The 72,089-nt window shown below is 33.6% G+C and overlaps 4 protein-coding genes across 5 annotated transcripts; 2 read left to right on the plus strand and 2 right to left on the minus strand.

Annotated features, from left to right (window-relative positions):
* Positions 1-5,290: 5,290 nt before the first annotated feature.
* LOC131626903 (leucine--tRNA ligase, chloroplastic/mitochondrial) lies at positions 5,291-15,231 on the plus strand. Of its 2 annotated transcripts, XM_058897739.1 has the most exons (20): positions 5,292-5,821; positions 5,929-6,073; positions 6,174-6,230; positions 7,295-7,414; positions 7,520-7,624; positions 7,743-7,966; positions 8,075-8,141; positions 8,233-8,387; positions 8,530-8,794; positions 8,889-9,083; positions 10,058-10,137; positions 10,328-10,390; positions 10,520-10,601; positions 11,110-11,187; positions 11,264-11,365; positions 11,480-11,652; positions 11,866-12,043; positions 12,146-12,223; positions 12,852-12,983; positions 14,434-15,231. In XM_058897739.1, the coding sequence occupies exons 1-20, from the start codon at positions 5,460-5,462 to the stop codon at positions 14,674-14,676; spliced, it is 2,904 nt and encodes a 967-aa protein (XP_058753722.1). In that variant the 5' UTR covers positions 5,292-5,459; the 3' UTR covers positions 14,677-15,231. The 2 variants fall into 2 exon arrangements, 1 of the variants encoding a protein (XP_058753722.1); XR_009291343.1 differs by lacking the exon at positions 14,434-15,231 and having other exon boundaries at positions 5,291-5,821; positions 12,139-12,223.
* Positions 15,232-17,480: 2,249 nt separating this feature from the next.
* Positions 17,481-18,769, minus strand: LOC131599802 (peroxidase 29). Its single transcript, XM_058872058.1, has 3 exons — positions 18,548-18,769; positions 18,037-18,394; positions 17,481-17,906 (listed from the first exon to the last, which is right to left on the minus strand). Exons 1-3 carry the CDS (start codon positions 18,767-18,769, stop codon positions 17,509-17,511), a joined length of 978 nt encoding a protein of 325 aa, XP_058728041.1. The 3' UTR covers positions 17,481-17,508.
* Positions 18,770-31,602: 12,833 nt separating this feature from the next.
* Positions 31,603-33,172, plus strand: LOC131599812 (putative pectate lyase 2). The gene is made up of 4 exons (XM_058872068.1): positions 31,603-32,306; positions 32,391-32,494; positions 32,714-32,852; positions 32,948-33,172. The coding sequence occupies exons 1-4, from the start codon at positions 31,611-31,613 to the stop codon at positions 33,170-33,172; spliced, it is 1,164 nt and encodes a 387-aa protein (XP_058728051.1). The 5' UTR covers positions 31,603-31,610.
* A 46-nt stretch (positions 33,173-33,218) lies between these two features.
* On the minus strand, positions 33,219-34,565 carry LOC131599821 (uncharacterized). The gene is made up of 2 exons (XM_058872080.1): positions 33,689-34,565; positions 33,219-33,526 (listed from the first exon to the last, which is right to left on the minus strand). Exons 1-2 carry the CDS (start codon positions 34,521-34,523, stop codon positions 33,354-33,356), a joined length of 1,008 nt encoding a protein of 335 aa, XP_058728063.1. The 5' UTR covers positions 34,524-34,565; the 3' UTR covers positions 33,219-33,353.
* Positions 34,566-72,089: the final 37,524 nt, after the last annotated feature.

The raw sequence follows: 72,089 nt of genomic DNA on the forward strand, positions 1-72,089 counted from the left end.
GTTTGAATGAAGCATTTTAATTACCTCATCCAAACACACTCTTAGGAAATTTTTAGCTGATATTTCAAATGTACATTTAGTTAGATTCATTTTTAAATCATGCAATCTTCCTTTTATTAAGGTTCGCTCTAGTTCTAACAAGTGATATTGGAAATTTTTAGATTTTAACACAAATCTTTAAACTAAACTGTTAGTGGAAATCTTTTGGTTGAAAGGGATGTGATTAGCTATCAGTTGGATATTGAATCAATATTGTGTGTCAATATTCTCTTTCCCTCAACTCATCTATTTAAAGTTTGTTGCTATGTTTTAAACAAAAATATCATTTTCAGAAAGATTTTATAAACAAAGTTTTATTCAAATTATCCTCTCTTCTATTTTTTTTCTCTCCACATTTATGTTTGATCACATATGCAACTATCAGGATTATAGTAAAAAATTGATTGACAAAAATCTCTCAGTGGGGGTTTGGAGGGAAAGGTGTTGATGTAAAAGGAAAGCTCTATTGAATATTGTCACTGCATGGATCTTAAATACAAGAGAGAGTTACTTGTAGAACAAGTAACCACCCTTAGTTGGATAACTAACTTCTAATTAACCGAAAGTTAGTTAACAACCAATGCTAAGACTTTCTAAGAACTCCCTACATACACTTCCCTAATTTGAGAACAAACAACAGACAATACAAGAGAGAGACATTACTTGTAGAACAAGTAACCACCATCAGTTGGATAACTAACTTCTAATTAACACAAAGTTAGTTACCAACCAATGCTAAGACTTACTAAGAACTCCCTAACATTGTTAAAAGGGTAAGTATTTCCTTGATCGTTTCCATAGGAATTGATATGATACTACCGCCGTTCTACAGTTTAGTGTATTTTGAGTTAAGATTGGGTAACAGTTTGGTAACATTAGATGTAAAGAGCATGAAAGGTAAATAATGACAATAAAATAGGGTTTGAAAACGATTTGAGAAAACTGTGCCAAGATTAGTGTTCATTAGTTTGCTTCATATATACTATAATGATCATGTATATGAACTTATTAATGATTAATACAACCACGTATCTTCTCGACACCGTTTATCTCTAAAGCAATATCGTGAATATTATCATATTAACCGTCAGATGATCTCTCATGCCAACAATCAACATGATAATCTTTAAAACTTGATACAAGTGATTATCATCTCACAAATCCATCTCTAGAGTTTGTTTATTGATAGATGAATATCCTTTAGGTCAAGATTTGAAACATATCTCTCAATAGTGATCCAAAGCAACAAATAGGACATGAATAACAAGATATTCACCATATATTAAGAAAATTTCTTTAGCAACCTCCCTATGGGGGTCACCCCCAGCGAAAATCCCAAAATACCCCTGCTTCGGAAATGAACTTCCGAAGCGCTTTTTTTAAAAAAAAATTTCCACAATTCGGAAGTGCATCTCCGAAAACACCTCATGGGGGTGAATTCGGAAATGAACTTCCGAATTATGCAGAAACTGTGTTTTTTTTTTATGTTTTTTCTTAAACTGTCTCGCATTTTAATTAAACGCAAACGCCAAATAAAAATAAGCAACAGATAAACTGAAAATACTAAGATGATAAATCCAATCCAAAAACACTGTGCGAAAGATACAATCCGAAATCAAAACAAAACAAAACAAAGACACGTTATTCTGCCCGACGAGCGTTACAAAATACACATCAAACAAAACAAAAACACGTTATTCTTCCCGACGAGCGAACTCCTCCGAATGAAGATAATTATACCAATCCTCATCCCACTCAGTCTCAGAACCATCAGCGTTGATCACGCCTGAAGACTGAGCCTGCACGTCCGAGCAATGGACCCCAAGGGGACGAGAAGCAGAACCAGTCAAAACCTTCTTCTTCTCCTTCACCTCCTTCTTTGAAGAACCCTTTCTTCCCTTAGCGCCACCCATTCCTGCGTAAAAATGAAGAAAGAAAGGTCCATGAGACCTCCTTTTATAAAAGAAGAAAGGGGACAAAAACGATTGGGAAACAGACAAGTCATTAAAGAACAAAGACGTTGGAAACCAGCGACACGCCGTCAAAGAAGTCAGAACGCATGCACACAAACTTCAAAGAAACAGGCACAATAAACAAAGGCGTTAAAAATAAAGTACTTGCAAATTAAAACGGACACTCCCTACCCTCTCTAGCCGACGCAGGCTTGGTCTCCCTTCCCTGTCTGATGCGTGCTGGTTGGTTGTTTGACATGTTCCTGTAAACAATTGAAATCGATTAATATGCGAGACAAAATAAAAAACAAAAAAATTTGAACTTCCGAAACACCCCTGCGATGGAGTTTTCTGCAACTTCCATGGCAGACCCCTAAACCAAACTTCAAACCAAATCAAAATGCTTCTAAACAACCTAAATACTACTAACAACCTAACCATATATCATTTATGCAATTAAAACCTTAAATAACATGCATTTGAATAATGAATCTAAAAATTTCAAAACTTACAAAGTGTTAGGATTGAGGGCTTTTGAATGTTGTTTAGCAGTGTGATTGAAGCCTTGATGCAGCCTTGGAATTCTGTTTGCACAAATTTTCGCCTTTGCTTGTTTTTTATTTGAGTTAGGGTAAATGAATGGGGGAGGGGGAGTGTTTTAATAAATCTGCAGAACGCGCAGTATTTCGGAAGTTCACTTCCGAAATGCTGTTTTCGGAAATGAACTTCCGAAATAAGACAATTTTTTCAAAAAAAAAGACGCTTTCGGAGATGCATCTCCGAAAACGCCTTTTTCTTGCATTTCGGAAATGAACTTCCGAAGTCAGGGGTAGTTTGGGTTTTTCACCAGAGGTGGACTAGAAGGTTGGGAGGTCTATAGAGAAATTTCCTATATTAATCATTAACCAAGTTCATACACAAAAGATTAAAAGAAATACATATTTACAAACTAACTACCTTTAATGTTGACACAAGATGAAACTTAGCTCTCCATAGCCATGGAAGCTTCACAAACAAGCAACAAACCAATATTTAGTAACATCCAACTCAAAAAAGATGCTTAGAAATCTTGAAGATTACACTTGAATATGGTTTTCTTATCTCTTCTCTTTTGCCCTAATTACTATTACAAAGTATGTTATGTAAAAAAGTAGGTAAAACATCCCAAAAATATCATCTTAAATGCCTAATCACAAGTGCCTAAAAAGTAGGTCCGCTAAGCGGACGGCCTAGAATATCTGATTTGTCTTCAGCCTCCGCTTAGCAAGATGGCTCCGCTAAGCGGACTCAAAAAGTTGATTCGCCTCTGTTTTTGTCCGCTTGCAGTTGGGTTATTGAATTTTGATTGCATAAGCACGCCCAAGTTTCGCTAAGCGGACCAGCTGATACAAAAATTCTTCTTTTAGCCTCCAAACTTCTTTCCAAGCTCATTCCATCAAAGCCTTTCAATCCAAGCTTTTCAAAATCATCAATACCTATATAAAGATTAAAGAAAAGTCATCAAACTTAACTATGTACAATCCAAACAAAATGTTATTCATTTACATAAGATCATAACTAAAATGAATCAAAACTTGGTAAAAGAGTTGAGAAATACCACAAAATCTATGAACAAAATATGTACAAATAGGATTCTAACAAACATACACTCCCCTAATATGAGAACAAACAATAAACATATTAAAACATGCTATAACAAACAGATTAAAACATGCTAGCTCATATTTTTCTCCAAGATCACATACTCCAAGTCTTGTCCTTATGTTGCAAAAGGAATCGAGCTTCAAGAGCTTTGTTAGCACATTTGCAAGTTGATCCTATGAACTACAATGACATATCTCAATTATTCTATCTTTAGTTAGGTCTCTTAGGAAGTGAAATCTAACATCTATATGCTTGCATCTTCCATGCATAAATTGATTCTTTGACATCTTCCATGTTATAACTGTGCCATGTTCTTGAGTTTGTCCAAGCTGGTGAAGGATGTTTATTAGCCACATGCCTTGATAAGCACATGAGATTGTTGCAACAAACTTAACTTCAGTGGTTGAGATAGTAACTATGGTTTGTTTCTTTCAAAACCATGAGATAGATCATGAGCCAAACAGAACACATACTCTATAGTGCGATTCCTATCATGATTATCTCCAACATAATTTGAATCTGACCACCCTTGCAGTACTAGCTTATCACTTACTTCTCTTGCATAAAACACTGAGGTTCATAATTCCCTTCAAAGATTCACAAAGATCAATTCTTAAGAAAATTTATTTACTTTTCGACAAAAACTATGATATAATGCCACAATACAAAAGCAAAAAACAACAATAACCCTAATTAATATTTGTCTCCGTCTATTCTTAGAAAACTCTTCTACTAACTTACAACCACAATACCGTTAAAAGAATTTTTTTTTTTTTTAAATTTTTAAGAGGAACTCCACTCAAAATTACTATCGAAATTCATCCATTATAGAGTGTGTGGAGTTATAAAATATGTAACTTAATTTGTAAATTGTTAGACCCAATTAAGGATGGCAAAAAAATCCGTGTCCGCGGATATCCGTTAATAAAATCCGTCACGAGTACATGATGAATAATTTAATAAATATTCAGGGATAAAATAAATGAATATTTAAATATTCATTTATTAATGGATATGAATATGAATGCAATGAATGGATATCCATATCCGTTAATAAAATATAATAGTTATTTAAATATTATTAGTTTATTATACTTTATCTTTTTCTCTTCTAAAAAATTAGTCTTTATATATATAAAAAATTAGTCTTTATATATATATATATATATATATATATATATATATATATATATATATATATATATATATATATATATATATATATATATATATATATATATAATTTTTAAATTTTATTTTTAAGAAAAATTTTACGCTCCATACAAATTCTATTGACCATTTTATATTTAAATTTTTTTTATTATATACTTCATTCCAAGTTTGCCTCTTTTACCATAATTCAGAATCACAATATCTTTCATTTTTTTTAGTTAGAAATAAAATAGATGGATATTATATTTTGGTGAAAATAAAGGAAATTAACGTGATAAAACTGTTGTTAAAATAATATAAATTAGTAGGAATGTTATTTAATAATAACTTTTTGTGTCTATAAGAGAAGCTGAAAATATATATTTTTTAAAAATAATTTAAAAAAAATAATTTAATCCATGAATATGTGTAAATATTCGCGGATATATTAAAACTCGGGATTATTCGTTTAACAAATACCCCACGAATATGAGACAGCATAGATATCCATTTACACTTATGCCGATATCCATTTACATTCCTCCTATAGCCAACTGTGAAAACTAGAATAAGAGCATGGTTGTTGAGTTTTAAGCGCCATCTTCATTCATTCAGAACGTTATCCCATTTCTCTCCACTCCACTTTTCTGCTCTTTCTCTCTGTCAATCCAAATGCTGCACTCTCATCTTCATCTCAATCTCCAATTCCTCTCACCACACTCCTCTCTCCCTTCCTCTAACCACCACACCATTCCATTTCCCACTCCAATCCGAAGACCTTCTTCTTCTACTACTACTCTCAGACTTCGCAATTGCAGCCGCAGAATCACAAACTCCGCCACAAATGACAAACTAAACGAAACAGAGAAGAAGAAACCACCGCAACAGACCGTCAATAGAGCTTATCCTTTCCATGAAATTGAGCCCAAGTGGCAGCGGTTTTGGGAGCAACACCGCACTTTCAGAACCCCCGATGATGATATCGATATGTCCAAACCTAAATATTACATTCTTGACATGTTCCCTTACCCTAGGTTTTGAATTGTAGTGTTACTTTGATTTTTCAATTTTTAGATTCAATGTTGAGAATTACAATGAAATTTAGATTATAATTTGTACTCTTTTGTTGTTATTGTTGCAGTGGAGCTGGTTTACATGTTGGACATCCACTTGGATACACTGCCACTGATATTCTAGCTAGGTTTAAACGAATGCAAGGACATAATGTGTTGCATCCAATGGGGTGGGATGCTTTTGGATTACCTGCCGAACAATATGCAATTGAGGTCTCTTTCTTGCTTCTTACTATTATTATATTGCAGCCTTGTCTGTGTTTGCTACGATCTTTTCGAGTTATTTTTGTCTTTTTAATTGCCTTTGTTTCAGACAGGAACTCACCCGAAGCTCACCACTGTGACGAATATTAATCGCTTTACCTCTCAGGTAAACTGATGACAGGAATTATTTTAAATTTATGTTGTATTTTTGTTCGGTTCAATTATTAAGAGGGGAGAAGATGGGAAAGGAGGGGAGCAAAATCCCTCTAAAAGCCAATTTTAGCTTCCCTCCAAAATGAGGGGATTTGGAGGGAGAACATATTTCTTTCCCATTTGGACTTGAATGTCCTTTCATTTAGTTTTAATGTCATATTACATACCACCATTGAACAAAAATGTAATTTTGCATTATCTCTCCATTAAAATTCCTCCCCTCTCCGATATGCATTTTAAAAAAAATTCTCCCCTTCCCTCAGTTGAACCAAACAGACCTTAAGGGCAGTGAAGTTAAGAAATTTTAATTTTTCTTAGTTATTAGAAAACTTTTGAAAATTTCATTTTCTATTTAAAATCTTTGTAAGTTGAAATATTTAAATTTTCATTAAACTTTTTCTTTCTGAACTTTTGAAATCGTTTCACGATCCAAATCCTTAACAGACCCCTGGATATTTAGAAAAAAAGAGGAAAATATGAGAGTTTTAGGTAGAAGAATATTGACACCAGGGCCAAATTTGTTTACTTGATTGGCATGGAAAAAGACAGGGACAAAAATCTCACTCAGTCAAACTAGTGAAACTGAAATCAAATTGCAATTAATCTGAATTATATTGAAAAGGATCTGAATATTGGAATTGTGGCATTGTTTTCCTGGAAATGCTTCAAACCAAAGTAACCAGCAAGCCTTTGTTTGGAACTACAAAAGCAATCGGGAGTTTATGTATTACAAATTACAATTTAATCACTTAACTAAATAAATTTTATTGCTTCATTCTCATCTTGTTTGAATTTGATTATTTACTGAAGTAACTGGTAACTGGAAAGTGATTTAAATGGCCTCCACGTTTGCTTCCCATGCCTTTGTTATGTGTTTACCAGATAAGAAAAATACCTTGTTTGTGTGAATTAGTAGTTTTTTGTGTTTTTATCCTCACAGATACCGTTACCTCTAGAATCTAACCATAAAATAGCTTGTTTCCCCTTCATGTTATGTCTTCTTACGTCTTGTTACAGTTGAAATCATTAGGATTCTCATATGATTGGGATCGTGAAATATCAACCATAGAACCTGAATATTACAAATGGACTCAATGGATCTTTCTACAACTTTTAAAGAGAGGATTGGCATATCAGGTTGAGCATATGCATGATAATTTCTTAAAAATTGTGTTGATTTAATTTCATTCCTGAGTATCGATGATCTTATGGTGTTCTTAACTTCACATAAAAAAAAATCAGGCTGAAGTTCCTGTTAATTGGTGTCCTGCACTTGGCACGGTGTTGGCCAATGAGGAGGTTATTGATGGCGTGAGTGAGCGTGGTGGTCATCCAGTAGTAAGAAAGGTATAGTGATTTAAGTATGTCTATTTTGTTTTTATCAATTTACTTTGTTGGGTGGTTTTTCTCTTATATTTTTGAATGGTTTCATAATCATACAGTGTCGTTGTTTATTGCCAAGCAGCCAATGAGGCAATGGATGCTCAAGATTACTGCATATGCTGACCGTCTTCTAGAGGATTTAGATGACCTTGACTGGCCTGAAAGTGTAAAAGAAATGCAGAGAAATTGGATAGGAAGGTCAGAAGGAGCTGAGTTAGAATTTTGCATTCTTGATGGTGATGGAAAGGAGAGAGACATGCAGATTATTGTGTATACTACCAGGCCTGATACAATCTTCGGGGCAACGTATTTATCTATTCAATTTTTTAATATACTTCATAAAATTTATGAATAAAATGAAGCACTCTTGAAATTGACTATTTATCGATTTCCAATTTGCCTCGTATATGCTAGGTACTTGGTTGTGGCACCAGAGCATCCCTTGCTGTCGTCATTGGTTTCCACTGCCCAGAGCAATTATGTAAGTTATGCTTTTTCATTTCCTAGTTTATTAGAAGGGTTTTAATCATGGGTGATAAGGAGATGCTTATTCTTAGGGCTTTTAATCACAGATGGAGGATTATATTGACATTGCCTCAAGAAAGAGTGACCTAGAGAGGACAGAGCTTCAGAAGGAAAAGACTGGAGTCTTTACTGGTTGTTATGCAAAAAATCCGGCAAATGGGGAAGCCATTCCAATATGGGTGGCAGATTATGTTCTGGGGAGGTGCGTGTACATAAGTATCATTTAGAATGCAAATTGCATTTATTGATAGCTAAGTATTCCATGGACACATGGTCATTGCGGTATAAATAATATTTGAAAAAATTTATACGACACCAGAATATAATTGTGGTTACTGTTGCAGTTATGGAACAGGAGCAATCATGGCTGTGCCGGCACATGATTCACGCGATTATGAATTTGCTTTGAAATATGATATTCCTGTTCGCTGGGTTGTGATGCCAGATGATAAAAGTATTAATGAATCTGGAAAGGCTTTTCCAGGTGAAGGCATTATTGTAGATTCATCAGATACGTTAACGGGGCTTGACATTAATGGCTTGTGTAGCAAAGAAGCTGCTCAGAAAGTCATTGATTGGGCAGAGCAAGGTGGAAATGGAAAGAGAAAGGTTAATATCTCAAATTATAATTAGCTAATGTTCATTTTATTTGAACATTGTTTTTTATGGTTTGTATAATATGAATACACTGTTTATTCTTCAGGTGAACTACAAGTTAAGGGATTGGCTTTTTGCTCGGCAGCGCTACTGGGGTGAACCTATCCCTGTCATCTTCTTGGATGACAGTGGTGAGACCGTCCCTCTTGATGAGACTGAATTGCCCCTTATTCTACCCGAATTGGATGATTTTTCTCCCTCAGGAACAGGGGAGCCTCCTCTGTCTAAGGCAGTCTCTTGGGTAAGTTTATACCAACAATTACTTTCCTTCTGCATACTTTGTTACGCAGATATATAGGCAATTGGATACTTTTTTATCATATCTTTGGCATTGACACAAATATTGATGGTTTATTGAAATCTTGCAATTAAATTTTCTATACATAAAAAACCTAGTGTTGCTGATCATGATTTGACTTGCTGATAAGATGGTAAACATACCAAACTTGAACCTAGGCTGGACCTTTTTTTGTCTATTATTTTTACGCTGTAAAACCTTAACCAACAAGTTGAAAAGGCTACATGATAACAGTGTGGTGTAATATTTCCTCTTTTCTATTTTCCCTTGCATATGAAGACAATGTTACTCGATCCTTTTCTGATAATGGTTGACAAAATTGAATCATTGCCTTATCAGGGTAAGTTTGCTGTTTTGATGCAAATGCAATTATCGGGAGAAATCTATACAACAAATTTTAAAAGAAGTTTTAAGCCTGACAAAATGGGCTAGCCCATATGGTCCAGCCTGTCAAGTCCGATAAAACGTAGGGCTTGTGCCTTAAAATCTGAGCTCAAAATTTTCAAGAGTATTTAGTTCGGCCCTAAAAAGCCTGCAATCCATTAGGGCAAGCCCGTATGAGCCACGGGTAGCCTGTTTGGTCTGCATTACTACAAATTCTAAAAATTATACTAATATTTATATTTATGTTGCTCCACTAAAAAACAACCCTCACTTCACTAAGTTCAGTTCTTCTACTCTACTAAATATTTCTTTGTGAAATATTATACATTAATTCACATGAAAGTGAAGCTTAGTTATTACTGCTTATATCATAAATTTATACATTTTATTTTTGGAATAATTTTAGACATTCTACTTAGTGGGATCTAAGTTAAATTACTTAGATAATTCGAGTGATCTGCTTTTTGTTTTCTTAGCTTGTTTTTCCTCCTTCGTAATAGTTCTTATGATATTATTGGATGCACTACTCTTAGGTGAAGACCACAGATAGGTTATCCGGAAGACCTGCTACTCGGGAAACAAATACCATGCCACAGTGGGCTGGTTCATGCTGGTAAGTCTGGGGAAGATCTTGATTGGTATTGGTTTATTAGTTAGCACTAAGCCACTCAGTCATGGTTTTGTGGCTAAGTTTAGTAGTTTTGTTGTCTTGATTCAGGATTTGTATGGTTTGATACAAATGAAAATAAAATAACATTCTGTTTGTGTGTATATGTCACATTTTCTTTTAATATCCTACCCAGGTACTACTTGAGGTTTATGGACCCAAATAATTCCAAAGAATTGGTCGATAAGGCAAAAGAAAGGTGTAGCTTCAACTAATTTTGTCTTTCTTTTCAGTATTTAATCATTATCCATTTTTTGCCGGTTTCTTATATTTTCTTTCACAATTTTTAGCCTATTTAATTTCCCCACTTATTTTTTTTTTCTTGCAGGTATTGGGGCCCTGTTGATGTTTATGTTGGTGGGGCTGAGCATGCAGTTCTCCATTTACTATATGCTAGGTTCTGGCACAAGGTCTGTATTTGGTTTCAGTCTCAATCTGGAACATGTTGGTTTGTGATTTGTTTCATTATAAGCCATGAACTTAACGTGCATGTGGAGCAGCTATTGTTCCTGTCACTCTTATTCCATGATATCAGTTAAGAGTGTTTTTATAAGTCTCAAATAAGCCGCAAAGGACAAAGTACTCGTGTCCTTCAAGTTAGCATTCTTGGTGCAATATAAGTTAGTCCCCTCATTATAGGTTTTAACACATCGATATAGCAAAAAAGATTCACTATGTCAAGTTGTTTTTTAAAACTATAATTTTCATTTTTAATTGTTGATTAGTCATAATAAAAACAGTTCCTACAGTTAAATATCTGTTGTGCATAAAAATAAAAGAAGACTGACATTAATTTTTGTAGAAAAATATTTTATGTTATCATTGAAAAGTTAAGTTCTAACTCAATAGGTAGTTTGTTTGAATAGAGTTAGTGGTGGTACAATATTTGTGCAGTTTTAACCAAGTTTCCTATCTTAGGTTCTCTTTGACATTGGTGTTGTCTCTACCAAGGAGCCCTTCCAATGTGTCATAAACCAGGGGATTATCCTTGGAGAGGTAATTTCATTTCTTCTGCTTGAAATGTGTGGGAAAAAAAGTAATCATCACAGTTTTCTAATGGTTTGAATGGCAGGTTCAATATATGGCTTGCAGGGATAAAGATGGAAATTTGGTATCTGCTGATTCTACAAATATGTTGAATGAACATAGTCTAGAAAAAATTTCTGAGGAAAAGGTTTCTCAATTAAGTTTCCAGTTTCTCAATATATTCAATATTTGCCAGAGCTAAGATTTTGAACCTAAACTTTTTTTCTTGACTAGAATTTATATTATTTTTTCTGGACTGTAGGTCACAAAATCTGGGGATTCTTTTGTCTTGAAAGATAATCCTGAAGTACGTTTAGTTGCCCGTGCTCATAAAATGAGTAAAAGCAGGGGAAATGTTGTTAATCCTGATGATGTCATTTCTGAGTATGGTGCCGATTCTCTTCGTTTATACGAAATGTTCATGGGACCACTGAGGTGTGTTTGACCTTGAACCCTATTACTTGTGGGATCTTGTGTAGATTTGTCCTTAATCAAAATAACATTCAGATTTTATTCTGCCTTTTTTTTTTATATTTTTTTTTTATGATGGGTGGGGAGGGGGCACTGCCAAGCCGTGGATCTTGTTCTAACACGGACTTTCACCTCACCTCACTTTTCTCAAATATTTTTCCTCTCAACATTTCTCAGAGACTCCAAAACATGGAGTACTGGCGGTATTGAAGGTGTATATCGGTTTCTAGGTAGAACTTGGAGGCTAATTGTTGGCTTACCTTTGTCCGATGGCACATTTAAGGATAGAACTGTATCAGTTGACGAGGAGCCTACTATAGAACAACTTCGTTATCTTCATAAATGCATTGCTAAGGTCAATATCTCAATTTCTAATCATAATTTAGCGGTGTCTATTTTATGGATTTAACACCCTGATTTGGGACATTTGAGCTAAGAGTTTACTCTCAGTATTCAGGTAACAGAGGAAATTGAAGGTACACGGTTCAACACTGGAATTTCTGCAATGATGGAGTTCCTTAATGCAGCATATAAGGTATTTATCCATTTCTATCTCCACTGTTTTAAAATTTTAATATCCAACGGAGGCTTTGGCAGTTGGCACAACTATTGGAGTTCTTGCCATTTGACAAAACGTAATGGGTTCATGTTGTGAAATCACTCTTGTAAATGCTGTACAAATACAAGATAAATCTGCTTATAAGTAAGCCCACTATGACCAAAAGGATCCCAACTCAGACAAATATAACATAGTCCAAAACAAAAACAACAACGACGGAAAGAAATTTTCCTACGTTGGAGGTATTAAAACCGAAAAGAACTTTAGGGACTGAATCAGAAAACTGTATATTATAGATGATAAAAAATTATTTGTGTTACATGATTTTTTTTATCTATTTATGTTTGGATGCATACAATAAGCAAAAGGAAAATACACATCTCATATACATCCTTTATGGTAATGCATGACATACCTTTTATGAAATGTAATGTTCTTACTAAAGAAAATGCTGTTTGGGTTTCTTACTTTTTATAGTAAATGTGTTACTTTTTTTACTTTGTCCCTCTCCCTTACTCATTTCCTTCTATTTATAATCAGTAAATTCCTTCATTCCCTGTTATATAAACTCATCTGTATATTTGTTTTTGGCATATATTTTCAGTGGGATAAACATCCAAGATCAGTGGTCGAGGCTTTTGTTTTGCTGCTATCACCATATGCGCCACACATGGCTGAAGAGCTTTGGTCTCGTCTAGGTCACACCAAATCATTAGCCTATGAGCCTTTTCCTAAGGTATGAATTTGGGTCCATATCATACATGCCTAGTCTTTCATTCAAGTCACTGATTTTCAATTTCTTTTATCGATGGCACACTATCTTCAATTCTCCCCTAACGTCAAACAAATATTTGATTTTGTTACACATTTCCTCTACGATTACTGATTACCCCGAGAAATGGAGAGTATCCCAACTCATCTCTACGTAGAACAAAGTAATTAGTAAACTAACTGATGTATATTCAATATTTTGGGGGCCTTTTTGTTTTAGATTCTTAGTTGATTATGAATGAAAAGAGAATAAAAAGATATAGGAGGAACATAAGATATTGGATTTCAAATCAAGCCCTCTAGTCTCATGAGTACCAAAACATGATTTTGACTCTGCTGATTATTATCTTGCAAATGAGCTGCCAGCTTGCCACAAGGAGAGACAATGTTTTGTGGGGTAAGAGAAGTAAACATAAAAGAGAGGTAGAGAAAATTGAGGGGGGGAGTGTGAAACAGTGAGTTATGCGAGGAGGTAATGTGAAACACATGTAGGACCAAGATTTCATAAAGATCACGTTGTCATGCTTTTCCCTAAAATGAGAGGATTCTGGTCCAGCGACTTGCTATTATATGTGGCTGCATGATATGACTCAGCCACTAAGCCACAAATGACTTAAGCACGGACACTGGGACACGACACGATACAGACACTCCGACATCGATAATGTCAAAAACATAGGACATTGACACCGAATATATATGATAGTATTTGAACTTCATTATTAAAAGCGTTAAAAATATCCTAATCAAAATTATTGTCTTTCATTGATAATACTGCTTCATTGATAATACTGCTTCAATATATGTTTAATCCTTTTAGATGTGTGAAATTTGTCTTAAAAATTTATAAGGTATGTTGAAGCAGAGAAAAAAAAACAAATTCTTTTTAAAACACTTATGTAAATTGTCCGACACGTGTTGTATGAGTGTCATACAGGTGTCTGACACCAATTCAAAGAGTGTTGAAGCAAAGAAAATAAATCATTTATTTGGCGACACTTGTTTGATTTTTCCGATACTTGTCTAACTTTTCTGACGCATGTTGTACGAGTGTCATGCAAGTGTCGGACACTGCGACACGCCTACTCCTAGAGGTGTCTGTGCTTCGTGTCCTTCTTGTTATGTTTATGCTTGTTAAAGGTTTGTCTTTCAGATATAGGAAAGAAAAGTCTCCTATATATGCAAATGGTATGTTGAATGTCATTTCAAAAGACAAAACACTAATAGAATCTATACTAATATTAGATTTTTATTACTAATTAAATAAGGAAATAAATCATCGTAGATAAGAAAATATAAAATCAATCCTAAGGGGGATGTTTTCCAGGTTGAGTTTTAAGTTTTAATCCAGTGTACTGAATGTCATATCAATACACCAGCAGTGATCATGTCCTTTATATATATTCTAACTGCAGGCGAATCCTGCTTATTTGAAGGACTCAATCATAGTCCTCCCAGTTCAGATTAATGGCAAGACCAGAGGTACCATCCAGGTTGAAGAAACATGTACAGAGGAGGATGCTTTTGCATTAGCATCTAGGGATGAAAAGCTATCCAAGTATTTGGATGGTCAATCTGTCAGGAAAAGAATTTATGTTCCTGGCAAGATCTTGAATGTTGTTCTGGATCGTAAAAACATCAAGGTTGGTGTACAATAGCTACTTTATACTGTGTACATTACTACTGGAAGCGACAATCAAAATGTAAATTTTGGCTGTGCGGATTAACTTCCTAACTGCCCTGTATCCGCTGAATGACCAAAGTGTATCCAAAGATGGCAGCATTGGCTGGAGGATCGTGTTTGTTGCACGGTAAGCGACAACTAGCCAATTATTCACCTCAAATGGCTGTTAATATTATAAGTAGAGAATCAACATAGTTTTCTGGTTTGTTTTGATCATTAAAATGCTCTACATGTGTAGCCAATATGCTCGGGATCTTCTTGTACAATGTAATAATTTTGTTTTATATATTGCTGTAAAATTTGGAATGGTTCTAGTCATGTTAGGATTATGTTTAAATGAACTTTTTGTATTTGCATCAAGGGGTCTACGATGATCTAAGAGTTAACCTCGTGAAGGAGACAACATCCAAGTGATTTTGGGATGTTTCAGTTTGAGGCATTGTTGACCAAATTCAAGTATGAGCATTTGCTACAAATGTCTGTAGGTGTGCAGGGCAGATATTTCATGGTAACAAATGGGTATTTTGCATATGGAAAGAGTCTCTTACTGTGAGAAACATACCACTTTTCAATATTCATTCTGTAAAATACACTCATAAATATAACTCATACTTAATAAATAAATGTTAATTATATAATAATTTATGTTAATGAACATAATATAATACACTTCTAAAAAAATAACCTCTCCCTATGAAACATGGACACCCCAAAGACGACCCCGACACACTGATAATAATTTGAAAAATAAATAAATTAAACGTAATCACAAATGTAGATGACATCTACGACAAAGACACAGATACAAACATGCATTTTTTTAGAGGTGTCGGTGTACTACTTCTCCTCATTCCCAAAACATAAGCATGCTAGGCTTACTAGTCAGATCATATGGATGCATAATGCATAAACTGATCACACAAGTTGAAGAAATGGGTTTACGAAGTGAATGCTATATTTCCATTTGTTAGAAGTAATTCACGGTAACATGTATGCTTCCGACTTGGTAGACCTGGTTGCATGTGTTGGGATGTTAAAATAAATGACCAGAACTTTGGTTCAAATTGTCCTTACTCAAAATGGGGATAAGGTAAAATGGGCTGCACAATATGCAGCTCCTGATATCAAGTTTGGGAAAATTTTACTTTATACCCCTACAATTATACCTACACCCCTACATGGAAAAAAATTGGACCGAAATACCCTCGTATAAATAATATATATTTTAAAAATTTTCATTTTTTCTTCCGGTTTCAAAAAAAAACTCAAAACACCCAAAAATATATAAACCGGAACATTTTTTTAAAATTTTCCGTTTAAAAAAATACATACCGGAACACTTAGAAAAAGAGTTCCGGTAGTTTTCAAGGTATTTAAAGTGGAGTTTGAAAGTGTAAACCGGAACACTTATATAAAGTGATTCGGTGGTTAATTTTTTTTTTAATTCTGGATTTTACGCAACGGTTTAAAACCGTTGCCTAAAGTAATTGACAAATAAAAATATGTTGCCTAAAATGTATTGTGACGCTGGTGACACTATAGGCAACGCTTTCGCTCTGTTCCCAGTAACTTTAGGCAACAATTTTAAAGCGTTGCCTAAAGTCTAGATTTTTTTAAAAAAATAAACCACCGGAACACTTTAAATAAGTGTTCCGGATTGCACCTTAGCACCCACTTTATTCAACTTTAAAATTACCGAAAGACTTTAACTAAGTGTTCCGGTATGTAACTTGAAAATTTTAACTACCGAAACTCTTTTTTCAAGTATTCCGGTGTTTTTTTTTTAAACCGGAACACTTTGAAAAAGTGTTCCGGTTTATATATTTTTAGGTGTTTCGATTTTTTTTTTAAATGTGAAAAAAAATGAAAAATTTTAAAATATATATTATTTATACGAGGGTATTTCGGTCCTAATTTTTTATGTGTAGGGGTATGAGTATAATTGTAGGGGTACAAAGTAAAATTTTCCAAGTTTGGCTGGACTCAAACTAAGGTCAGTTTCTTTCGCTTCAACTGATTGCTATTTCTTGGTTGTTCTCAGGGGAGGAGCCAAGGCCCAGCTAGCCCGGGCAAGCGCCCGGGCTCAACCCCTATTTTCTATGTACTCCCCACAATTTAATAGTCGATTTTAGACAATATCAGGGGCAAAATTAGTAAAAATAGGTTGTGAAAATTAAAACAGGTGAATAATCAATGGTGTAAAGTTTTTGCCAGGCTGTATAAAATTCCTGGCTCCGCCACTGGTTGTTCTCCACCCAAAGTTCTGTTTACTTTTTGAATCATAATATATGCTAATATAAATTCTGCCATGCTTCAGATTATATGAAATTAGAACTATATATGAATGCTACAATATCCATCCATGATTATTGTATTTGTTCTGATTTACTCTGTAAAATATTTTGCCTCTGTTTTTTTGGATTTTCTTTCTTTCACAATCTTTGTATTCCCTTGCATTTTACACATGTTACATATTTTGTGGACCCATCCCCTACAATCTGACGAGCCTTGTTAAAAGGTCAAGGCTTTTCTTTCTCTTAATAGCTAGACAGTGGAGTTAGAAAGTCAATATCTTCACGAGTGGGCCTGTCATGAAATTTGATGTTTTACTTGTGCATTTGATGTTTAATTTTAGTAGCTGCCTTAATATATATTTCCGGGTACAATCTTTTCTATACCCTACTGATTATTTATATATTCATCATACAAAAATTTATCAAAACCAAATCAAATTTCGTAATTCATACAATTTAAACTTCTAAGATGAATAACAGGGTATTCGTTAGGTGAATAAATCATCTACAAATTAATTCACCTGGTTGCATTTCCTCCTGACTTCACCCTGAATATTTGTGAGAACATTGGGAGAAGAAAGCTTAACAAATGCAGATGAGAAAGCCTCAAAAAAGTATCTCTGATCCTCAGCAAACCTCATGACAAAGGGTGCAGTTCGTGGATCTCTAGAAATACTCGAGTCAATACCAAACAAAGCTTTTCCCATCAGAATGTCTCGGTAATATTGATTGTCAAATATTATAGGAGTCATGTCATTAGGCACAACTGTGAGGTTTGTCAGAGGAATCTCTGTAGGGCATGCTAGAGTTAGTAAGGTTTTAAACTTCAAATCCATATTGTCTCCTATCTCTTGATTATACAGTGATCCAACAATGTTTAAGCAGTGTCCAACGCCTAGTGTATGTGCACCTGCCAATAGTAATATTAACTGATCTAAAACTTTGTTGGTCTTAAGTAACAATTTTAAAGTAAACATCAAAACATATTTTATTTCGAGATTTTCCCGGTTGCACGTATTTATGTTTGGTATATGGATTACCTAAAATGGAAACAGATTCTTGAATGCTCATTCCTGTAGATTTGAAAATGGATATAAATTCATCGACTGTTATTGTTGGTGAAGGAATCTTAGCATCAGCCTCTTTAGGGCTAGATGTTGTCGAATCTTTTCTTCCAAGTGGAACCTGAATATAAGGTCCTCCAGAGAGTGACACTGATACTTTTGCAGCTAGTATAAGAATATCAGCACAAGACACTTGTCCTGGACATTCTTGTTCTAATTTTGATTTTATGTCATCGATTGTTTCCCTATGTCTGATTCCAAAGTTTCTCGATGATTTCATTTCAGAGCCGTGAGTAGCGTAGTTTGTGTCCAACAAAATTGAGGCATCACATCCCTGCATGAAAGTTAATACAACAAATGAAACCAGTGAGGACTGAGGAGGGACCATAAACCTTAAATGACATAAAAACAAGAATGTTGGAGTATTTGTCTAAAAATGTAGTGTGTTGTTGAAGTAAGCAATTTGTGTTTCTAGCTAATATAGTACCTGAACTTGGCAATCATGAAACATGAGTCTGAGAAATGCTGATGGTGCAGTAATATCGATCAAGAATAGGCTCATCAATTCTTTCTCGATCAAACTTTCCAAGTTTGGACATGAATTCTTGTAGTAGTTGTAAGAAAGTTGGTTCCCTTCTACCACAAAAGATAGTGGCATAGCTATACTAACCATAGTCGTAAGCAGCATCAAAGGAAGAGATATTTCCATTTCTTTCCTTGTGTAGGAGTGTTTAAATGTGAAGAAGAATGATGAAAATTTATTTATATTTGCCATGTGTTTATAATTATCTTGACGGTTGGCAGAGAAGTAATTGAGTTGAGTTGTCTTATCTTTGCCAAAGGCACAATCTTGTCAATAGGGCCCTTCTATTGACAGAAAACATCTTTCGATCGATCTGTTCATATATATTTTTTTCATAACTATGTTATATTTACAAAGTGTCAATTGGCGTTTAATATTAACTAATCATGGTTGATGAACTTGTTGAGTATACAAAGTGGATTCTCCCCTTCCAACAAGAATTTTCTATATTCGCGTCAATCAAAGATCGAACCTGCGATCACACTTGGAAGAGATGGCATTAGGAGTTTACTTGATTGACAAAATAAGTGATTCTGATTTTAGTTGATGATGAAATGAGTAATAAGGAATGAAGTAGGACTATCATGCAAGAATAAATAGGAGCTGCAGGTAAATTGTGGCATATTCTGTGAAAGAAATTAACTAAGTGTTTTCAAATCTATCGGTTACTGTAACATGAATTTATGAAATGACAATGATTGAATGGAAGAGTCAATATGGTCGTGAAGCTATGTTGTGATTTAATATGGGGCTCTACTGTACTCCATATTCAAGAAAGTACCATCTTACTATTAGGAACACCACCATTAACAAGCCCAAAGAAGCTGGTGGTGTGAGTTTTCACAATCTTCATTTAATGAACATTTCTCCATTATTGCAAAACTAACATTAAAAAAAAAATGAAATGTTGGTGAAAATTCAAACTTTATTCCCTACATTTTTATTATAAGTTGTTTTGTTATTTTTATAACTGGAGTTCTGATGATTTCTCTTAAGAAATTCCAACAAAACACAAGTATACAATCGGAGGCCCCTGTGTTCCTTTCTCAATTTTTGACACCATTAAGAATGACTTCATTATGGACTCTCTAAATGGTCTAGGCTACAATGTGTCAAATCATAACAAAATCATCCATAGTCTTGGCTCTACCATATAAAGAGAGAAGCATATGGTCACTAGAAAGAACCACATGTCAACCCAACCACTGAAAGATCCTATATTACACAGAAAAAAACTAACTCATAAATTACAAAGAGATGAGACACCCACTCAATCGAAACCCCACAGAAAGGACACATAATCCAACTAGAATAAAAAATCACCACCTTTTTTTATATATGTTCTCTCTACAAAAACTTTTAGGAGAAGTCCAACACTTAAGGAGGAGCTCAGTTACCCTACATAAGGGGAAGAGTCAAATTCTCAGTCAAAAGAGACGGAGAGGACCCAACAACATGAACATCATATGCAGAGGCAACATGAAAACTACCCTATTTTAAATGCTCCCAAATTCACTTATCCCTCTCCTGAGAGAGAATAACATCTCATAACAAAGATAATATTTTCAAACACAAGTACCTCTCTAAAAAAGAAGGTTCTTTTCTACCTGAGATCTCAAACCTGATCTCCATTATCCACATTACTGATCTCTCCTACCAACCCTTTTTTATAGAGTTAGAAAAGAAATCAGGGAATTTGACCCTTAAGGGAATGAGACCTAACTAAGATTCCTTCCAGAAGGAAGTTAGGAGACCCGACTCTACTTGTAAGAATACCACCAATAAATTAATCATATGGACCTTCCTTTTTTGACCCAAGAAGTGTCACACCTTTCCACCAAGTTGAAATACACCATAGACCTAATGTCTTTCCCTCTCAAAAAGAGGGAACATGTGAAACGACATACCTAACTACAAGAATATAATACCTCAGACCTGAAGCATCTGTAAGCAACTTCCATCCTCAATTAGCTAGAAGGGCTAGATTAACTAACCGGAGATCCTTAACTCTTATTCCACTTTGCTTTTGGGATTGCAAACAACATCCCAATTAATCTAAAAAATCCTCAGCGAAACCTTCTTTATAACCTAACAACCTTTTGTCAAACCTTTACAAGCATCTTCGAAAAAGGATAAGAAGAAGATAAATATAACATTAAGCACAAAGTTAAGAAGGACCATCCTATCTCTGAAACTAACATATTTTACTTCCAAGAATGGATCTCCTAGTTATCAACTTGACGAAAAGTTCCCAAGTAGGTTCCAACTAAAGATTAACCCCAACCGACAAACTGAGATACTTAAAAGGAAGATTTTAATCTCACAGTCAATGGCGGAACTATAGAAGAGCTGAAGGGTATAGTGGCACCCCTCATATTTTCTACTTTTTCAAAAAAATCCTTATGATGTTATTGGAAATAAAAAGAAGAAAAATGAAAGAGAGAGACAACGAACATGGACTTTTCTGATTCAACATATTTTTTCATACATCTTTAAACTAATATAACTTAAACTAAATATTTTTACTAAAATAATAATAATAATAATAATAATAATAATAATAATAATAATAAATACCAATGAACCTCTTTTCTTTTGCGAAAAAAATATTGCTTTCTAAATAAACAAATCTTTTTAATTATAAATGAATAAACAAATAATAATAAATGGTAAAAATCAGACCAAATCGCCCAGTCGAACTGGAAATCATAAGGGTCATCAGTCTGATCTGATTGTTGAATTGGGTATGCTATTGAACCAATGGAAATCAGCTAGAAGCGATCAAAGCTGACAAAAACTTATGAATCAGTGTTTTGGAAAACCGACATGTTAAATGCATGTTTAAAATTTCAATTTAAAGAATGAACATGTATTTTAAAATTTTCTAGATATCGTGATATTTTATAAAGATCGAGTCATCCTTTTCGACCAATTTAATAAATATATAGTTTTGTTATAAAATCTGGTTTAGTCATACAGTTTAATCAGTGACCTAGTGATTCAACCAATAAATCAACGACCTAATCTTCTCACTGATTTGATAGCCGATCCAATTTTTAAAACATCGTTAACAATTTATGTCTTCTTTAAAAAAAAACTAATAATGTATGTCATGAAGTTTAAATTTTTTTCATATTAGCTTTCACTAATAATGAATAGTGTATTTTTAAAATAATGTTATTTAGAAATCAAATTCTTAATATTTTATTATTAATAATTTATTTATGTATTTTTTACTAGTGATATAACCTATCAATCCAATAATATCTTTTTTGTTTTAATAATCTACAATATAAGAAAATGAATTGGTCTGGAAAATACCAAATTAGCCCTCTGTTTATATATGCTTCCACGTGGCTGCTTGCTTTCAAATTATATTATTTTTGTTTTCAAAAGTTAACTATTGCACTTTCTATTTGAATTTTGAATTTCCCCTCACAGAAACCTATGTTCTGCAACTCATTAAATGCCATAGGCCTATTTTCATTTTCTGCAACTCATTATTAAATTGATTGTATGTTTACTACTATTAATGTTGAGGTTTTTTATGTTATAATATTTGTAATAATTAGCATTAAATATTGTTATCAGGTGTATATTATTATAATTTATTACATGATTATTTTGATGTATGAAGTTTGAAAATCAATATTGTTATATTATAATTACCAAATTAATGTATATCAAGACAAATATTTCTCAACTTTACCTTAAAGGTTGTATTTAATTTTACCAAAAAGGTTGTAAAATTGAATTTCAACACTATTTTTTACAAAAGAATAAGCTTAACATATTTTATTGATTTGTAGAATTAAATATGAATAAGAATAAATTTGTTTGTAAATAAAACCATGTGGTTGACCAATTAAATATGTGTCGGTTTTGAATTGGTTAAAATTATTTATTTTATGTTGTATTTAATTAAGTTTTTAGTAATTATCCTCTAATTTAAAACCAGACATTCGTCCAATTATATATTTAATTATTATTTTTTCACGGGTACCAGACATTTTTTTATATGATCAATTATTATTTTTTCACGGGTACCAGACTTTTTCTAAACATTCAATTATTATTTTTTCACGAGTACCAGATATTTTTCTAAACATTCAATTATTATTTTTTCACGGGTACCAGACATTTTTCTATATATTCAATTATTATTTTTTTCACGGGTACCAGACATTTTTCTAAACATTCAATTATTATTTTTTTACTGATACCAGACATTTTTCTATACATTCAATTATTATTTTTTCATGAGTACCAGATATTTTTCTAAACATTCAATTATTATTTTTTCACGGGTACCGAAATTTTTTCTATACATTCAATTATTATTTTTTTCATAGGTACTAGACATTTTTCTATACATTCAATTATTATTTTTTCACGGATACCAGATATTTTTCTATACATTCAGTTATTATTTTTTCACGGATTCCAGATATTTTTCTATTCATTCAATTATTATTTTTCACGGGTACCCGACTTTTTCTATTAAAAAATACACATCTGAAACAAATGCGCGTTCCGTATCAAAACCCGTGCAAATGCACGGGTTTGTTACTAGTTTAAACTATCAAAAGGTCATTATAGTCCATTCATAATGTCAAAACTACTTGTTCCAATTAGTCTATTATGACTTGCCACGTCGTTAATTTTTAAATTCTAAACTCTCTCCTAAATTGACACATTGTCTTGCTTCCATACCTCTTTTCCTCGTTTCATATTTTTTTTACTCATTCTTTTTTTTTTTTTTGGCTTTACACCACCGGTTTAGTCCGGTTTGGGGGCGAGTTCTAACATCAAGTGGTTTCATCCCCCTCCCGATCGCAGTTGCGGGAAATTGAACCGTGGTTCTCCCTACCAAGTTCAGCGCCAATCACCACTGGACCAACTAACGATTGGTTTTACTCACTCTCTCTCTCTCTCTCTCTTCATTTTTTAACCACAACTTTCTCTCTTCATTTTCTTCTAATTCAAAATTTAAATCTCTTTCACATTTTTTTTCCACACTTTATCACTTTCATTTTTAATTTTTTCTTTCCCTTTTTATTTTGTTTGCATAAATAAAAAAATTAAACCACTCTTTAATGTAATGAAAGAACATAGAAAAAATTGAATTTTTAAAACAGAAAATTTAATTTCAACATAAAAACATAATTGTTTTATAGTTATTAAAAAAGTTCTTAGTTATTCAAAAATAATTTATAATTATTAAAAAATAATTCATAATTATAAAAAATTTTCTTTATTTGAGAGCAAAATCTTTACTTTCAAATGTCAATTTATTTTCTTTTTTCATTTTTTTTATGACTATTTAATATAATTAAATTTATATGATACATTTGAGCAATTCATTTCAAATTTACATATGTATCTATATACTTTTATATCGAATCAAATTGGGTAATATTTAATAGTGGTGTAAACAACTAACTTTCTATTTTACAGGACACTATCGGGCAATATTTATTTTATTTGAATCAACAATTATCTTTATTTGAGAGATAAATGTCAAATTTTTCTTTTTTTTCTTTCTTTCTCCATCTCACTAGTCCATTCTTTTATTTTTGTATGGTTATTTAATAAAATTGAATTTATATAATTATTTAAAATTAAATAATTCATTTTAAATATATCACGTGTATCTAAATATATTTTATACCGCATCAAATAAATTTACCCGTGCAGAAACACACGTATCTAGCTAGTATAAATTAAACAAAAGAAAAAATTATATTATATATATTTTAAAATTTTTTTATAACATTTTAGTCGATATTTTCCGCATCCTTAAAGAAATCTCATGCAGAAGTATGGAAAATATGATCTACTTTAACCCCCTATAAGACCGTTCCTAAGAAATTAACCTGAAGCTCCAAAGCCAGCTCAAATCCTATAAGAACCTCCTTAATACTCCAAATATTTTCAAGTGTGTGATTCGACACAAGAAGAGTATCATCTGCATACTGAAGATGAGATATCATCCACCAATGTTAAGGTAAGCCTTAACACTATTGAATCTCAATGTTATGGTCCAAGGGTATGGTAACTGGGCTTCCCTCAATTGAAACTCCTAAGAAACTCTGTGACAATTGCTTGATCAGCAAGCAACCTAGAAACTCTTTCAACAACCACGCCACATCCTGGGCTAGTGAAGTTTTGAATATTGTGTACTTTGATGCATGTGGTCTCTTTGATATTTATCACTAGGAGGGAATAAATATTTTGTGTCATTTGTTGATGACTTGAGCAGGAAGGTGTAAATCTACCTAATCAAGTCTAAGAGTGATGTGTGCTACATTTTCAAAGAAATCAAAGCACTTGTAGAGAAACAATTTGGAAAGTGCATTAAAAACTTGAGAATAGATGATGGTGGGGAATTTACATCCAGATAAATTTAAGATTTTTGTAAGGACCAGGGCATAGCTCATGAGGTGACTGCTCCATACACTCCTCATCATAATGGCATTGTAGAAAGAAAAAACAAAACCATCTTAAACATGGTTAGAAGTATGCTCAAAGGAAAGAACTTCCCTCATAGCTTTTGGGGTGAGGAAGCTAAGATTACTGTGTATATGTTGAACAAATGTCCAACCAAACGGCTTGGCTTCATGGTTCCAAAAGAAGCATGGTAAGGAGACAATCCTTCAGTCAAGCATTTCAAGATTTTTGTATTTCTGTGCTACAAACATGTCCCTGACCAAAGTAGAAAGAAGTTGGATGATAAAAGTGAGAAGATGATATTATGGGATACAACCCTACTGGCTCATACAAACTATAAAATCCAAAGAATCAATAAGTAACATTCAGCAGGAGTGTTTACTTTGATGAAATAGGTTCATGGAAAAAGTTTATGGTTTCATATGCAAAAGTGAAGAACAAAAAGTGTTAAGGTTGAAGAAGGCCTTCTATGGCTTGAAACAAGCACCTAGGGCATGGAATAAAAAGATAGACTCATTCCTCATCAATATCAGTTTTCAAAAGTGCTCAGTAGAGCATGGTGCGTATGTCCAGAGTGTGAATGATCATGAGTTGCTAATACTGTGTGTAACTCGGTGGGAGAACTGACCTTTTGAAATATGCGGATAGCAAGAGTCGCCACCGACTTTTATTTTATCCAATTAGGAAAGGTATAAAAGAACAGGAAAGACCTTTTGAGAAAAAGAGTTCGAGGGTAGGTTATGCAAAGGGAAGGTGTAAGCACCCTTTGCATCCATGGTTATCCATGGGCTCTTAATTGCTTAGCTCACTTGTTTGTTTGAAATGTTTGAAGAGGTATCGTGTGTGTTTAGCAAAACAGTTTGATTTTGAAAATGTCTGAAAAGACAATGTTAGAAAACAGGTGTGTGAAAAGTATTTGAAGTTGAATTGTTGTGAGCAAGCACTTAAGAGTTACCTACCCTAAATTCGAAAGGTCTTTCCCATACTTTAAAGTTTTCCTTGAGCGATAGTACCATCCATACCATTTGAGGGTAGGTAGTCCTATACATTGGATGTACGGGGTCATCGATTCGTCATAGGGGCTATCCATACCATAAAGAGGGTAGGAAGTCCTATGAGATGTGAATAGTCATAAAGGCAACATGTAAGGATACCTTAGCCATCGAAGGGACTATCACCATTTAATCGAGGGACAAGATCGTTTTTAATCGTAGGCAACTTGAAGGGACTATGATCTTTAAATCGGAGAGACATGGTGATTTTGAATCAAAGGCAGCATAGGCTAAGGTATCCCTACGCTCGAAGGTATTTGACTATTATAATCGAGAAGGCAACCAAGAGGGGGAACCCTAGAGGTGAGTGTGTGTAGCAATTATGTGTGTTATGTTCAGATATTTATCTTTGAGTTAGCGATCTAACGATTGTTTTTAGTCTTGCCACTCCCTAATTTACTAACCACGCAATAAATATTGTGCAGGAATTAAAGTGCGGAAAGTAAAGACCTACGCTATTACAAGTTTAGGGATGGGGGATTTTCAATAAACACCTGTAGGGGGTATGCGGAAAGTAAAGACGGAAATTAAAAGCTATAATTAATTATTATATTTAAATAAACTGGAATCGTCGTCGAATCTTTGATAATCCTGAAAATCAAGAATGAAAATAATAGGATTAGTGCAGGAATGAACTATTTATCGAAACTTTAATTAATTATCGGGTTAAATCCTAATTAACTAATTGATTAAAACAATTATTGATGCAACTATTAAAAAAAAGTCGGGCGTTCGATTGAAAATAATAATTACCACAATAAAACATTATTTTTAGTTAATATGATTTTGTAGAAAAATAATTAATCAATAGTTAATAAAAGAAATAGTTTTTAGAAAAAAGGAATTATGTAATTAAAAAAATTAAAAAAATAGAAAACTTAGCTTCGGATCCTATGTGAGCGCCTCCTGAAGGTGTATCATAGGCATGCGCTTCCTGGGCTCTTGGATCAGTGAACTATGAAAATCTGATGGCTGGATATGAAGGCGTATCGTGAGTGCGCGCCAGTGAGACATACTGGATCTGAAATCAAATACTCATTAAAATTATTGGCGTTAGGAGGGCTCGAACCCACGTCTCATAAGCTGCAGCCTTTCCTCCCTTGCCAAACAAGCTGTACGATTTTGTCATCAAATAAATAATCAACAAATAATATAATGAAAACATGTTTCGTATGGGGCTTTTGGACAAACAGTCAAACTGGGCCCCACTGGCGTTTGAAAGGACCAATCAGAAAGAGAGGGAGATGTTGAATCTGTTGACCAGTCAATGGTGTTTTGACACGCATACGGAAAGAGGAAAAAAGAAATTGATTGGCCAATCAGATTGTCATGCGTGGGGTCAAACTTTCCACGTTACTGTTCATCATCACTCTCCTCCATACCTGCGGAATTCTTTATGGAATTTGCTGCGGCTTTTGCTGCGAAAAAACCTTTGGATAATTCTGTACTTTTGAAACCTACAAAAAAAAGGATCAAACAAAGATACAAATGGCCCAAATCAACTTAAAATTGCCTCATAAACACGAATATGGCCTTAGTTTTGTCTGGAATTCCCTGCAAATACGAACACGAAACGTAACAGGTCTCATGCCCTAGCAATGGTGATTTTTGTTTTGGGCTTCGTTGCTTAGCTCTAATGACTCAAACCTGATCTAAACACCATGATGAACACATTAAAAGCATCAAATCTATTTAAAACATGCTGGATAATAGAAAACGAAGATCATAACCATGAGTGAATATGAATAAACGTGATAAGCATGTTTAAGTGTTATGGGACTAAAACTTCGATTCCCACTTACTCTTGGACGTTCCAGAAAGAGAATGGTGTGGTTGTCTTGGATTAAAAACGGCTGGGGAAGCTGCTTGTGCGTGCCCTAGTTTATAGAGAAATTGAAGAGTTTTAGTGGTGTTCTTGAGGCCAAGAAATTCGTCCCCTAGGGTTTGATCAGCTTTAGATACTTATATGGACTGAATTAGGTTAACTATTTTAGGAAGAATCCAATCAAATCAAATATTTGATTATGAGAAAATTTGGTTGATTCCTTCATATGCAAACTTTCCATTCTTTGTCCAATTTTATTTCTTACATCTTTTTCCACGTTTTAGATACCCTCTATCATTGATTTGAGTTGATGGGAATCTTAACAAATCAAATATATGGCTTTTTATAATTAATTTATTATTTTACTTGATTTAATTGGTATTTAAATGAATAAATTCACAATTAAATAAAATAAAAACCACAAAATAGATAGGGATTGGTTTATGGACTTCCCAAGAGGCCATAAACACGTGGGAAACTCAAATATGGAGGCCCATTACTCAAAAAGTTCAAGATTCACCAACTGGGGTTTTATGCATTTCTTGAAAATCGACCAACTTCTGAGCCTCATATCTCCCTCATTTTTTATCATATGAAGGTATTTTAAGACTTTTTGGAAAGCTCAAGATGTCCCCTACAAACCACTTTGAAACCTTTTTTGCATTTGTACATTTTATCTTGATGATATTTGCTTTGACAAAAAACATCTTTTTGTGAACTTCTAGAAGGACCTATAATGTTTTGGCTCCTACCTCTCAAATGGTGCATTTCTTGAACTTGGGCCCAACATCAAAGTTGTAGAGAATTAAATTTCCTTGAGAATAGGATTTGGTTGGAAAATTTATGATAAACCATGTGATAGTTATGGCCAGTCAAAATTCAGTTGACTTTTAGGCTAAACAAGTCGACTATTGACCATTTGAGCAATTGACTGGGAAATCTTGGGAATCAAGGCTTGAAAATTTGTATGGGGATTCTTTGAAACATATATGAAACCATGAAGTCCACTTGATGTGTCAGAAATCTCATTCCCTTGAAAAGAAACCAAACCCTAGCTGGGGACCTGTAGCCTTGAGTATCTGATGATCATAAATGTCTGAGGCAGTTACTTAGGCCAAGATACCTTGAAAATGGTGGGCAAATTTTGGGGTATGACACTGTGTTTGTATGTCGATGACCTAATAATCACTGATAGCAGCCCAAAGATCGTAGAATTAATTAAAGTAAAACTGAAGAGTGAGTTTGAAGTGACTGACTTGGGTATTTTATAATATTTCTTGGGACTTTAATTTGTGTACATTGAGAGAATGTCATCTTTATGCATCAGAAGAAGTACATATTTGAGGCCCTAAAGAAGTTCAAAATGATGGGATGCAAGCCAGCTGAGGCACCAAGTGACTTAAATGTGAAGATGTTAAAGAATGAGGATATGAAGGGCATGTTGATGGCACCATGTTCAGGCAAATAGTTAGCAACTTAAGGTATATTTGTCATAGCAGACGTGAGTTAACTTTCAGTGTAGGTTTGCTCAACAAGTTTATGAGTAATCCTCGACACTCATAGATGACTGCAACCAAGAGAATTATGAGGTATCTGAGGGGGAACATCAAGTCATGGTATTTTGTTTCCCTACCACTAAAGAAGACAATAGTCTACATCTTGTAGCCTATTCTAACTCTGACTTGTCTGGTGATTTGGTCGACAAAAGAAGCACCATGAGACAAGTATTTCTATTGCCAGGTTCCCCCATATCTTGGAGTTTAAAGAAGCAAACTATGGTAGCTCTTAGGCATGGCAAATAAACCCGCCCCGCCCTAAAATTAACGGGGAAAACCCGATTTAAACAGGGGGTGGGTGCGGGGAAAGCCCAATTTATATTTACGGGAGCGGGGGATGCTAGTACCCGCCAACTCAATTTAATTTATTTTTATTAATTTTATTACTCATTTACATATTTTAATCTTACAATTATTTATTTTTATAAAATATATAGTTTGAATAAAAATGCTGAAGTATTATAATTATTCTTAAAATAATCAATTGTTTAATTTAATTATTATTTTTTGTATTGTTATTGAAAAAAAATTTATGCGGACGAGGGCGGGGCGGGTGCGGGGAAACCCGTTTTTTGTTGGGGATGGAGACGGGGGCGGGGGAAGAATTATTATTATCTCTGACTGGGTTTGGAGGCGGGGCGGGTCTGGGTCTAGAAGGCAGGGGCGTGTCTGAGTGTGATTAAACCCGCCCCCGCCCCGCTGCCATGCCTAGTAGCTCTATCCACCTGTGAAGCTGAATACATTGTAGTCTGTTCAGCTGCTTGTCAGGTTTTATGGTTCTTCTCTAACAACTGAAGTTGTTCAATGAAGAAGTCGTAGATCTATTGGTAGATAGCAAGTCAACAATTAATTTGACGAAGAACCCTGTGTCACACGACAGAAGTAAACACATTGTCACCAAATTTCACTTTCTTAGCGACCAAGTAAGTAAGGGAGGGATCAAGCTTCACCACTGCAGGATTGAATTGTAATTAGCAAACATATTGACAAAATTGAAGAGTGAAATATTCAAAGAATTAAGGAAACTTATGAATGTAATATTTTGTAACAGTTTTGAATTAAGGGAAGTGTTAGAAGTAGTTCAAAACTACATGTAATAGAATATGTGTAATTAGTTGTTCAAAAGTGTATTGTCAAGTGTCATGTATTTTGATCTTATTATATAAGCTAGAACACTTGCTTTGTAATAAGATGCAGTTGCTAATATATGAGAAATACGATTCCACCATTAAAGTGTTTATGCTCCAAGAGTTTGTAGTTTTTCATAAACCAATTACACCATTAAAGTTAATTTAAAATAAAAATTGAAAAATTAATCCTTTCAAAACTAATTAAATACGACTTAGAACTAAAAAACATTACTTAGCTTTTGACTTAAACATATAAGCTATTATATTGAATCCCCATTCATGCCTTTTTCACAAGACGTGCTTGTCCTACTTAAAAGCCGTCTCAAATATATAGGATTTCTAAAAAAAAATAATTACATCATCACTTTATTCTTTTCTTTCTATATCAATAGACAAAATTGTAACATTTTTTATAGATAAAACTAATTAAATATAACAACGTGAGATTCAAAATTTAAATTTTCGTGTTAGATTCCAACCTAATAATGACTTTTATCAATTGTGTTAGGATTTTTAAACCGACAAAATTAACATACATTCACAAAGTTTAAAATCGAAAATTTGACAATAGGATTTAGCTTACTAATATCGATTTTTAGGGACTATTGTATTTTTTTTATCACCACCGATATAATTCGATTCGGGAGTCAGTTCTGACATCAAGTAATTACAGTCCCTCCCAACCGCAGTTGCGAGTTGCTGGGGAGACTATTGTCATTTTATTGCAACACATTTGTATATAAGTTTAAGAAATTTATTTTTGGAGAAAAGTTTAGGAAATTATATAATAAGTCAACCTAACCAAGCTCGTGCAACCACGTTTAAAGTTTAACTAAACTCAAAAAAATGTTCAAGTCAATCTCCTCAAATGTGTGCACAACCTTCCCTTCACCTATTTAATCACTACATTCATCTCTTTCTAATTACTTCAAAGCTTCATCACAATTCACAAACATGGCCATTTCATCTTCACTTCTCTCACTTTCATTTTTCCTACTAACAATTGCTTTAACTTTTGTTAATGCACATTCAAAAGACTACTACTATAACACTAATAAACCAAACCTCAATGTGATAGATTCGTGTTGGCGCGCCAAACCGAATTGGTCATCAAACCGAAAAGCCTTAGCTGATTGTGCTATTGGTTTTGGCAAAGATGCAATTGGAGGCAAATATGGTGCAATATATATAGTTACTGATTCATCTGATGATCCTGTGACTCCGAAACAAGGTACACTTCGTTATGGCGCGATACAAACGAAGCCGCTTTGGATTATTTTCGATAGGGACATGGTTATTAGATTGAAGAATGAACTTATTATGAATAGTTATAAGACTATTGATGGTAGAGGAGTGAAAGTTGAGATTGGAAATGGACCTTGTATTACAATACAAGGTGTGAATCATGTGATTATACATGGAATTAGTATTCATGATTGTAAACCGAGTAATGCCGGACTTGTTAGAAGTAGTCCTGATCATGTTGGTCATCGACAAGGCGCGGATGGTGATGCTATTAGTATATTTGCTTCCTCGAATATTTGGATTGATCATTGCTTTTTGGCTAGAAGTAGTGATGGATTGATTGATATTATTCATGCTTCAACTGCTGTTACTGTTTCTAACAATTACTTCACTCAGCATGACAAAGTAAGAAGCTGAATAAGTTCAATAACATTTTGGTCAATTTTATGTATATAAATAACCATGCATGGACTAATATAATTTTTTCAGGTTATGTTGCTAGGACACAATGATGAATACACCGCGGATAAAATAATGAAAGTAACAATAGTTTTCAATCGGTTCGCTAGTGGACTAATCGAAAGAATGCCAAGGTTAGACTAATGTTACTAAGAGACTAAATTTTTATGAAACACTGATACAGACATAGATATTAGACACGATACTGACATTGACATATTATCATCTCTGATACAGTCACAGATGTCAGACACGATACTGACACTGACACTCACATGTTACCACCATAAATATAGACACAGATACCAGACATGACAATGATATTGACATGTTGACACAATTTATATGAGCAGGGTGAGATTTGGTTATGCACATGTGGCGAACAACCAGTATGATGAGTGGAAAATGTATGCTATAGGAGGAAGTGCTAACCCAACAATTTTAAGTGAAGGGAACTTTTTTACAGCACCAAATGACCATAATTCAAAACAGGTAAAAAAACAAAACAAAGTAAAGTAAAGCCAGAACTATATTATATAGTTTAATTTCAAATTCAACTATTTAAGATATTGACTATGGTGTGACAGGTTACAAAGAGAGAAACAAAGGGAAAGGGGAATTGGAAAAGCTGGAAATGGAGATCTTCAAAAGATGTGTTCTCAAATGGTGCTTATTTTGTACCATCTGGTTATGGAAGTTGTGCACCAAATTATACACCTTCTCAATCTTTTACTGCTGTTCCAGGTTATATGGTGCCTGCTATAACACTCAATGCAGGTCCATTGAATTGCTATGTTGGAAGATCATGTTAATATCGCGAAAATATTGCTACACATCTATGAATCACAAGTTCGCAACTAATGAACATTATGTAGTTTCATAATTTTAGATAATGCACTGCAAAAGTGTGTTTTTGTATCAACAAATTTGAGATGAAATATAATCAAAGATAAATTTTCCAACAAGAAATTAACAGAAAAATTGTAATCAATTCTAGAAAAGCCTGTTTTCATTGGTTTGAACTCCACATGTTACTGGTGCTTTAGCTCTCACTTTCTTTATGTACCAAATAAAACCTCCAATTCCAACTGCTCCGAAAGCCGAAATACCAGTAACTGTCCCTGCAATTACATGGACATTCCTATTGTGCCTTGCACTATCATAATCTGCCAACAAATAATATTCAACTGTTAGAATAAAAATTCTATACCTAAACAAAACACATAAATAAACGCAAAAGAACACAACGATTCATCAAAGTTCGGTCAACTGTGCCTACGTCTCGAGTGTGTTACCACTTATCAGCGTAACAGTTTTTTGAGACATACCATTGCAATGAGTGGTGAAATTTCCTTCCTTACATAAACACATGAAACTCTGAGTTTGTGTATCAAATCCACAAGTTCCACCACCACCTTTAGATTGATCCTGACATTGTAAACACCGCGTTGTAACCGGAACATCAAAATCAACTCTAATCCCATATTCAGGAGCTTGATCATAAGGTTGAGGAGCACCAACATTTCTCCAATAAACACTAGCATAACTTGAGCAATACATAAGCATCAACCTCAAAGATTCACTAGCTTTAGGATAATAAGAACAACAAGAACTACCACTCATAGCAAAAGAACACATTGGCAAATGCCTGCAAAGATAACTAGCACTGTCACAAGAAGAATCACAGTGTTCAGGAAACTTTTCACAAAACACAGGCTTTGGCTTAACAATAACTTTCTCTTCACTACAATTGAAGAAAAGATACTGATTTTGAGGCGAAAGCTTGAACCGCGTGCTTGTGTCCAAACTAAACGGTCTCGTGGGACGATAACTTTCACCGTCTTCACAGTTCCACATGAATGGATCAGTGACAACAATGTGTGGATCAATATAGCTAACGTGATGAACAAGGTAACTACCAGAAGGTGTTCTTAGTTGAAGGCTATGTGAATGATCAGAAGATTGAGAACAAGAGAGAATGTATCTGTAATAAGGACTTCCACAACCATCATCAATGGAAAAAGGATATTGAATTGGAATGGAACCACATGAAGTTCTACAAAGTGTGGATTGAGAATTTGTTAGTGTGAGTTGAAGTATTGTTAGTAGTAATGAGATTGAGTGGAAACTCATTGTTTGAGATGAATGAATGGATAAGAACATGTAGTAGATTGATTGATGAATGAAAAGTGGGGATGAGGAACAATAATGTCTGCAAGTGTTGGTGCTTTATTGAGGTTCTTCTTTTGCTTTTATTGTTCCATTATTATTATTATTATGGTTTCTTTAATCTTATTTTCTTTCTTTCTTTTTCTTTTTTGCTTTTTGAATTGTGAAGCTCTAAGTATTTCAAGGAGATAATATTTTTATATGATATGATGTATGCCAATTAATATTAATTATAGATGTCAAATATATCTATAAAATTAATTCAAAATTTATAACTAAATTTAAATTGAATTATTTTTTAAACATTTTATAAAAACTAATACTTTATTGATAATCCATTTTTTTTATTGAACTTAGTAAATATAACAAAAAAATTTGGTTTTTGTTGTATATTTTTATTCTTTGTTTTTATTTTATTTCAATAAAAGTGGTATCATCTATTAGATTTTTTAAAAAAGTTATTGATTTATAAATATCAACAACTTGTTACATTAATACATAAATATAAATAAATATTGTTAGAAATTGAAGCAAAAATCGACATTTTACACCCGTTTACCTCAACTAACACATAATATCGTCCCCTTGGAACTTCATCTAAATAGTTGGGCCTTCATGAGGGGTTTCAAGATACTCTTAAGAACCCTTAAGATCACCCCTAATGCCAACATTTTCTTTTCGTTTTAATCGATTTTCACCACCTTCGAGGCCAAGGTTCTAAAGACGTTCAACGTCACCCCTTGGAACTCCATCTAAACAACTAGGTCTTCATGAGGGTTTGGATATCCTCCGAGGGACCTTTGAGATCACCCATACTGTAGGAATTTTATTGCCGTTTTATGCGACAAAACAGGTAGATAAACGCAAAAGATTCTCTAAGAACTTTTGTTGGATAGGGGATGCTCACTGATAAGTACCAAATTGTAGTTATTTTGTGTATAGTTTTGCGGCACTTATCTTCTCTTTTTTCTCAATTTAGACGCGTTTTAGTGTATATTACATACAATATGTATATTTGTGTTTTACCGAGTTTTTGATTCATTTATGTACCGACTAATAATTTTTCATTCATTTTGTAGGTATTTGAGCATGTATGGAGCACTGAGTAATAAAGCTTCAAGGATGCAATTTTGGATCAATAAAGGAAGAAGCAAATGAAGAAAATAAGAAGATGCTTCTGGTGTGAGTCGCCCGACGGAGCAACAGACTCGTCGAGCGAGCATGGAAAATAAATGGTCTTGCTTCTGCATTGGCCCGCCTCTTGGTCGCCGGGTGGAAGATTGAGGAGTCGCCGGGCGAAGCAATTCGTTCGTCGGGCGGAAGAAGATATTTTTGCCCACTTGATGACATGGCGCAGGCTGTGTGGCCAGAATAAAACCGTTCGCCGGGCGGAGCATTTGGCTCGCCGGGCGAACGCGTCGGGACAAAATTTGTTTATATTTCTATTTCATTTTAGGTTTTGTGTGGTTGGTTTTTGGGAATTTTTTTGCTCCCATGTCAATTCCACCCATTTTTCTTTAGGATCAGTTTAGATAACAACTGTGGGTCTTGCATTCGGTGATTCGGAGATGGATTGCTCATCAACCGACACTGACAAACCGGAAGATTTGTTGTTTTATCTCTACTTCTCTCTATGTATTTCTCTAAGTTGGGTTTTGGGTATATATTTACTTGGAACTCATGTATATTTGTCGCTCATGGCGTTATATAAAGCTTGCTTTACAAATCTTTGTTGATTATTGTCTTAGATTTTTGCTTTGTGCTATGGATTTGGGTTGTTGTAGAGATAGACTTCTTGAATCCTTATCTAGGATGATTATTTGTTAGTTTCTGGATTTTAGAGATACATTTAGAGCTAACAATCTTTATGGGTGTCGAAGCTTAATGCTATCGTGTTGGTTGTGTCTGTTGTGACAATTGAGAGATCGTCGATACGATTGATATGGATGTCTGCTGTGTTGTTGAGGTGTGCTGAGAGATCGTCGCCGAGATGATACAATAGTTTTCTCTACTTTAGGTTAGAAATGACTTAGGGTGTGACCGATTCCAGATGATGTAACACCTTTCTAAACCCCCGCGACAATTAAAATAAATTCAATTCAGAGTACATGAAAACAAGGGTGCCACAATTCATAATTAATTAAACATCGTCCAGTTATGTCATGCATTCACTGAGGCAATCATCATCAATTAAAAACATTTCATGTCAACACAGCAAAAATTAAATTATACGGATTAAGTTTAACATCTTTAAAACTTATCCTCCAAAACATCAAAACATAGCCAGAGTTATAAACCATAAACTCTAAACATCGCGTCCCCAGTGTTACAAATATTAGAGCATGACACCTGAAGCTAACTAAACAACTGACTCATGAGCTAATCCTCACCGAGTCGAACAGCCGCTATCCTCTTTTCTGTAGTCTGTTGTACAATTTCTGGTCCAATCACAACACTCTCACCAGATTCATACCAACATAATGGAGTTTGAAACCTTCTACCATACAACGCCTCAAACGGAGCCATACCAATACTCGAATGAAAACTATTGTTGTAGGTAAACTCAATCAAAGGCAGATAACTATCCCAAGCACCTCCTTTTTCCAGCACACAAGCACACAACAAATCTTTCAATGATTGAATCGTCCTCTCAGTCTGTCCATCCGTCTGCAGATGATAAGCAGAACTCAATCTCAGCTTAGTACCCAAAGCCTTCTACAAACCTTCCCAAAACTTCGACGTAAACCTCGGATCTCTGTCAGACACGATACTCGAAGGAATACCATGTAGGCTAACTATCTTCTCAATGTATAACTGAGCTAGCTTCTCCATCAAATAATCCATTCTCACTGGTATAAAATGTGCAGACTTTGTCAACCTGTCCACAACAACCCAGATAGCTTCACAATTCTTAACAGTTCTCGGCAAACCAGAAACAAAATTCATTGATATGCTATCCCACTTCCACTCAGGAATAAACACAAGTTGCATAAATCCAGATAGCTTTTGATGTTCAACCTTTGACTTCTGACACGTCAAACAAGAGAATACAAATTCAGCAATTTCCTTCTTCATTCCAGGCCACCAAAACAACTTTTTTAAATCATGATACATCTTGGTAGCGCCAGGATGAATACTTAATCCACTACGGTGTCCTTCTTCTAGAATACTCTTTCGGAGTTCAGCAACATCAGGAACATAAACTCTGTCTCCAAACCTCAGTATACCATTCTCGTCAACTTTGAATTCACCGCTCTTATCTTGATTAATCAAAGTCAACTTATCGATCAATTCAACATCAACTTTCTGACCCTCTCTGATCTCTTCAAGAATACCACTAGTCAGTTTCAGCATACCCAATTTAACACTAGTAGGAGTGTCTTCACATACCAAACTCAAATCTCTGAATTGTTCAATTAAATCCAATTCTCTAACCATTAACATAGACATATGCAAAGTCTTCCTACTCAATGCATCAGCAACTACGTTTGGCTTACCAGGATGGTAATTCAAACCAAAATCATAATCTTTAAGGAATTCTAACCACCTCCTCTGCCTCATATTCAGCTCTTTCTGATCAAAGAGATACTTCAGACTCTTATGATCACTAAACACCTCGAACCTCGAACCATACAGATAATGCCTCCACAGTTTCGACACAAATACTACTGCTGCCAACTCTAAGTCGTGAGTCGGGTAATTCCTCTCACGCACTTTGAGTTGTCTTGACGCATAAGCGTCACAATAAACAACAAAGTATTATGCCGGATTCGGCAAAATCAAGATAGGAGCACTTGTTAGCCTCTTCTTCAACTCTTGGAATTCTTCTTCACATTTTGCATCCCAAATAAAAGCCTGACCCTTCCTGGTCAATTTAGTTAACGACAATGCTAACTTTGAAAAGCCTTCTATAAACTTCCTATAGTAACCTGCAAGACTAAGAAAACTACGAATTTCCGACACTGATTTCGGAGCTTCCCACTGAGATACCGCTTCTATCTTCGTAGGATCAACAACAATACCATTTTTAGAAATCACATGTCCAAGAAAACTAACTTCATTCAACCAAAATTCACACTTTGACAATTTGGCGAAAAATTTCTTCTCTTTCAATAATTCTAACACAGTTTTGAGATGTTCCGCATGCTCTTCTTCGTTCTTGGAGTATACCAAAATATCGTCTATAAATACTACCACAAACTTATCAAGATAAGGATGGAAAATCCTGTTCATATACTCCATAAAAACACCAGGTGCATTTGTAACTCCAAATGGCATCACCAAATACTCGTAATGCCCATACCTTGTTCTAAATGCCGTCTTCTGAATATCGTCCTCCTTCACTCGAATTTGGTGATATCCAGACCTCAGATCAATTTTACTAAACACACAAGCTCCAACCAGCTGATCCATCAAGTCATCAATCCTCGGCAATGGATACCGATTCTTGATAGTAACCTTGTTTAATTATCGGTAATCTACACATAGTCTCATAGAGCCATCTTTCTTCTTTACCAACAATACCGGTGCACCCCATGGAGAAACACTTGGACGAATGAATTTCTTCTCAAGCAGCTCTTCCAATTGTTTCTTCAGTTCAGCCAACTCTGATGGTGACATACGATATGGTGCCATCGACACTGGACTAGTTCCTGGAATCAATTCAATAGCGAATTCTACTTCTCTTTCTGGTGGCAATTCGTTCACATCTTCAGGAAAAACTTCCGGAAATTCACATACTACAGGTAATTCAGTACATACCACCTTCTCTTTCAGGTCCATGATCGCGAACAACATAAACACCGTCGCACCGTCCTCAATTGCTTCATTCACTTTTCTAGTTGTCATGTTCAGATCTTCAGCATTAACAACTTCAGGAAATATTACCGTCTTCGGAAAACAGTTGATATGAACACGGTTGAACTCTAACCAGTTCATTCCCAGGATTACATCGAGTTGTTTCAACGGAAGGCACACTAAGTCCATTCCAAATTCTCTACCAAAAACATCAACAGGACAATTCAAACAAGCAGATGAAGTAGTTACTGAACCCGACGCAGGAGTGTCAATAATCATACTTCCATTAATATCAGATATTTCTAATCCCAATCTTTTAGCACAATCCAGCGAAATAAATGAATGTGTTGCTTCAGTATCAATAATTGCAACTAAAGGTGTGCTATGAATGAAACACGTACCTTTAATTAGTCTATCCTCTGGAGTAGTCTCTGATCCAGATAAAGCAAAAACCTTCCCCCCCGCTTGGTTCTTCTTCGGTTTAGGACACTGTAGGCTAATGTGACCTTCTTCACCGCAATTGTAACAAGTTACAATCTTCTTACAATCAGCAGCAACATGACCCACTTCCTCACACTTGAAACACTTTTCTGATTCAGCTTACATTCATCCCTACGGTGCCCAGCCTCGCCACAATTGTAGCACCTGACAAAAGCACTGGAGTCTCCCCCACTAGGCTTCTTCCAACCACCAGTCTTTGGATTACCTCTACCATATGGCTTACCTTTATCCATCGGCTTCTTACCCTTTCTGTCAACTAACCCACGAGAGTGAGATGACTTCAGCTTAAGGTTATTCTCCTGGAAGATCCTGCTACAGTCCACCAAATCAACAAATCTCCGAATCCTCTGATACCTGATACCTTGCTTAATCTCATCACGGAGACCATTCTCAAATTTGATGCACTTTGAGAACTCACTAGCTTCATCATTGTTGTAGTGAACGTAGTACTTCGCCAACTCAACAAACTTCGAAGCATACTCTGGTACCGTCATATTACCTTGAACCAGCTCCAGAAGGAAAACTGGAGTAAGAGCTTGAAGATGATGAACAGTAAATCAGGGCCCACCGACCACGTGTGTATGGCCGTGAATGGCCAGTCAATGGTCTCGATTCTCTCTCTCATCTTAATTGGTTGGTCAAAGTCTTCCCTCTTCTCTCATTGGATGCACGCGTACCACCGTGAGCCCCTGGTTTGACTCACGTTTGAAATCTGGCCTTAGACCATGTTATTAAATATATTGTTTGTTTGTTGTTTCAATGACATCATGGAAGCGTGGCACACTTGGCAAGAAAGAGAGAGGCCAGTAATCTTGCAAACCTGGGTTCAAGCCCTGGGTGTGACATAATTTGTTTTTTTAGCTTGCTTATCTTTTAGAGATTTAACTAATCCGGTACTCACCTGCTATACACCCTCACGATGGACCCTCACACGTTCACCACTGGATGGCCGAATCTGCAGATCCAAGGATCAATATAATGCAAGACCACCATGGACGTCCAAAACTCAACCACACGGGATCAGAGCTAAGTATTTTCCAATTTTTTTTTATTTTAATTACACAACTCCCTATTTTTGTTCTTTCTTCTTTTATTTACTATTATAATTTTTTTTTAAAAAAAAAAACTTAGGTAATTCAAACAAATTATTTTTGTTAAAAAATAATTTTATAATTATTCTTTTTAATCGAAGATTCGATTTTTCTTGTTATTTTCATAATATTAAAATAATTGTTTTTTAACAATAAAAACTTTTGTTTGCCTTATGTCATCTGCCTTGCCTTATTTATTATATTAATTGTGGTTAACTTATTCCCCATTTGGGGTTTTGCTTGTTCATTTGTTTGCCTATATAATTACCATTTTAATTTCTGATCTGCCACGTTATAAATGTTGAGATCTTTAATGCACTAACATTTTTCTTCTTCGTGGCTAATTTTCAGGAGTAACCAAAATCCTTCAGCCACGCGCCATGCCAATCAAAAAGCTAAGTTCTAATCCTTTTCTTATTTAAATGTTATTTTACCTTTTAATTTTTGCCTTATAGGTTAAATTAGGGTTTATTTTCAATGCCAAGGAATTCCTCCTACACTCACCCCTATTATTGTCCGTTTAATTCTCAGATGTTCAGAGTCAATCGAAGGTTCGAGGAAGATCAAGGCATTCAAGATATTTAAATTAATTATTTATCCCTCTTATTTTCTGCTTTTATTTCCCATTTCCCCGCAGGTGTTTATTGTAATAGCGTAAGGCTTTAAATTTGTTCTGCCTTTAATTTCTGCAATTTTAAACTGCGTGGTTAGTAACCCTAGGGAGTGATAAACCATGAATTTAACATAGATCACTAATTTACAAGATAAATGTCATCGAAGTTAACCACGTGATTGTTGCACCCACACACCTTTAGGGTAATCCCTCTTGTTGCCTTTGTTGCCTGTTACCTTATGATTCTGTTGCCTCTAATTATACTAAATAATAGTCAAGTCCCTCGATTTCAAGGATACCTAAAGCAAAGGTTGCCTTATTCAGTGATATCATTAATTTTTGTCCCTCGAAGCTGCCTCGGTAAAACATGATGATTGTCCCATTGCTAAGGTATCCTCGCCTGTTGCCTAAATGACTATTATATCCTTCCTTTAGACTACCTGCTCTCTTTATGGCAGGGACAGTCTTATAGCGAACGATTATCCTCGATGACCTATAAACATCCAATTGAAAGACTTCCTGCCCCCTTATGGTATGGATAGACCCTTTCGTCTGAAAAGCTAAAAGAACATTTTTTTTAAACTTAGGGTAGGTAACTTTTAATTGCTTGCTCAATTCAAATTCAAATTCAAATTCAAAATCTTTTCCCACTAATTTTCGAATATCTTTTCAAAAAGACTACGCTTATTTACAAGCTAGAGTTCTTATTTAAATTTCTATTCACACCCTACTTTTCAAACAATTCAAACATCTTTTGAAAACAAAAAGTGAGCTAAGAAATTAAGAGCCCATGGAAAACCATGGATGCAAAGGGTGCCTTACACCTTCCCTTTGTATAACTTACCCCCCGAACTCAAAATCTTTTTAAAAGGTCTTTTCCTGTTCCTTTAACCTTTCTATTAAATTGGATAAAATAAAAGTCGGTGGCGACTCTTGCTTACCACGACATTTCAAATAAAGTCAGTTCACCGTATTACACTTGTCCTCTTCCAATTGAACCATTGTCATCAACTGTAAACAAAATGCATGGAAATAAGTAAATAGTAAAACATGTATTAGAATTCTGTGCAGTCAAACGTGGGGGCCCACGATTCACGCTTGAACCAATGAAAAGTGGGGAGAGAGGTGAAATTGGTTGACTGCCCAATGAGGGATCAGCACGCACGCGGTCAAAGAGTCTCCGTCCACATCATCGTCTTCTTCCTTCATCCCTGTGGATTCACCTGCGAAATCTGCCAGGGATTTATCTGCGGATTTACTTAGGGTTTCCTGCAACAAATCAAAGCTTAACAAAAACGATGCATGAGGAAGAACAAACCACCCAGATCCACCTAAAATCGTCCCCTGAATCCAAATATGGGGTCGTTATGGTTTGAAACGGATCCCAACACATGGTTTCGAGGCTTGGCCGTGATAAAGCCTAGCCATGGTGAATCGAGTTTCTCACACCAAAGCTTCAAAATGATGGATCAATTCCACCCTAAACACAGTCATAAACACATTAGAAATAACAAAACTCATGGAAACGCATTAGGCAATAAAAAATGATGATCACCATTTTTGAATTAATATGAATGAAACATAGCATGGTATTTACATGATGTAAGCAAGATATATCAGTCCATACTTACTTAGAATTACCTCAGGAAGAGAAATACGATCTTGGTTTTGGATTGAAAGTCTTTCTTTCTTTAAGAATTTGTAAATTCTAGTTTGGTGAAACTTGAAACTTTTTAGAGAGTATTCACGGCCAGCTCTTTTTCTCCTCCCTTGATCTGAATATGCTCCTCAATATATATGGAATGCATTAGGGTTATAAACTTGGAAAAAATAAACAATATGTGACATGGAAACTTGAAAAAGATTTTGTATAAAATCTTTCTATTTTAGCACTCCATTCTATTTCATGCACATTCTCCATTCATTCTTGGCCATTGGATCATGTTTGGATGTGAAAATAAAAATAATGATCATTATATAATTATTTTAGGATTTTATTTGATTTAATTTGAAATTAATTGAATAAAATCAAATATAATTAAAATAATATCACAAAAATAATTATTTTGAACAATAGAACTCTCTCGGGCTTATTATCACGTGGATAGCTCAAACATTAAGGCCCATTTGGAAAAAAAATCCAAGATTGCTCAATATTGGCTTCATGCATTTTCTCAAAAAGAGCTCAACTTCGACGACGTGAATCTCTCTCAATTTTAACCCTATAAAGGTGTTATTGATCATTTTAGAAAGCTTAGAGTGTCCTCTAAATGACCCTTTTGGTTTCAACTCAATTGAGTCTTCCATGTTCATGTATGCTCCATTTTAAAAAGATGACTTTTTGTTGACTTTTTAGAAAGACCTATAATGTAGATCCATATTTCCTAAATGAAGCATTTCTTAAGCTTGGTCCCAACATCACAATTGTAGGGAGATGAACTTCCTTGAGAAAGAGCTTTGGTTGGGGAATTTCTGTTGAACCATGTGAGAGTTATGATCAGTCGAAGTTCAGTTGACTTTCTCTCACAAAACCCTATTTTAGCAACTATGAGCTTTGTTGACTCCCAAGCTTTTCTTGATGAATCATGATCAACCTTTGATCAAATGATGAATATCACTTCAAAATGTTGATATTTGACCAAAAATCAGGAGTTTTGACTGTGATTTAATCATAGTTGACTTTTAGGTCAAACTAGTCGACTATTGTCCATTTGAGCTTTTGACTGAGAAATCTTGAGCCATGAGGCTTGAAACTTGACATGGTGATACTTTGAAGCATATGAGGGAGTGTGAAAACCACTTGAGGCATTAGGACTTGATTTTACCTTGAGAGGATCAAAACCCTAGTTATAAGCTCGTTGCTTAGGAGACAGATAGTCATGCCTATTTCTTGGTAGGCTTTGAGTAGCTGAAGATCATATGAGCCAAAATATATTGAAATATGATGGCAAAATTTTGGGGTATGACACATTTATTTATATAATTCTGAATCTCACCCCTTTTTTTTGAATATTTTCTCCACATGGGTAACGTGCAGATACTCAGGAGTAGAGGTGTGGAAGTTAGTGGAAGAGGTTGCTCTTCTTTATGCGTTTTTCGAGTCGGTGTCTGCTCTGGTATGTAAAACTGAGTATCGACGTTTGTTTTGTTTATGTTGGGAGGAAACTACTTGTATACCTATGTTGTTGGATAATTTTATATTTGATAATTCTTTATGATTATTGTTGTTATAACTCATGTTTGAGAAGTAAAATTATTCATGGTTGATGCTTTTCCGCTGCTAATAAAATATGGGATTTCAGACTTGAATATGTTTTGAATTATGTTTTAATTTTTATATATGTGTGTTACATATCCTATTGTATGAGCTACTTGAAGTTGAATGTAGCATCCTAATTTTTTAGATGATTTAATTTACTCTAATTTTTACTTATAAATTACTCCGGGGAATTAGGGTGTTACACCCTACAACTAAAAATTGTTATAAACCTACTAAGGCCCTTTAGTATCACAGTGGGGCTCCTGTAAAGATAACCTAGGCCACACATTCTTCATCATAATCATCATATCCATTGTCATCCTCCTAATAGTTCAAGGTGCTAATGAATAAGTTTGATATGATTGATCTTGGAAACATGATATATTTTTTAGGGATGAAGATTATGTACTCTGAGAAGGGTATATTTTTGCATCAGCTGAAGTATGAACTTGAACTTCTAAGGATATTTGAGTTAACAAATTGCAAGTCTGCAATCACACCTGCTGAAACAAATCACAAGTTGGATTCTGATGTTGAGGGTGATGATGTAGATGCTACTATTTTTAAATAGTTGGTTGGCTCATTGAGATATCTCTGCAACACCAGACCTGACATCTATTATGCAGTTCAAATGGTGAGTATGTTTATGAATAAACCAAAGTGGTCACATTACCAAGCTGTTACCAGGATATTAAGGTATATTAAGGGGACTCTAAGGTATGGAGTTTTATTCCCTTCTGATTCTAAGTTTGATTCATAGCTGATATGTTATTCAAATTCAGATTGGGTTGAAAACCGAGTTGACTAGAAGAAGTAAATCTAAATATTTCTTCAAGTATAAAAAAATTCCCATTTCTTGGTGCTTCAAGAAGCAACATGTGGTTGCCTTGTCAACCAGTGAAGTTGAGTACATTGCATGTGCTTTGTCTGCGTGTCAAGTTGTTTGGATTATGAACTTATTACAAGATCTGAAGATCAAGGGTAGCAAGCCTGTGAAGTTGATGATTAGAAACAAATCAACTATAAGCCTTTCTAAGAATCCGGTGCTACATTGAAGGACTAATTATAAAACCGTTTTTTAATTATTGCAATTTTTATATTTTTTTAATTGAAAGACTAATTTTTACATCCTATAACATGAACATACATTATTGAAGATCAATAAATTGTCGAAATCACAATTTTTCAAAAAGTTGTATTTTAAAAATAATTTTTATGAAAAGCTATTTGAAATAGCTTTAAAATTAAATAATTTTTTGAAATTTTGATAGCTAAAAGATTTCACTAAAATAATGAAATATCCAAAAAAAAAGATTTTCAAAATAATTATTCAAACAAAATTTTCATTTGAAGTTTTTATGAAAAATTTCTTTGTAATTTTTTTTACATAAAACTATGTTACACTATAAAAATCATTAAAAAAAAACCAAAACAAACATGTCCTTAACTTTAGATTCACTTTTTGAATTTCAGTTGTGATTACAAGAAAATTGATTTTTTGCAGCAACAAATGTTGTTGTGAAAAATATAAAGTTGTTGCGAAATATACTTTTTGCAAAATATATATATATATATATATATATATATATATATATATATATATATATATATATATATATATATATATATATATATATATATATATATATATATATATATATATATATATATATATATCGTTGCTTGTCGTTAGTATAAATGCTGTTGCAAAAAGTTCTGCAACGACTATGGTTGTCGCTGTCATAAGTAATATTTTTGCGATAAAAAATAGTGTTGCCTTTTTTGGCATAAGCACGATGACTTCAGTCGCTACAAAAATTATTTTTCCCAACATCTAATTATTTTTGTTTGTCTTTGCAATAAGATTATTTTATCAAGTATACAACTTGTTGCTATAACGTTTATACATAAAAAAAAGTATAAATTATATTTTCCAACAATGTATGTCACTAAAAAAAAAAGTATCCACATATTTTTTCACTTCAATTTATAATATAATATAAATCAAAATTTTAACTTAATGTCATAATAGATATCATTCAATAAATTATTTTTATTATTAATGTAATTTTTCAATCAAAAAACATAAACACAAATTAATATAACATTAAAAAATATATATCGTTATCCCTTTTCACATTTAAAATTAAAAAATAATAAATAGTTTGTTTCTCATATAAAGAAAACTAACAAATTTACATAAATAACAAATGAAACTTTGACTTCTTCCGGCAAGAACTTTAATTCCACATAAGTTTGCTTGGAACATTGTGAAGTAGTTGAAACTCTTTGTGAAGTGATGTTTCCCTCCTAATTGATATGCAATTTCAACTATTGTTTTAAAAATCGGACATCAAACTGGTGAGGCTACTGGGTCACTAGTTTATTGGTCAACCATTGAGTCATTGGTCGAACCTCATGACTAAACCGGGTTAAACCGGATAACTCGTTGAATAAACCGGTCGTTATAATAAAATTATATATGTATAAAATCTGTCGAACCGGATGATGCAGTCTCTACAAACTATAACTTGCACTTAAATTGTTTGAAAATATCATATTATAAATAAATTCACAAGTTCATAATTTAAATTCAAATTTTACACATAGATATCACACACAATAAAATAGTACATAACTACAAAGTATAATTGCAAATAAGAGTTTAATCGCAACATAATCTAATTGAATAATTTTTAACAAAATAATTTCATTATCTACTAAATTTAATTTAAATAAAAAATAATTGTTTCAATGTTATGATCTTCTTCTTCAATATCAAAATCATCGATAACAAAATCAATTGCATCTGCAATAATATTTTTATTTTATATTTTTATTTTATTTATTTTATCTTTTATTTTAATTTTTTATTAAAATAGTCAAAACGACATTTTTAAAATTTAAAAAATTAAAAAATACATTTAAACCGCCGGTTCACAAAAACCGCCGGTTTTCCCGGTTTTGACCGGTTCACACCGGTTCAATGATATTCTCGATCCAACTATTGAACCAGACCGGTTACCTGACCGGTTCCCGGTTCGACCGGTCCGACCGGCCGATCCGATCTGGTTTTTAAGACAATGATTTCAACATAATTAATAATTATTTAATATTTTTTTTCTATGCATTTTTTTTTGCAACACCAAACAGAGCAAATATATTACTCCTAATCAGAAACAATTATATATATTTAGTATTTTTAGTAATATAAGAGACCTAAATAGGCATTTGAAAAGGCTTAATTAAACTTAATTATGACACAAGCACAAAATCAGCCACATTCAAACAACAATTATATAGTATTTACTTACTTTATTATGTACTAAATATGTAGAATGCAAGAACCAAACTAAACTGATTTTTGATTCAGTGCATTGGACTAGAATTGAAGAACCTAGGTACTAGGTAGTGTTCACTGCCATTTTTTCCAACATGTGTACTATTCAAAACTTAATAAGCAGACTACATATTGTGTCTTCTATTATTAGTTTGTCGCCTTAAAATATACAATGGCTTATTCTAAATTAAAGTTGTCTAATATGAGCTTCTAGAAAACTGATAACGATATTTAAAGTGTAAAACATGAAATCGAATTGATACTTACCAAACTTCAACCACATAAATATAATTAAGTTGAATTGATTGAATATGATTTAGAAAATCAATAGTTACCAATTCTTCTCTAATTGAGACAACATTCTCTCCATTATCCACAAAAATTATACTTATTTTTTAACACATAAATTTTTGCATTGATAACTCGTAAACTAAGTAATAGTACCAAGATATAAGCAAAACAGAATAACCCAGCAAAGTGTAAAATACCAGAAAAATACAGCGCCAGAAGCTCAATAGCACCACAAGCTCAGTAGACTAAACAAACTAAACAACTCAAATATTAAAGTCTAGCCAAAAGCTTTACATCTAAGCAACAAAAGGATAATGTAAAAAGCCCAAAAACCAAGCATACTAGCAGGGAAAACCATGAACAACCAAGCATACTAGCAGAAGAAGCCATGAGCCCCCAAATGCACCACTCACTGATCCATATCTCACTCAAAATAAATAAGAATTTTTTCGCAAATCTACCGATAAACCATCTATCTCTAAGAATCCACTATTGTTACTATTTTATTCTATTACCTATCAACTATTAAAGTTAAACTACCATATACTGAGGTACTATAGGGGTAATAATTTTATTTAGGCTAGACTTACTTATATCTCTTCACAATGTCCGCTTAGCATATCAATATTTTTATGCAAGATCCTTCTCTTCCTGACTCGTAAACCTGGCAATACGAAATAAATATTATTAAAGGAAAAATATCATATGAAACAATCGTGAAATTGAAAAATCTAACATAAAACTTGCATTCTTATAATTGACCAGACAATTTTTAAAGTCATGCAATCCAACCTCAAAGCATTACTCTTTCGTAGTCAGGACTTGGCTAAATTTTAAAGTGAACAATTGCATATTATTTCTAGGAAGATAATCTGCAATAGAAACACAAAAGATAGATATGTGAGGTTCAAAGTAGTGAGTACAAAATTCACATTCTTCTAGTAACTAAATTGAAATAGCACCATATCCTATAAGTAAATTGTAATAATTAATTATTCACGAATTGTAATCAATATTCTTAGAAGGATGAATAGTGCAATAGAGTATTGTTGGAGATCAATTAAAATTAATTAACATGTTTTGTTCAATAAAGCACTCATACATATATAAGATCAAAGAGGAAAAAAGACCAAAAGATGATAAATGACATAGTAGAGATATACCTCAGCGAAATGCAACGCTAACTCATCATTAAAGCAGGGGTGGTCTTGAGTATGGGCTCGCGGGGCGGGAGCCCAGGGCCCCATAATTTTAGGGGCACCAATTTTTTTTATCTATCTATATATATATATATATATATATATATATATATATATATATATATATATATATATATATATATATATATATATATATATATATATATATAATTTTCTATTATAAAAAAATTGTTAGAATTTTTTTAAGAAAACAATGGCTAATAAAATTATAGGGGCAATACAAAATCAAAATTAATAAAATAATGTAACTTTCCATTAATAAGATATAGAGTAGAATAAAATCAATTAATATATCCATAATTTTAGCAACTAAAGAATTTAATTGAGGCACTAAAATTAAAATAATGATATAGAGAATATTTTATATTATTGATAATGATATTTGATAGGTTAGAAATCTTTTGACCGTGTCAAATTTGGATTAAGCTGTTTATCTTGATAGTGAAATTCTGCTTGAAGAATTGAAAGTTATTATAGAAGTTTTAACATCTGAATCAAAATCAAGCTATATGATATTGAGTTCTTTATAGACTTTTAATTGTTTTTCTAATGTATGCGTAACTTATACAATAATATGGATTATGCCTATCGGTGTTAGTGTTGCATCTGTTGAAAGAATTTTTTTCTAAATTAAAATTATTAAAATCATATTCGAGATCTATTATGTCACAAGATTGATTAAATAGTCTTGCGTTGATTTTAATTGAAAATAATTTTTTGAAGAACCATGATTATGACCAAATTATTAATGATTTTGCAACAAAAAATGCTAAGAGGGTGATATTTAAATAATTTTAAAGGTTTGCTAAATTTTTTTGTAGGAAAAAAAGATCAGATCAAGAAGAAGAAAAAGAAGAATATGGCTCTGTTTGAAATAGTTTTTGTTTTTAGTTTTTAAAAACTGAAAAGTAAAAATCAAAACACAATTTAGCCATTTCAGTTTTTTGCTTTTAAAAACTGAAAAATTGTGAAGAGTTTTTAAAAACACATTTGTAAAAATATTATATTCAAACAAGTTTTTAGTTTTTAAATTTTCAAAAACTAAAATAGAGTTTTTAAAAAGCCTTTCAAACAGGCCCTAACTCTCTTTATAATGGTTTATGTTTTGATGTAGTATAAACATTGATTCAAAGATCCATATTTGTATTCTTTTTTGCATAATGTCAAATGAAAATGTGTTTTTTATCCAATTATTTCTTTTATCCTTTTGTATTTATTGTTAAAAAAAATTATAGGGACACCACTCTTTTGATTCGCCCAAGACACCCAAATTCAAAGGACCGACCCTGCATTAAAGAGCATATATGAAAGTGAATCACATTACCTAGATTAAATAATCATATGATATCTTAGTTAATCAGCATAAACATAATACATATTGAAAAAGGGTGATTGATATTGAGAACCCTAAGACAAGGATTCCAAGACACATTACAAGACATATTCATTAATTACCTAGAAGAATGTTGAATAAACCCTGTGGTCGATTGGATTCGTAGAGCGACGATGAAATAACACAAAGATGAAATAGATCTAAATTTAAATAAATCAGAAACTAAGAAACAAATCAATTAAGGAAGGAGAAAAATGAACCACAGTGCATATAAATTGGTGACTGAGCAGGAGAAACAAATCTCCTCCTTTATGCGGCATGTAGCATATCAACAGTAACAATGAAGGAAACTCATAGATACAAAATCAAACCGAAATGTAGATGGAATAGCGATGGAGAAGAAAATTCATCGGAGAGGACGAGCGGTTTGGGAATAAGATAGGAAGTTTCTGAAATTCTAGGGTTTGAGTGAGAGCTAGTTTCTCAAGAGAAGAAACGGGTTTCCCATTTATTCTCAATAAAAAGGTCGTGTTTCTAATTAATGAATATAATCATGAATTGATAAAAAATAATACATTTTTGTAGATAAATGTCACATCTATAATATATTTTCTTGTAATGCTTATCGAAAAATTATTAGTTGTGGTTATATCCATATCAAAAAATTATATTATTTCTGGTGATAATAGTTTTTGTTGAGATAAGTTTAAATTATAGTTGCTTCTATATGTATTTTAAAAATTTATATTATTTTTAGCGATAATAAAAGTTATTGGCATAAGTAATTTTTTTCAACGATAACAAATTGTTGAGAAAAGTATAACTTATTACAACAACTTAAAGTAGTTGTTGCTTTATGTATATCAAAATTTTTTTATTATTTTCAACGGTAATAATTATTGTTGAGATAAGTAATTTTTCCCAACAAAAATAAAATTGTTGCGAGAAAAATAATTTATAACAACAACTAAAATCATTTGTTGCTAAATGTATGTTTTTTACAATAAACTAAATGTTGTTGAGAAAAAGTCGTTGTCAAATGTTTAATTTCTTGTAGTGATAATTTGAGTCTGTTCAGTTAGAGAAGTGTAATAGAGTGTGTACGTGAATTTCCTCTTCTTTAAAAAGTTAGTTAAAGATCTATCTTCTCTCACTTCTTTCCTCTTCATCTTCAATCTTGTGCACCAACATGTATAACATGTAAATGTGATTTCAATTGATAAACTACTCCTACAATGCAAATAATGTTTTAAAACTGAAAATATATTTAAATTGATATGGTAGACAAATTAGCTTGTTAAGAATGTGAGTGAACTCGCAAGACTCACCTAAAATAAGTTACAATCGTGGTTTGCATGAACAATTATCAAATGATATAAGTTCGAATACAATATTGCAAAACGAGTTTACATAAAGTTTGACAATATTAATTAGAATTTTGAAAAATCAAAGCATAAAAAAAAACTCTTTAGAGGAAATTCAAAGTTTAATTTTTAATTTTGTTACTTAATTTGTTATTTAATTTTAAGTTTAAGAAGGTAACTATCTAGTGCAATAAAGTTGCAAGCGATGTCCCAATAGTCGATTCTTGAACCAACATACATTTTCTTTTAAAATGATGTATATTCAATTTTTTATGGTTAAATTTTATTTTAAACAACTCTTCTTAATTAAGGTATCAATATATACAAAATAAGAAACAATCATAAATAATAGTAGTTTTTTTATTTGTTTAATAAGGAAGTCAAATATTACTTTTTCAATATATACAAAATAAGAAACAATCATAAATAATAGTAGTTTTTTTATTTGTTTAATAAGGAAGTCAAATATTACTTTTTCCCGTGCTGTTTTAAAAAAAAATCTTTAATGGTCACTCATGAAAATTAATTAAAGTTGAAAATAAGTGTTGGCGCAAATAATTGAAACTTGACATATTTTTAATTCACAAAAAGAATATAACCATCTCACTTTATTTTGTACGAAGTAAAAATTATATAAAAATAACAATCTCTCCCTTTATTTTGTAAGAAAAAAATTATATAAAGATAATAATATCTCTCTATTTTATTATAAAATCTATTTTTCTCCCGGTTTTAATAAAAGTATAGAATGTAGTATTAATATCATATAAAGGATCTAAATATTTGGTGAATAATTTATTTTTCACTTACTAAATTTTTTTGACATTTAACAATGCAAATGTATATGTTAAACAATGCATACCATATCAATTGATAAATTATTTATAGGCAATTTGAACCATGTTTTAAAACTTAAAATATATTGAAATTACATTGGGAGTTAGCTTGTTGAGACTCTGAGTTGATTCGTAAGAGTTACCCAAATTCAGTTAATATGGTTAGTATGATCAATTAGCAAATCCTATAAGTTCGAACACAATTGGCTACTGCAAAATGAATTAAAAGGAGTTGACATAAAAAATTTAGTTTGACCATTTTAGTTAGAATTTTGAAAAAAATATAAGCTAATAGTCAATGTTAAACCAATTTGTAATGTTGAATGTTTGATGGTTAAGTTTTGTTTTAATGAATTCTTCCTAGTCAATTAATGTATTAAAATATAGAAAATAATAAAAAAGTTAAATATTTTTAAAGTCACTTTAAAGTTAAGCATTTTTATAAATTGAAAGTGAAGGTTGTTACCACTAGACCAAACAACTTGTTTTGTTTTGTTTCTAAACTGAAATGTATCAATTACATCCATGTCTTTCATATTTCATATTTTCATTATATTTTATTGTGTAAATTATTGTATATTTTATATTTAATAATATTATATTATTATATTATATTATTAACTTTCAGTTTTTAAATCTAAAATTTAAATAACATAAATGTGAATTAAAAATATTTTATAAATTTGAATTTTATATTAAATAATTATGAATTAATAGATTATAATTCATAAATTAGAAATAATAGATTATAATAGTTTATAATACATTATAAAATTAGAAATAATTTTGAAACTAAAGTAATAGTTTATAATATTTTGTAAATTAGAAATGGTGTTCCTTGTGAATTAAAAATCTTTTGTAAATACTATTTAACAAAGTTTATTTTAATTAAATAATTCTGAAAAGTACTATTAATTAAATAAGTACTATTAATGGACTATAATTCTGAATAAGTACTATTAATTAAATAATTCTGAATTTAACATAATTTATTTTAATATTATACAATAAATACTATGTAAAATACTATTCAAAAAGATTTAATATAAACTATTATTAATTCACAAATATTTAATATAAACTATTATTAATTCAAAATTACTTAATACAAACTATTATTAATTTTAGAATTATTTAATTCACAAGGAAAATTATTTCTAATTTTATAAAACATTATAAACTATTATAATTTATTATTTCTAATTTATGAATTATAGTCTATTAATTCATAATTATTCAATATAAAATTCAAATTTGTAAAATATTCTTAATTCACATTTATGTTATTTAAATTTCTGATTTAAAAATTGAAAGTTAAGAATATAATATTATTAAATATAAAATATACAATAATTTTCACACAAAAGGTATAATGAAAATAAAATATAAAAGACATGTATGTAATTGATACATTTGAGTTTAAAAACAAAACAAAACAAGTTGTTTGGTCTAGTGGTAGCATCATTCTCTTTCAATCAAGAGGTTTACAGTTGGTAAACCAAAAGTCGTCTATATGACAGGGGGCATAAATGATAATATTCCTAAAAAAAATAACAAAATTTTCAAATCACATACAAATAGTTAGTCAATGTACCGACAGGAAGAGTCCAATCCATATCCGTATCGAGGATGACCCAATACATTGGTCCAACCTACTAGAGTTAATAAAAGGCACATTAATTTCATGTGCTCCTCACCCGAGGACACGTCAGCAACTGCATCCCACGACTCGTACGGGCAGTGAGACGATGTCATCTCATGTTATGGACAACTCCGTCCATGCCTCCGGAGATCTAGGAGCAGTTGACACAGGATGGTGAGCACATGTTGCTCACCCTACGTACTTGTGAAAATCCTTGCAATCATCTATTATGGGCTTGGACTTTCAGTCCATAATGTAGACCACTGGCCTTGTGCTAGGGACTCACTATAAATACCTTCTTTTGCAAGAGGGTCAAATATTCGCACTTTCTAATCGTAATCCTTGTATTTGCGATCGATTCTAACTTTGACTGCAGATACACCCCCTTCTCCGCTGATTGCACTAAGTCCTGACCATCCGCCGAACACTCTTCAACTTCTGATTTCGGTAAGATCAATTTTATTGGAATATGTTTTTCTTTCTCTCTATTTCGATCAATGAAAATATAATGTAAATGTATCATATAAAAGTAAGAGATTAAAACTTTGATAAATATTGTATTTTTAATTTTATTACATTATTTGACAACATAAAGTATAAAAAAAGGTTTAGGTAGACAATGCATAGTACATAACTTCAATATTAGTTGATAATCAACTTTTCTAAGATAATTCAAACAAAGTTTTTCAAAAAAAAAAGTTTTCAAACAAAGTTTGAATCAATATTTTTATTAACTCGTTTACTAAACACAATTAATACAATATATAGGCTCTGTTTAGTAAGACATGTTTTCGAGCTTCGGGTTTAATATACAAACTGTTAGAACAAGATTTGTTCTGATCAATATTCTTAGTTTTGATGATAACAATGTATATGAATTTTGCTTGAGATAATGTGGTACTCTAATTCTATGCAATTTCCATTTCAGGAAATATATAAAGAGTATGCACAAAATCAGCGCAAGAAGCACTGACTCAGAAGGTTCAAATATGCAACATCAGAACATGCTCTCGCAAGACATCAGAAGATGGTCAAGCAGAATCAGAACATGGTCTATTGAAGCATCAGAAGAACTTGAGATCAGAAGCAGAAGCTCTGAAGTTCTCATGGTATCACGCTAGAAGCACTTCAAGGTCAGAAGACAAGAAGATGCTCTGCACCAAGTTGTTTGACTCTGATGATATTCAAACGTTGTTTACACAAACATCAGATCAGAAGCAAGTACAAGATGGCAGGCTATGCTGACTGACAAAAGGAATGTTAGAAGCTATTAAAGGCAACGTCAGTAGACACAGCAAAAGCAAGGCTCGAGGTAGTTGACAAAAGAGTGAAACATTAAATGCAATGCTGTACGGATCACACAACGCATTAAATGCTCCCAATGGTCATCTTCTCAAACGCCTATAAATAGAAGTTCTGATGAGAAGCTGAATACAACACTTTGCGCAAACTTACAGAAACGCTGTTCAAATCAAAAGCTCTCAAAACTTCATCATCAACCTCACTTCATTACTGTTGTAATATCTTAGTGAGATTAAGCTCAAACTTTAAGAGAAATATCACAGTTGTGATTATAGCTTTATAAGAAGCATTGTATAAACTCTTGTAAGAATTTACATTCATTTGTAAAGAGCTAGAGAAGATTAAGTTGTGATCGGATTCTCTAGAAAGTGTTAGAGGTTATCTAAGCAGTGTGTTCCTAGAGTGATCAGGTTGTGATCAGAATACTCTAGAAGACTTAGAGGTTATCTAAGTGGAAAACCATTATAATCTTGTGTGATTAGTGGATTAAATCCTCAGTTGAGGTAAATCACCTTATCAAGGGATGACTGGAGTAGTTTAGTTAACAACGAACCAGGATAAAAATAATTGTGCAAGTTGTTTTTATCTTAAGAGTTTTGAAACTACACTTATTCAAACCCCCCTTTCTAAGTGTTTTTCTATCCTTCAATTGGCATCAGAGCGCCGGTTCTAAGGTGCAAGCACTTAACTGTGTTTAGAAAAGATTCAGGAAGAGAAAAACGCTTAAATCAAGATGGCCGGTGAAGATCCAACTCCTACATCTACATCTGGCCCTGATGAGCAATACAATGGAAATGGTAACAATGGTTACACTAGACCACCAGTATTCGATGGTGAAAACTTTGAATATTGGAAAGATAGACTTGAAAGTTACTTTCTTGGTCTAGATGGTGACTTATGGGATCTTCTGGTAGAAGGTTACGTTCATCCAGTGAAAGCTAGAGGAGTCAAGCTAACAAGACAAGAAATGAGTGATGATCAAAAGAAAGAATTCAAAAATCATCACAAGTGTAGGACTATTCTGCTGAATGCTATTTCTCATGCTGAGTATGAGAAGATATCAAACAGAGAAACGGCCTATGACATATATGAATCATTGAAAATGACTCATGAAGGAAATGCCCAAGTCAAGGAAACTAAAGCTCTTGCCTTGATCCAGAAATATAAAGCCTTCAAGATGGAGGATGATGAAAACATTGAGAAAATGTTCTCAAGATTTCAAATGCTAACTGTTGGATTAAGAGTTCTTGACAATGGATACACCAAGGCTGATCATGTCAAGAAGATCATCAGAAGCTTGCCAAGAAGATGGGGTCCTATGGTGACTGCTTTCAAGATTGCCAAGAATCTGAATGAAGTCTCTCTTGAAGAATTGATCAGTGCTCTGAGGAGTCATGAAATTGAGCTGGATGCTAATGAACCTCAGAAGAAAGGTAAGTCTATTGCATTAAAATCTAATTATAAAAAATGCACTAATGCTTTTCAGGCTGAAGAAGAAGATTCTGAAGAATCAGAATCAGAAGAAGATGATGAATTGTCCATGATCTCTAGAAGGGTAAACCAACTCTGGAAGAGCAAGCATAGGAAGTTCAAGAACTTCAAAAGTTCTAAAAAGCCTGAACGTGGAGAATCTTCTGGAAGCAGAAGATCTGACAAGAAGAAGGTCACATGCTATGAATGCAATGAGCCTGGTCACTACAAGAATGAGTGTCCAAAACTTCAGAAGGAGAATCCCAAGAAAAAGTTTCATAAGAAGAAAGGTCTTATGGCAACATGGGATGATTCAGATTTAGAATCAGAATCAGACTCTGAAGGCGAGCAGGCAAACATTGCACTGATGGCCACAGTTGACGATGGATCAGAATCTATATCAGAATCAGATTCTGAAGAGGTATTTTCTGAACTATCTAGAGAACAGTTAGTTTCCAGTTTAACAGTGTAACACCCTTCTAAACCCCCAATAAATTAAATGATATTTTCAGAGTAAACATGTAATTAAGAGTGTTACAATTATCTCATATAAAATAAAACACCTGTCATGTTGTTCTGAGGAACATAAACAATTGCAAACATGTTTAAAACCCTACGGAATACTTTATTAGTTGAATATTCAAAACCATCATCTACCACGTTCAAGGCATGAAAAACATTATTCAACAACAAAATCAAAACTAGAGTTATCATTCAACTCTAACGCAACGTCCCCCAGTGTTACAAGATCAGAGCATGACACCGACACAACCGAACTAAACGAAGTAACTCTACGAGTTATCCTCACCTAACACAAGCCGCTAATCCTTAATCTAAAAAATAATCAACAGTAAGGGTGAGTCTCATTCACAATTAAACAATGTTATCAGTTCATAAACGATAAAACATCAATAGTATAATATTCACCCAACATCGACATATATTAAGGCTATACACACATACATCAAACACACACAACATTATAACATTGGACAACTTCCATTCATGTTATAATAAATCAAACACCTAATGCAATGCAACTACATGCATGTGGTACCAATCATGGGACGAACCCATCTCACCGATCCAATATCATCAAGGATACAGCGACACCCACTCACTAATTCCACACAATGAGAATTAGCTACCACTGATCCACCATCGTCAAGGATCAGCCACATAATGATTATGAAATGCATGTATCAACCATAACATGCTCATCATCCACATAGACCAACCAATGTGATAATCATCAACCAATATAGTAATCAATAGCCACACCCACATTTATGCTATTCCCAACCAAATAGAATACATATTTTACATCGACAATATATGTATAACAAACACCAATTACAACCACAACATCATAACAGATATAACATCCACCACACAGTGCAACAACAATAGCACCTCTCACAATCGTGTATCAAGTACAACAAATCAACCCAACAACAACAGAGCGTTTACATCATCATTCATCAAAACACATGATAACCATATTTACCATGAACAACATCCATTTGCATAACAAGCAGGAGCAATCACATTATAACAACACACATCATTGCACATATTCAATTGTGCAACCAACAATTCATTGCACCTCATCAATTATGCAAAACAAGAATAAACCACAATTGGAGAAAACGATACTTTTCAAAATAAAATCAAGTTATTGTTGTTTTATTTATTTCATATGGTAGAGCATTCAATTTAAGGAACAACGTCCAAAACGGCGTCTAAAACGGATTTACGGTTCACAAGATACGAATTTTTGAAAATAAATATTTTTCGTAAAAGCTGCAGCGTAACGGGTTACGAAAAAGGCGTAATGGGTTACGAAAATGATTTTTTTCAAAAAAAGCTTCAGCCGTAACGGGTTACGAAAAAGCGTAACGGGTTACGAAAATAATTTTCTAAAACAGTTTCAGCCGTAACCGGTTACGAACAACACCGTAACCGGTTACGAACTCGTAACCAGCCCAAAAACCCCATTTTTCACAGCTGTAACCGGTTACAAGCCCGACCGTAACCGGTTACATCACCTGTAACAGCAAAAAAAGCACTTTTGACAACAACTTATTTCCATCCAACACAACCCAAATCGAATCATTTCGACCATACACGAAAAACAGAATCAATTCACAATCATTCCATGTTATTTCATGCCTCAACAACACATCCAAACATAATCAAACATCACAACAAGCATTTACACATAATTTATCAATTTGAACCCGAATGTCAAAACCCCAACCTAGAACATAACTCTCTATTGAGTCAATACCATACAAATCTTAATCCTATCATCTACAACCCGATAATAGAGGTTAATCGGAAGAGTCCCCCCTTACCTTAGCCAAGAATCTGGACTTTTCCCCTTCTTTTCCATCAAACCCGTAAGCCCTTTTTCTCCAAATTCAGCAAGAATCTCCAATCTTCAAACTCGCTTATCTCCCTCATCAAGAACTTCCCTGACACGAATTAATATATCAAATCGAAGGAAATTTCGTGTAGAATCCGAATCTTCAAGAATTACCTGATTTGGAGTTATGAGCAGGAAGTTATGACCCATTTTGTGAAGGCTGTCAAAGGGTTGCAAAAATAGCTTTTGCCCATGAGTTCTTCTTCTCTCCCTCTTAGGTTTACCTCCTCTATTTCTCAATTTCCTCTTATTTTCTTGTTTTATGAAAACATAACATAATTTAGTAATGGGCTCAACACTTAACACCCCCTTCATTACTAAATACCACACTTGGCCTAAAGGTCAATATTCTATAATTCCTTCTATTAAATCAACAAATATTAAATAATTCCAAATAATAATTTAATTTCCGATTAAATTAAAATTAGAAAATATGGGGTGTTACAAACAGAACTTCTGGAACTCAAGGCTCATCTTAGTATCAAATACAAAAAGCTGAAAAAGCTATTTGATTCTGAAACTAAGAAGCTGGAAGTGGAAAATTCTGAACTGAAGGAAAAAGTTTTAAAATTATCCAAAGATATTAGATCTCCTTCTGACTCAGACAAATCCATTCCAAGTCTCAATCATATTCGGAAAGAATATGACTCGAGCTTCAGAAAGTTCTTATCTACAAGTATTGACAGAAGTCATCTTGCTTCTATGATATATGGTGTTTCTGGAAACAAAAGAATTGGCATTGGCTATGAGGGTGATACCCCACACAAATTTGAATCTGTAGATGATTTGAAAATCACATACAAGTCATTGTATGATCAGTTCAAATTTGGCCACTCACATGATATTAGGCTCACTTCACATGCCAAAAGCTTTCATGTTACACACACTAAGAAGCATGTGACACAACTTATAAAATATCATGCTGCTAAACCTAAAGAATATCATGATGTTCCTCCTGTTGTTTATTATGCTAAACCCAAGTTCAATCAGAACTTGTGGAAAACTATCAAGAAAGGACCCAAGAAGTTATGGGTACCTAAGGAGAATATAATTTCTGTTGCAGATATCCTTGGCAGCAAAGAAGACAAAGCACAACATGTCATGGTACCTGGACTCTGGGTGCTCGCGACACATGACGGGAAGAAGTTCTATGTTCCAAGACCTGGTGCTTAAGCCTGGTGGAGAAGTCAAGTTTGGAGGAGATCAGAAGGGCAAGATAATTGGCTTTGGAACCATAAGTATTGGTAACTCTCCTTCCATATCTAATGTACTTCTTATAGAAGGATTAGCGCATAAATTATTGTCCATAAGTCAATTAAGTGACAATGGTTATGACATAATCTTCAATCAAAAGTCTTGCAAGGCTGTAAGTCAGAAGGATGGCTCAATCCTATTTACAAGCAAGAGAAAGAACAACATTTATAAGATTGATCTTTCTGATCTTGAGAAGCAGAAGGTGACTTGCCTTATGTCTGTTTCCGAAGAGCAATGGGTCTGGCACAGAAGATTAGGACATGCTAGTTTGAGAAAGATTTCTCAGATTAACAAACTAAATCTGGTCAGAGGACTCCCTAATCTGAAATACAAATCAGATGCTCTTTGTGAAGCATGTCAGAAGGGCAAGTTCTCCAAACTCGCATTCAAGTCTAAGAATGTTGTTTCTTCCTCTAGGCCGCTAGAACTTATGCACATTGATCTGTTTGGCCCAGTCAAAACAGCATCTGTCAGAGGGAAGAAATATGGATTAGTCATTGTAGATGATTATAGCCGCTGGACATGGGTAAAGTTCTTAAAACATAAGGATGAGTCTCATTCAGTGTTCTTTGAATTCTGCACTCAGATTCAATCTGAGAAGGAGTGCAAAATCATAAAGGTCAGAAGTGATCATGGTGGCGAATTTGAGAACAGATTCTTTGAGGAGTTCTTCAAAGAAAATGGTATTGCCCATGATTTCTCTTGCCCTAGAACTCCACAACAAAATGGAGTTATAGAGCGAAAGAATAGGACTCTACAAGAAATATCCAGAACCATGATCAATGAAACCAATATGGCTAAGCACTTTTGGGCAGAAGCAATAAATACTGCATGTTATATTCAGAATAGAATCTCTATAAGACCTATTCTTAATAAGACTCCTTATGAATTGTGGAAGAACAGAAAGCCCAACATTTCATATTTTCATCCTTTTGGATGTGTTTGTTTCATTCTGAATACTAAAGATCATCTTGGTAAGTTTGATTCTAAGGCACAGAAATGTTTTCTTCTTGGGTATTCTGAACGCTCTAAAGGCTACAAAGTATACAATACTGAAACATTGGTTGTAGAAGAATAAATCAATATCAGATTTGATGATAAGCTTGGTCTTGAAAAGCCAAAGCAGTTTGAGAATTTTGCAGATATAGATATTGATGTATCAGAAGCTGAAGAACCAAGAAGCAAAGTTTCAGAAGCTGAAGATTTCAGAAGCAAAGGATCAGAAGATCAAGTTGTTGCGTCTTTAGAGAATCTCAGAATTTCAGAAGAGCCAACAGTCAGAAGATCTTCTAGACTCACCTTTGCTCACTCAGAAGATGTCATTCTCGGAAAGAAGGATGATCCTATCAGAACAAGAGCATTCCTTAAGAACAATGCAGAATGTCAATTAGGTCTTGTTTCTTTGATCGAGCCAACTTCTGTTGATCAAGCTCTAGAAGATACAGACTAGATAATTGCCATGCAAGAGGAACTAAATCAGTTTACAAGGAATGATGTATGGGATATTGTTCCTAGACCAAAAGGATTTAACATCATTGGTACAAAGTGAGTCTTCAGAAACAAGCTAAGTGAAAAAGGAGAAGTGGTAAGAGACAAAGCCAGACTGGTGGCTCAGGGTTATAGTCAGCAAGAAGGTATTGACTATACAGAAACCTTTGCACCAGTGGCCAGGTTAGAATCTATTCGTCTATTAATTTCTTTTGCCACTCAACATAACATCATTCTATATCAGATGGATGTCAAGAGTGCCTTCTTAAATGGTTATATAGATGAAGAAGTCTATGTCCACCAACCTCCTGGTTTTGAAGACTCTAAGTCTTCAAATCATGTTTTTAAACTAAAGAAGTCATTATACGGATTGAAGCAAGCTCCTAGAGCTTGGTATGAAAGATTAAGTTCTTTCCTTCTGGATAATGGTTTCACTAGAGGAAAAGTGGATACTACTCTCTTTTGTAAAACCTTTAAAAAGGATATTTTAATTTGTCAAATTTATGTTGATGATATTATCTTTGGAACAACTAATGCTACACTTGGAAAGGAGTTTGCTAAGTCTATGCAGGCTGAGTTTGAAATGAGCATGATGGGAGAACTCAAGTACTTTCTTGGGATCCAAATCAATCAAACTTCTGATGGAACATATGTTCATCAAACGAAGTATGTGAAAGAACTTCTGAAGAAGTTTAATCTTTCTGAAAGCAAAGAAGCCAAAACTCCTATGAATCCAACGTGTGTCCTAGGTAAGGATGAGGTGAGTAAGAAGGTTGATCAGAAGTTGTACAGAGGAATGATTGGATCTCTTATATATTTAACTGCTTCTAGACCTGACATTTTGTTCAGTGTTTGTTTGTGTGCAAGATTCCAATTAGATCCTAGAGAATCTCATTTAACAGTTGTTAAAAGAATTCTGAGGTATCTGAAAGGTACTACTAATGTTGGTTTAGTCTACAGAAGATCTAAAGAGTACAACTTAGTAGGATTTTGTGATGCTGACTATGCTGGAGTTAGAGTTGAAAGGAAAAGTACTTCTGGAAGTTGTCAATTTCTTGGAAGTCACTTGATCTCCTGGTACAACAAGAAGCAAGCTACCATTGCCCTCTCAACAACAGAAGCAGAATATGTTGTTGCTGCTGGTTGTAGCACACAAATGCTCTAGATGAAGAGTCAGTTAGAAGATTATCAAATATATGAGAGTAACATTCCTATCTTCTATGATAATACTTCTGCTATATGTTTATCTAAGAATCCAATCTTACATTCCAAAGCTAAACATATTGAGATTAAACATCATTTCATTAGGGACTATGTTCAGAAGGGTGTTCTTTCTTTAAACTTTGTGGATACAGACCATCAATGGGCTGATATCTTTACAAAACCCCTTGCTGAAGATAGGTTTAAGTTCATTATGAAAAATATCAGTATGGATTTATGCCCAGAATGAGAAGATGAGAAGTTCTGATGTATGGATTAGTTCTGAAATGATCTTGCTTTATTTTCTTATAAGAAGTTCTGATGATGATCAATTAGAAGTTCTGATTCTGTTATCATTGACGTTTCATTATCTAAGTTGATTCAGAAGTTCTTTTAAAGCAAAACAGCTGTCACCAGCTTTCCGGATGTTGAACACGTGTTCACTCTATTTGGACAAGCATGCGTACAGTTGAGGAGACGCCGCCCTAGGTATCTGTGCAAATCATTTCAATTTTTCACTTTATCTCTCCTAACATCATCTCTCATTAAATGCATTTGATTCCATGTTTTCTGTAATCATATTCACTCAGACACGTATTTGCATTTCATTTCAAATCCATCCTTCTATATACTCATCTCCCATTCATTCAGTCTTTTTTGCATTCTTTTTTTCATTCATCTCTCTCTCTTTCTATTTTTCTCATTGTCTGCATAAACCCTAGTTCATACTCGTATCTTCAGTATATCCCCATGCTTTCTTCATCAAGCTCCTCAAATAAAGAAGAAATGTCTTCTGCTCATCTTGTTCATCGCAAGTATGGCTATACTCCATTGAAGACATGTTCCATTCTTTCAACTGAACTGGAAGTCCTGTGTGAATCTTCGGTAGATTTTGAAAATCTAAGAGTACATGGTTTCAACACTGATGCTGAAACAATGGCACAAGGCTGGTCAAACTACCTTGATAGATTGGTTGGACCAATTTATCCTACATTAGTAAAAGATTTCTGGGCTCATGCAACGGTTACCCCAACTGCAATCATCTCCTTCGTGTTAGGGCATGAAGTTGTGATTACTGAGAAGTTAATCAGAAAGCTGTATAATCTTGATGATTCAGAAGGAATCACATGCGCTGAACCTGGTAGAGTTTGTTGGACAACAGTTGAGAGACAAATATCTAATGCTTCTGGTATTGCATCTTATCAAACTGGTTTGTTGAAGCCGTTCTACAAAGTTTGGGCTGATATTATTCTAGGATCTCTCTATCATAGAAAGAGATCTTTTACCTCAACATACATCAATCCGGATCATAAGAATGCTCTTTTCTGCATTGGAAGAAGGATTGAAGTTAACATCTCAAACATTCTATTTCAAAACTTGAAATCAAGTATTGAAGAATCACGAGATGAAGAACGCAAGAAGTTTCCAGACTTCAAGAAGAATGCTATTCCCTTCGCCAGAATGATTTCAGACATTCTGATAGAAAGTGACTTGTTGGATCCTCTAAGAACTATTGGAACGTCCAGGTTCTTTGGTGTCATTCAAGGACATGTTATGAATGGCTTTAATCTACAAAGGATGCATCTAATTGAGAAGGTAACTTCTGTTCCAAGAATATTTCCAAATATTCTGACCAGAAGGGTTCCTGTTGAAGGCTTGCTTCCTTGTTCAACGAAGAGCTTAACAAGGCTGTTAAGCGTTATTTGAACACATCTGTAAAAGCTCAATCTTCTGTTGATCCTGCATGGATTCGAGGAAGAGTGCTTCCTACTCTGGCTGAGCTGCAGCAGAAGGAACAAAAGAAGAAAGAAGCAAGATTGAAGAGAAAAGCTTTAGAAGAAGAAGCTAAGCAAGCTAAGAAGCAGAAGATTACTTATGACCCTTACAAAGTAAATTCTGAAGAATTCCAACAGAAGCGCATCAGGGATTATTTCCGTGCCTTAAGAGCTAGCAGTTCCTCTAAGCCAAAGCCTCCTTCTCCTGAACCTCAAAATACACTCACCATCCCAGATAGTATCCAACCACCTCCTTCTACTCTTATCCTCAATCCCCAACCTCTAAATATTTGTCCCCCAACACCTTCTGATATCCCTTCTTCATCCAACCTCACCACAGAATCTCCACTTTCTTTAACCCCTTCATTACCTGACAGAGAATCCAACCCTTATTCTCTTCTTTACCCTGACTACTGCTTCACTTTTAACCCTCCTGAACCCACCATTCCTATTGATTTTGCTCTTTTCAGCTTAAAGTTCAGAAATAGGATGGAAATTCTGAGAGCTGCTCATGACTCCCAGCTGGATCATGTTGCTACTCGAGGCTTATGGAATCGCTTTAGAAGGGAGTTTTGGAATGATGCACTAAAAATCCAGAGAAGATGTGTTGCTGAAGCATCTGGATCTTCTGGTTACTACTTGGATCTTGATGATGGCAAGTACTATCATCCCATCAGATACTGTAGAGTTCTTGAGGAGAAGAAGTTCACTAATGAGTTGGAAGATGAACCATGTCTAACTATGGTTGTTTGGAAGCCTCAATATTCAGTTCTGACTGGAGACTTCCAATGGTTATTCAACTGGCTAAGAATGAATCCTTCTGAGGAAGCACCAGATATGGTTATTCCAGCAGTTGTCTACCCTTCAGAAGTTTCTACTCCCGTTCCTCCAAAGAATCTTGCTGAGATTCTTCAAGCCTTGGAGAATGAAGATTCTGAGATCCCTGATCCAGAATATGCTGAAGGTTTTTCTGAGTCAGACTCAGATGTTGAGATGGAAGATGCTGAGCTTCTTCTTGTCAGATCTTCTGTTTCATAATAGCCTCTTACTTACTCTCACCTTACTTTTAAGTCATAATTCTATAGGTTTGATTGGTATATAAACATTAATTTTGTTTTATTACCAATCGATGTGGGACTAAATAGAAGAGGAACAACAACACCTCCACCTTCATGTATACATAACAGCCCCTTTTTTTCCTTCTCTCCCTCTTTCTCCTCTCAGCATCATACTCCACCAACTCAACCGGTGACAACAACACTGTCACCGTTCCTTACTTCCTTCTCCTTGATTTCCATTTTCAGTGAGCCGTGTGTCGGCACGTGTACCATTTACTTTCCACGCTGTTTCAGAATCGCAGAGCAACACATTCTCTTCTGTTCCAGCCCTCAAAGTTAGCACTGTACTCTAGAATTCTCTACCTTCATTGAAGCAAGAAGCTCTTCTCTATAACAGAAACAATCATCATCCTAATAATTTTTTTGTCGCCATCGATCATCGCCCTTTTGGATTAACGATTTGAGAGAAGATGGCAACAAAATTCTCAGTTGAGTCATCATGACTGAGGTCATGTTCACTTCCAAGGCTAGGTGTCAAATATTTTATTAATTTTATATTGTTTAATAACTCATAAGTTTAAAAAAAAAATATTTATGAACTTTTTATTGAATGGAAAAATTGATTAACATTGTAGTTAACATTATTAAAAAATATATTATTGAAGTTTTATTAAAAAAATTCTATAATATTATAAATAATAATAAAATATTCTGCTATCATCTTAAAATTAAGAATATCCGAATTTTTTTTTTTCAAAAAAATTCTATTATCAATTAAGAGAGTGAAAGTTTCTTCAATAAAAAGTAAAATGGATTTCAATTTTTAACTTTGTTTATTTTAACAAAATCTGTGATTAATTGAATTACAAATATAAAAATAAATTCATAGAAAAGAAGATGTTATGTTTACTTTTTTCAAACATTGATAATATAATATAATTCATAAAATAAAATAAAATATAGATAAAAAACATTTGTAATTTATAAAAGTTCAAATCATTTTATGAACATTTAATTTTATCTTTAAAAATTTTCTTGCCCCCATCTACAAAATATTCTAGATCCGCCACTGGGTTAAGGTCATGTTTCTGTTTCATAATATTTATGCAGTGCGCTTATCCTTCACCAACCATTGAGATTCTTTGACTATTATGCACTGCACTCATAGGTTTGCTATTGTTCACTCATTATAAGAGTCCCACATCGAATTTTGTAAAGAAAAGTTTAGTCTTTATATAGCACACAACAATATTGGATATTGAATTGGAAACAGACCAAGACTAGATGGGTTAGAACTTAGAAGCCCATTACATATTAAAATTTTTGGCTTAAATAAGAAAATTAAAAATAAATTAAATAAATAATTCATTTATGAATAGAAATGAAAAATAAAATTATTGAAAAATAATAAAAGAATTTAATAAAATTAAAAATATATAAAAATTTCCACGTGTATTTTAAAAACAACCATTAAAAATAAAAAATACTACTGAGGAAATCTAGAAATTGCGAGGGCGTTTTTAAAAAAAACTTTACGAGGGGCTAAAGTCTGAATTCGCTAACATTACAGGGGGGATAAAATAATTATATATTAAATATTTTTTTAATGTTATTTTACATTTATAAGTTAATTGAACCATTAATTTTACCAAACACTTCAATTAACTTATAAGTTATTAATCTCAACCATCCGCTATAAGCTATAAATCATCAGTTATAAGTTATAAGTTATCAGTTACCTTATCAGTTAACGACTATTTTTACCAAACAGACCTATACTCAATCTAAAAACACGTTAATCCTAATTATATAAAAATCATATCATATCTCAATCAAATGACATATCTCAATCAAACGACGTCATATCTCAACATAAACAATATAATTATAAATTTGATATCAATGGATAACCTACTCCTATAAGATAATTCAAACAATGTTCAAAAACTCAATCTAAAATGTGAATGAATTCGCAAGACTCGCTCGAACTAGTTAAAATCATTAGTATGAACAATTATCAAATGACATAAGTTGGAACACAATCAACTAATGTAAAATTAGGTGGCATAAAGATTTAAGTTTGACAATATTAGTAATAATTTTGAAAAGCATAAAAAAACTCCCTTAGAGTAACTTCCTCTAGATTATATTATTTTAAGGTTAAGAAGGTAACTAGTTTATGCAATAAAATTCCAAGTTACAAACCAATGGTCAATGTTCAACAAACATGTCGAGTTCTTAGTCAAGGTATCAAAATATCAAAAATAAGATAAAAAAATATAAATGTTGTGAATTTTTTTCTTTGTTCGGGGGAAGCCAAATATTGCATTTTCCCGTATTATTTTTCAAAAAAAATAATTAAAGAACATTTAAAAGAATTAATTGAGAAATGAAAACTAACATTATAGCAAAAATTGTATGAAGATACCAATTTCTCCCTTATTTTAAATGTAATGTTTTTTTAATTAATAAATAATTTGGAAATATAAAATATAAAATACTCCTTTAAGATAATTCAAACAATGTTATAAACGTACTAAGATCTCTAAGTACCACTACCCTCGTAGGGGTAGCATGCACACCTGTATTTTTTTACCAGTACAATGGCACCCACCGTGGGACTTCTATAAAGCTAACATAGGCCACACATTCTTCATCATAATCATCATATCTATTGTCATCCTCCACTCTTATACCTAACCTTTCGAAGCCATGGTTAACATAAGGGCTTCATCCCATAAACTAAAGGATACCGGTGGTAGTGGTGAATCCAATGCCCTAGCGGAGATACGCGCCACCATGGATGAATTATACTGTCAGAACTAGACATGGAGGACATCGTCCACAATATCACAAATTTCTAACAAGAATCAAATCCCCTAGAGAACATCTAGCTGATGGATCCGCAACCACTCTCAAATGAGATATGGGAGGTGCCTGCAGCGATCCTTATGAACATGTCACCTCAATCAATACACAAATGGCCATTATCAGAGCGCCTAACTCCCTAAAGTGCAGATTGTTATTTGGCACCTTTAAAGATGCCTTCTTGCAATGGTATATCGGTATACCCTAAGCTTCCATCGCCAACTACCAGAATTTGGTAAACAAACATGCGCATTAGTTTACCACCAGCTATCACAAGAAGATGTCCACACCCGTCTGTTAAATATACGACAGGTTCCGTCGGAGTTTAATGAAGCCACCATCAGGGTTGTTCTTCCAAACCAATAAATGTTTGTGGAGGCGTTCCAAAATGGACTTAAAGGTCATCAAAATCCGACACGTTCGTTAGCAAAAGGGTCATCAGAGCAGAATGTTACATAAAAGGCAAGGAAAGCAACACTGAGAAAAAGGCGCAAGATGTCAAGGAGCGTATCACAAATTGCAAAGATTCAAACAACCATAGGAAGATTAATTATACCTCTCTCACTAAAGATAAGTCTATGTTCAAGAAAATAGGCAAGACGGATGAGAGTTTCACGCCTCTGAATATTCCCAGTGAATATATATGGCGTGAGGTTCTTCTCCTGCACAAAATTCCCACAACTCTAGCTCTGAAGATGAATGTTATGATTTCCGAACTAGGAAGATAGTACAAGTTTCATACAGTTAAAGAAAACCACATTGACGATTGTTATCAAATCAAGAAAGAAATCGAGAGGGTGATCCAGGAGGGACACCTCAATAAATATGTGAAGGGTGACTCCTCTCATGGCTCAGATAATTCAAAATCGCGAGGGTGAGATGACGTTGGAAGCCTCATACATAGCAAAGAAAAAGAGACATCCCAGGGCGAGGGAACGCAAAGTTGTACGCCACACGCTCATACCATAGCAAGAGAATTTGTTGGGGGGTGGGGAACCAACTTTGCCCCGTAGAAGGTATGCTCGCAAAATTTTAAATATAGGGGACCTCCCAAGTATCGAGGGTGAAGGCAATCTGAAGGCGCCAGAAGCCACAATCGCCTTCTTTGAGAAAGATGCAGCTGACATTCACACTCACAACTCACAATCATAACCCCGTGGTCATTAACATCAAATGCAGTAAATGAGATATCAAAATATTTTTCGTAGACCAGGGGTGTTCTGTGGACATCCTGTATTGGGAAGCATTTGAAAGACTTCGTCGTGATTTAGAGGACTTAAAACCTTCAAAGGTTTGTTGGTAGGATTCTTTGGGAAATGAGTGAAAGTAAAAGGATACATCACTCTGAGGACTACTTTTGGAGAGCAGGACCAAGAAAAAAAATAAAGGTCACGTATTTGGTTATTGATGCTCTTCTTCTTATAATATAATTATTAGATGACCAAATTTTAACCAGTTGGGCTCCTCCTTGTCGACTTTGTACTTATTTATGAAGTATCTTCTCTCTATTGATTGAGTGAGAGTTATCCAAGAAGATCAGGAGGTCGCTAGAAAATGTTACATAGAGAGCCTCAAGTTGAAAGAGTTTGTACTCTAGGCGTGAAAATCAGTAAAGTGGGCATAGGAATAAAGTTGTGTGGAGAAAATTGCAAAGGCGATGAAGATCCCTCGCCAACTAGTGAGGAGATTGAAAATTAGGGGCGCAGAAGGAAGACCCTATAGAGCCACCCGCATTATTTTTGTTTAGTTGTTTTCTTTACTAGTGCTTAGCTATCTTGTTTTTTTTTATAGCCTTGTATTGCATATCTGGCGATTGAAAATGATCTCAAGGGCCTCCATTAAGGATCTCTAAACCCCTCATGAAGGACTAAATGTTTAGTTGGAGTTATGAGGAAAAATATTGATCTCCTTCGCGACCTAGTTAATTAATGTATCAAAATATAGAAAATACTATAAAGGGTTAAATATCTGTAAATTTCTTTTAAAGTTAGGCATTTTATTTTTCGTCCTTCTAAAAAATTTCGTTAAAGAATCGTCTCTCTAAAATTTTAAATTTTAAATTTTGGTTCCTCCTACAAACAGATGCATCAGCCTCTATCGTGCGAGCATACATGCAGATGTTTAACCGCTCGTATGTGATCTAACATTATTCTCTAAATTAAACCAACAAAAAAATATTTTTATCACAAACTACGAGACTCTTATTTTACCATTACACCTAGGAATACATAGGCACATGACTTTGAAATCTTGTCGAACACAATAATAAAACTAACATTTTCCTCTATTATCCTTTTTTTAAATAATAAATGGAAAAAAAAAACAATTGCAAACATTTCTTAGAACACATAAGCCAATCCTATTAGAAGGTTTCCATTGAATACAACGAATGTGAGGGGGTGTTAATACCTTCCCCTCGCATAGTCGATT

This window comes from Vicia villosa, linkage group LG1 (assembly GCF_029867415.1).
Source record: "Vicia villosa cultivar HV-30 ecotype Madison, WI linkage group LG1, Vvil1.0, whole genome shotgun sequence".
Taxonomy (NCBI): Eukaryota; Viridiplantae; Streptophyta; class Magnoliopsida; order Fabales; family Fabaceae; genus Vicia; species Vicia villosa.

Bases quoted from the DNA above. Each gene is read 5' to 3' on its own strand.
- LOC131599821 (XM_058872080.1), bottom strand. From the start codon at position 34,523: ATGTTCTTATCCATTCATTCATCTCAAACAATGAGTTTCCACTCAATC. The intron at 33,527-33,688 runs GTATGTCTCAAA...ATTTGTTGGCAG, and splicing joins TTTCACCACTCATTGCAATG to ATTATGATAGTGCAAGGCAC.
- LOC131626903 (XM_058897739.1), top strand. From the start codon at position 5,460: ATGCTGCACTCTCATCTTCATCTCAATCTCCAATTCCTCTCACCACAC. The intron at 10,138-10,327 runs GTAAGTCTGGGG...TATCCTACCCAG, and splicing joins CAGTGGGCTGGTTCATGCTG to GTACTACTTGAGGTTTATGG. The intron at 12,044-12,145 runs GTCAATATCTCA...CTCAGTATTCAG, and splicing joins TTCATAAATGCATTGCTAAG to GTAACAGAGGAAATTGAAGG.
- LOC131599812 (XM_058872068.1), top strand. From the start codon at position 31,611: ATGGCCATTTCATCTTCACTTCTCTCACTTTCATTTTTCCTACTAACA. The intron at 32,307-32,390 runs GTAAGAAGCTGA...TAATTTTTTCAG, and splicing joins ACTTCACTCAGCATGACAAA to GTTATGTTGCTAGGACACAA. The intron at 32,495-32,713 runs GTTAGACTAATG...TTATATGAGCAG, and splicing joins CTAATCGAAAGAATGCCAAG to GGTGAGATTTGGTTATGCAC.
- LOC131599802 (XM_058872058.1), bottom strand. From the start codon at position 18,769: ATGGAAATATCTCTTCCTTTGATGCTGCTTACGACTATGGTTAGTATA. The intron at 18,395-18,547 runs GTACTATATTAG...ACTTTCATGCAG, and splicing joins TTCATGATTGCCAAGTTCAG to GGATGTGATGCCTCAATTTT. The intron at 17,907-18,036 runs GTAATCCATATA...TACTATTGGCAG, and splicing joins AGAATCTGTTTCCATTTTAG to GTGCACATACACTAGGCGTT.